This window comes from Apium graveolens, chromosome 9, assembly GCF_009905375.1.
Source record: "Apium graveolens cultivar Ventura chromosome 9, ASM990537v1, whole genome shotgun sequence".
Lineage (NCBI taxonomy): Eukaryota > Viridiplantae > Streptophyta > Magnoliopsida > Apiales > Apiaceae > Apium > Apium graveolens.
In genome coordinates, this window is record NC_133655.1 from 155,773,205 (window position 1) to 155,845,293 (window position 72,089).

General features: G+C 36.2%; 1 protein-coding gene and 3 non-coding genes across 4 annotated transcripts; 1 reads left to right on the plus strand and 3 right to left on the minus strand.

Moving 5' to 3' along the window:
- Positions 1–16,579: 16,579 nt before the first annotated feature.
- LOC141685680 (uncharacterized) lies at positions 16,580–16,951 on the minus strand. The gene has a single exon (XM_074490769.1). The coding sequence runs from the start codon at positions 16,949–16,951 to the stop codon at positions 16,580–16,582; it is 372 nt and encodes a 123-aa protein (XP_074346870.1).
- A 4,384-nt stretch (positions 16,952–21,335) lies between these two features.
- Positions 21,336–21,442, plus strand: LOC141688487 (small nucleolar RNA R71). The gene has a single exon (XR_012561928.1). It is a non-coding gene; the product is annotated as a small nucleolar RNA R71 (small nucleolar RNA).
- Positions 21,443–31,129: 9,687 nt separating this feature from the next.
- Positions 31,130–31,236, minus strand: LOC141688286 (small nucleolar RNA R71). The gene has a single exon (XR_012561739.1). It is a non-coding gene; the product is annotated as a small nucleolar RNA R71 (small nucleolar RNA).
- A 5,406-nt stretch (positions 31,237–36,642) lies between these two features.
- Positions 36,643–36,749, minus strand: LOC141688233 (small nucleolar RNA R71). The gene has a single exon (XR_012561690.1). It is a non-coding gene; the product is annotated as a small nucleolar RNA R71 (small nucleolar RNA).
- Between the last annotated feature and the right edge of the window lie 35,340 nt (positions 36,750–72,089).

Here is a 72,089-nt window from a genome sequence, read left to right on the forward strand (position 1 = left end):
TGTTATATGTTAGTTCATTCTTGCAGGAAGTCTATGTTAGTTTACTGGGTGCTCATTTAGTTAAATGTAAAATTAATTTTTTTAAAAGACCGCTCCAATAAATTTGATCTACTAATAGTTAGGCTCTTCATAATTTATATGGGTAGCACTCCATGAAGTACGCTCTTATATAGAGTCGAGAACCATTATTTAAAAAATATAAAATATATATTTTATTTTATTTTTCATCATATATAGTTATATATTTTAATTATCAAGTTAAAAATCGAAGTTAAATAATTTTTATTATTTAAAAAATCATTGAAATTAATAAAAAAGTTTAAATTGGTTCTATAGTAGAATCACAGTATAATCACAGTTATTAAAAATTATTTATCAAATTTAAAATCAAGTAATTTTTATCAAATTTTAATTGTTAATTTTTTATTATATTCAAATATAATTATTATTCTAGATTAGTATCGAATTTTATATTTTTTGAAATAAAATTTTACAATTTGTTATGAAATTTTATAATAAAATCAATGATTCTCCACGATTCTCCATATAAGATGGTTTTACATGGAGTAAAGGCCTATATAGGTATACATTAAAATGCCATGTGTTACATTTTCTTTCAAATTTTTATTATAGGTTGATTTTTTATTATTATTACTTTTATCTTTACAATCATTTTCCTCTTGACACTATAGTATTTTTTGATAAATATGTCAGTGTAATATGTTTAAAAAAAACAATACTAAAAGTGTTATATGTAAGGTTATAAAGAAATTGTTTTCCAATAATTAACACTCGTGTTCTCATTAACGGGTATGACCCGAAATCCTATCAATTTTGCTCTGCACATTTACAACTGAATTATACCAAATTCTCGCGTTTTGACACATATTTTAAAATGTTTAAAAATATATTTATAAGAATCTTTTTTTTTTAATTTTTTTTTGCTATACTTGCAACACCGACGGGATCATAATATATAAGTAAATATAATCAAATTGTGTAGTGCATAATAATGTAAAATCATCACTATGAAATAAACAATAATACCATAAAATATATTTTTCACCAATTTAGAATTTGATCCAAATAATTAAAAAATATTGATATTTTATTTTTGACAATTCAAAACAATTTAGTATTCTTTAAAGTCTTAGTTTTATAAAAATTAATTTTAATATAAATAAAATAAAATTGTTAATAAAGTGAAATATGGATGAACATCTCACAAAATTGTGTATATTTAAAAATAATATGTATTTAACGCATGATATGTTTATTTTTCATCTCCTAGGTCCTTAATGAAGGTTAAATTTTTACACATTAGGGTAGTCGGAGTTTTTGATGCTACTAAAGGCATATAAGTAGTTTGAAATAAATAGGGAGTGTTATTATTTAACTAGCATAAAAGTAGTTTGAAATAATTAGGGAGTGTTTGGTTCAGCGAAAGGTATGTATATGAAACGATTTAAACACTTTTTTTTTTGAAAAATGAAAATAATTCAATAATGAAAAGTCATACGGCATCTACACATATGATCGAAATTGAACAAACACATAATTATATCGCTGTTGAATCCTTCCTTCTTGGATAAGCAACCAAGCAATTTTTTGAAGTGATATCTACATGATGTAATCCTCCAATTATTTTTTTGAGTAATCGACCATCACCATAAAAACCTTTATCACCGAATCAACACCATGAAAATTCCGCAGATATGTGATCTCGGGCATGATGAACTGCAAATAAATCAAATAAAACCAAACCCTCACAAAGAGAGACAAACAAAACCCAAATAAATTGAAAAATTATTGAAGATTAAAAAGAGATGAACTGAGAGATGAATTAACAATAATAAAAAGAAGAAGAGATCGGGGCTTTCCACCGGTGAAAGCCGATGGAAGCCCCTCAGAGATGATAGGTCTGATAGGGAGGCTGCTTTAAGGTTGAGATAATTTTAGGGTTTCACGTTTTTTTTATTATTGTTGGCGATGTTCAATGACTTAAACATTTGATCAGAGAATTTTGAATTTTGATATCCATAAGTCCATAACTCATAAATATTAAGAATAAGTTTTGATACATTGGGACAGGTGGGTATCATTTGTGAGTACAAATAATATAGTTAAATTTTATTTTCTTTATTTATTTTTTCATTGTGTACCTTCAAAAAATATAAAAATTTAATTTCTTATACTCATTAATTTAATCATAAATTTATTCCCAATTTTATTATTGTTGTTATTATTATTATTGTTGTTGTTGTTGTTGTTGTTTACTCATTTGATTATTATTTCTTTATTAGTTAATGAAAACGAAATTATAAAAGATAATCATATTTATAAAAATGTTAAAACTATCAAAAATAAAAATTTTATGCATACATTATTCTTAATATCATTATTAACTTAACAAATTAATTCCAAAAGTATGTTAAATTAAATATTAAAAAAATTATTCATTTCAACATTGAACTAAACACATGTTATCAGGATCATTTCTTAACTCGATATCTTCCCGACCCGATTTCTCATTCAAAATCGATACCATTTTATGAATCAAACGACTCTAAGAGGATTAAAGGACATTTTAATCTAAAAAATACATGATAAAGGCTATAGTTAACCATAACATTAATTTCTCAAAATATTTCCACTTATTATATATACATTTTCTACGAAACAACAAACAATTATTTAAAATTTTATATCTACCTAAATAGGCTCCGTTTGGGAGTGCTGTTGAAAACTGTTGTACTGTGAGAAAAAGTGCTGGTGGAAAAAGTGTTGTCAGAAAAATTAGATGACTGTTTGATATTTTTTTTAATTTATGCATATTTTGAGATATAATATATTAAAATAATATTTTTGAGAAGGTTTGACTTCCTGTAAAAACTGAAAATAACTTTTTTCAAAAGCATGAGGGACATGTTTTTGGTAACAACAGCTTTTAGACCAAAAGTATTTTTCCAAACAGTCATTTTTAGAATTTACCAAACACCTGCTGTAGCTGTCTAAAATAATACCAAAAAATGGCTTATATTGATTTATGCTACCATATTATGTCATATTACATAGAGTTATTAACCAAAAAATCAAACAAACTTTTCATTTATTTACCAAAAAACCTTTGAACTTATATTTTTACTAATAACCCAAACAAACTTTATTGAATTAATAAAAAAATTAACTAGAGTTACTAAATGGTGATATGGATTAACCATAACCAACACATATCTTACATGTCAAAATAATTAAAGTTAAATAACTATTAACAAACATAAAACAAGCAATTTTTTTGTTCGTAAGATCCTGTGTAAGTACAAAAATAAAAAATAGTACCTCCAACAATTTAATCTTTGAAAGGTACATACACGTACCATACACATTTCAAATAAAAATTGACAAACACTTTATAATCCCAATCCATTATTCATATTCTTAATTAGAGTACATACACGTACCTTTAGTATGGATTAGAGTTACAAAACCATCAAAATAAATTAAACTCAAATGAATTATAAATAATGCCAAAATTAATAATTCTCAAAGAATACGTGATATCAGAGTTTATTATCTTTCTACTAATATAATACACAACCCTTATTTTTTGATTCTATAACATCTTGAAAATGTTTGAAATTGTAAAAGTTTGATTTTTGAACTCTTTTCCGACATGAAAATCCTCTGAAATCATATGAAAACTTCTTTACTACCTCATGGAGCTGCAAAAACACTGAAAACAATAAAGAAAATAATAATATAAAAGCATATTATAACAAACCACTCAATCCACTTACTTTTTTCCATCAGTTTGGAATTTATATCCACCCTTCCGATTGTCTTTGGAGTGTCAACGGTTATATACAAGTCCCCGGGCTATTATATGTAAGAAATTACAAAAAAATTAGTATTAAAGCCCTGAAGCATTAACGAGCAATATATTTAGCTGTTTGAGCATTAACGATAACAATGTAGTCATGTGAAAATGATGATAAAATATCAATATATATACCTAAAAAATCAGGATTTTATAATACAAGATACCTGAGATATAAAACATTTATCAGGTGAGGTTGAAACTAATTCCAAAGGATCAGTTGTTTGGATTGATATATGAACATTTTCATTTCTCGATGCATTGGACCTGCCTTTGTTGTCCTTGAACTTGCTTCAGCTCCGACTCCACTAGGTATCAAATAACTATAGTAAATTTAAAATTTAATTAGTTTACATGTACCTTACCTACAATTGATAGTGAAATAAAACTAAGTTCCATACATTTTAATACATCTTCCCTGTTCTTGGATCGATAAACAATCCAGCTCCAACATTTTCATTTTTTTTGCTTTTGAATCGAACTTCTGCTTTTTGAACCTTTGGTCTTCCGCCTTTGATTTTTGGTTTCTCAATCTCTGAAGTCTTTTTTTTGGTGGATTCTTGCAAGTTTTTTTTATTATGTCATGTTTCTCCATAATTACTACATGTCATTTGCACTCCCTTCTTACTAACTAACATTGCTCCATTAGCTTTTAAAGAAGTTCATTTAACTTTATCTTCGTGCATTTACTTATTCTTGCTTTCTTGGGTCTTCCAGGCATTCTCCTTTGCACTGGTGAAAGTACATGCACTAGTTTGCTCTCGGGCCACATATTACTACCTTCTAGTGGTTGCATATAGTTTTTGTATATTTTTCTATAAGTCTCTTTCTTGTATGAAACATCAACATAACCATCAGGATTCTCATTGTTATAGTAAATGGCACTGATCGCATGTACACAGAGAATGCCACTTAATTGCCACATATTACAAGTGCATGTTTCATCTCTCATATTCACGACATATCCATATGTAAAAATTTCAAATTTACCTTCATAATTATGCCTTAGAGTCCAAAATCTATACTGAGCCTCAACTCCTCTAGTTTCTTTCTTATATTAGGACATAAGGGATCTAATTCATTTTTTAAAATCTTCGGAAAATCCTTCACCACCCTATCCAAAATAGTTCTTCTAATGTCCTCTAACATAAAGATAATGAGTTTGTCTCTAGCACTTAATATGCTTCCCTTATTTTGAAGTTTTTTATGGGTCACACATATTATTTTCTATGTTTACTAATCTATAAGCCATGCATAAGCTTGTTGTTAATGTTTTCTAATCTTATTTAATATCTTACCAAACTCTTCTTTCGTGGTGCTCTTTGCTGCTTCCTAGAATAAATTTTGATAATGACCTCCATCCCACCATTTCTAAAGTTCGCATATACATGTCTAGCATAATTCATGTGCTCCCAATCTGAGAGAAGCTCGGCCACAGATCTGAGTAACCCATGAACACAAGTTGGAAATCTAGTAAATAATTTATATTAGATATATAAGATGTATAAATTGAATTAAATAATGCATAAATAAACCTTCTGCTGATCTAAAATTCTAGTCAATCGATGTCCAGTGATCATTATTCCCTCAGCCCCCAAATCCGTCAATAAGTGACGAATAAACCAATTCTAGCTGGCATATGATTTCCCCCGATAACTTCCCAACATATAGGATACATTTGATCATTAGTCTCTTCCAATTGCTGACAACAATTCACCTTTGCACTTACCTTTAAGCCAACATTCATCTAGACCTATAATTTTTCTATAACACTCTTTCCACCCACGTTTGATACCAACAAAACATATATAAATTCTCTTAAAAAATCTGTCCCCGTCTTCATTTGATACATCAACCACAACTGTACTCCAAGAATTAGTCTTTTCGATTTCCTCTGCATAGTTAAACAACATCGCATAGTGTTTTTCCAAGTCGATCTAAATCTCTTACAGCCTTCTGTTTATCCTTCCAACATTGATATAAAGTCACTCTCTGTAGCACCCCAAAATCTGGGGTCAGGGATCTAGTAGGCCACGTCATTTTGAATCCTGTATAACACTCATCTCGTACAACAATATATAAATACTCGCATCTTTATGACCCACACTTACAGGTTATTATCTTGAAAATGAACAATTCATTACCAGAGCTTATCAAATCCGCAAGGTGATAATAATTACAGATAAAAAATAATTAATTTTTATCACGGGTGTAACCTTTATTTAAGGTTAGACCGGCGACCAAATATACGTTTCTTTATTATTACCTTACATAAGTCATACTTGTAAATAAGTCGGACTACAAACAACTGAAAACCAATCCAGCTTATACGGTCTACCTGGGATACTGTACCGCACATCCTACGGTACAACTGACCATTTCCTACCCGTTTCCTGGCGGTGAGTTTCATGATAGGCATCTTGATTTACTATTGTGTTGTGTCATTTAAGAAAATAAGTGTGAGCTATAATTCCCAGAATAATAAAGTACAGTATGAAAAGACTGTATAAGAAATTCATATCTGATTTCCGTATATGATATAAATGTTTTTTTAAAATATTTTTTCTCGGTGATGCACACCTCCTTTCAAAAAAATTCTTTTATTGACTTATTAGTCTGCAAATACCTAACTGGTAAACCCAACACCTAGGCTTGGGTTACGGTATTGCATCTCAATTCCAATTGGAAGAATTTATAGGACATTCACCGGAGCCCTCGAAATACGATGATCAGTCGTATAACGGTAATTAATTATTGTTCTCTACTACTAGAAGGACGACTCCCATACATCCAGTTGTCACCCTTGCCGCATTCAGCCATATTATGTCTGGCCCATACATCCAGGCTTTCCACATACTTCACATGTTTACATGGGGCACACCAGTAGTCGCTCCAGTACACAAAGTACTAAAGTCTACCCCTCCCTGTCCTTTTAAAGATTTTTATTATAAAACTGGAACTTGAATTATATCGAAGTTCCTCAAGCGTTCTTCTTGGTGATGGAAACAACTCATCTCATATATGTATATATGTACTTCCGAGAATTTTCGGAGGAAGTACTAAGATAATGTGAGTTGACTGTTGTTAATAGATAAATAATTAATGGGGAGTTTATTTTGACACTATATTCAAAATATTTAAAATATGTCGAGATAATATTTTTCGACGATCCGAAAGTATTATAATAATTTTCTAAAACTCAAAAAATATTTTAAAATAGAATTTATAATTTTTAAATCATATTACATCATTTAATAAATATTTAATAATAAAATAATAATTATTAAATAATTAAACCTCGAATAATTATATTTTAAAAGAATATTTGAAATAATATTCCTCAACTAATTTATGTTTTAAGAATTTAACTTGATTTATAAAATATGAAATAATTAAATTTTAAAATAAAATACTCATTGGAGAATACCTCTCTTATTTAAATGAATATCTGAAATTATGATATTTTTAAATCATTTTAATTAATATCGTGGTATTTTAATATTTCACAAGGGGACATCGAGTCCTTTGGAATAAGTACGGACCTTTGATCTTCAAAAAATATTACCAGGATGATTCCCGAGTTTTTACTTTGTAAACTCTAACCAACTCTCAGTCTCATGATATATGCATCACGCTTTATTGTAGCGTTAAAATATTCTACGATATACTCATCATAAATTCAATCGTTATTGATACGCAAAACTCATATTTTACTATCATGGCAAACATGACATTGTACGAAAGACAGTAAAACAATTTTCACAACACAACAGTATATGGAGTCGGGTTTGTAAACTTTCCTGGGTGTCTCGAGGTGGAAGGTGCTCTAGGGACCGTCCGGAAATCTATAATTATGAACAGTTATCGTTCCGTTAGATTCCATTCATATTTATCATTACTTGTACATACAAGATACTTACTATTCATTTACGCGACTCACTTTACTCTAATTATTCTAATAAGTACAATTACTTGTCATATTCGCTTTCTTTTCATAATCCTTTATTTCCATTAATGTCTTTTACATTTCATCCCTCGGCTCCGCTCGCGATTCTTAAGGATTTCTATCCGCGCAGTCTCGGCTCCGACATTTTTATTAAAATGGAAAATCCATATTTTTACTTAATATTTTTATGGAAGTTAATAAACTATATTTATTACTCTTTGTAAAAATTTCATGATTTCCGAATATTGTTAAGTCGATCATTTCCATTTCCAAAGTTCGTAATTTGTATAAGTTTTTATCACGTAAATCGAAAGCGGTCTTAACTTTTGAACCATAAATCAAAATCAAGAGATTCAAGCGCCTAATGTTCGCACTAAAATACACGGGAAAATACACGCAAGCATACGTGATCACAAGTAGTATAAGATATAAGTCAAGTTCGTTCCCATAGGGACTAGTTTAGGTTAAGTTCAGATTATGCACCTATGCAACAATGTATGGTTATCGTTCAATGCTAAGACGAACAACAATTTGAGTTATGATTTAACTAAGAAATTATACTAAATAGCATTAACCAAGAGAATTAAGATTGAATTACTTATGTGAGAATAAACATGGGATTCTAACTTCATTAGATACTTCATTCATAGTTATGTTCTTTAACCCTAGCATGTGATGGTGATGACAACTAATCAGATAACACGAAATTAGTATACGCTAACTTTCGTTATACATATACCCTACTATCAAACATCCACAATTAAGATAAAAGTTGAATAAACACCAATTATGCTTAGTCTCTATATGTCTATAAAGATTAAAAATATAGTGGTTCAAGAATAGGTTATCTATCGTGATTACATAGGGTGAATAAGATGGTTAAAATTACCCACAAATTTTTCATGTCAATTAATACATAAACCTATGCTAGCATGGAAAGTTCTAAACCTCTATATTCATTGTCGCTTCAATAGAGATTAACAAACAATCTTAGATGTTAGCTACGCATCAAAGACGAATAAGCACAACCAAACTAGGAAATCATAAATCACCACACACAAAGGATTATAAAAAAATTAACTATTGAAATCCATAGATAAATCCGTTAGAACCCCATAACAATGATTAGTTCATAATCGAACTCATCGTCACCATGGGTACCAATGAAAACATGATAATAAATAATATAAGAGTACTAGGGTTCAAAGATAAATCGAAAACAAGCATCCGAAGTATCAACTATATCAAAGAATACAAAAGTCTTCTTCTCCGAGCCGTCTTGTGCTCTCTAGGTCTTCATATTGCTCTCCTTTTGCTCCTTCTTATTAAAAATGAATTATTATGGGTTTATATAGGCTGTTGGTCGACCTGGGATTTCGAACTCTCAAAATTGTACTCAAACCAGGATTCTGGCCCAGGCAACCCGCGCGGCCGCCCCGCATCTCCGCGCGGGCGCGCGTAACTTCTACCCACCTGGTGCGGCCACCCAGCTTCCCGCGCGGGCGCGTCGTGCCTCTGTACTTTGATTGCATTTTCTTGTTTTCGATGTAACTTGAGTTCCGCTCATCAGAATTTGATGATTCAACAGTCCACGCCAAGCTATCGAGATGCTCATCAACATGAACATGGCCTAGGCTTCCAATTATGATCTCTTTTCAGCATATTTCTTTGAAAAGCTCATTTATTCATCCAACTAATTCCTGCAATGCAATAACACAAAAAGACATAAAAAATACCAATAACTTGAGTCCAAAACACTAACTTAAGCCTATAATGAAGCATTCCAAGTAGATATAAAATCCACTTATCACACCCCCAAACTTGAATCGATGTTTGTCCTCAAGCATAAACAGACTTAAAACTACAAAACAACCTAATGCATAAATGCAACTACATGAATGCAACTAAATGATAATGCAATCGATCCCCTCAGAATAACCATAACCAAATGAATAATCCAATGCCTCTAAGAATGTAACGACTTTTAACAGAGTTTGAATAAACCCCACAAACCAACTCACAAACCAGAAACGTGCGTGTGTGGGATGCTCAACAGATATACTTTCGAAACTAGATCAATAATCATAACTTATCTATCATCGAAACAATCACAGGTTTATAAACAGAATAGACGTTAAACGCATAATGACTCACAACACCTCCTTTCTACTAGAGTTATACAAGGATTCATGCTATTATTGAACACATAACAAAGATGCTTATTTGACCGTGTAATGAGTGAGGTCCCAAAAGACTTATACAATAATACCCATGTAGCGAGCGTTAGCTTAGCGGATCCCAGACTATCAAAACCATAGGTCACTAGGCACAAAGTCCCCTAGAACTTAATAACTCGAGTATTAAAGAGCTCACTCTTGATCAATTATGCATAAACACATACTTTTTTTCTTTTTTTTTCAACAATTTCTGAATGAGTGTGTTTCGCTCCATATCATTCAACCCTAGACTACTCATAAAAATATGAGCCGGCTACTAGCCATTTGACGCCTAGCCTTATTCACAACTTGCAATGAAATCCAAGTTTTTCTCCAGTTTAAAATTCAGCGCTCCTACATCATTACAGAATACCAAAAATTCTAGATATAAACAAGTGATTAAATCTTAACAAATAAACAAATTTGATCATGATCTAGCTCAAAAGCAATCCTATAAGACTTGTGAAAAAAATTTATGACATGCAAATTAATTTATTAAGACTTAAACAACCCTCTATTCGTCATCACCATACTCCAATTAACATCAACTTATCAGATAGAAATAGCTCAACCTAAGGGATCATGTTATATGCATGCAAATGCAACTATATGAACTTACATAAAAACACAAATAAAATTGTCCTATATGAACAATCATGCAAAAATATGAATGAAATACACTAAACATGCAATATGAATCTATATGAATCTATATGGACATACACAAACTAATCCTTACATTATCACCCCTAAACTTAAAACTTTCAATGTCCTCACTGAAGGTAATAATAAGGATTTTAGGCATACCTAGTCGTCCGAAAAATCACCCTCCTCGGGTGGAGTATGAGGTGGCGGATACACAGAATCAACACCAAACACCGGCCAATTAACCTCAACACCAGTGGCTCGGAAAGTAGTGCCCAAAGCTTATGTCAAGTCGGCCGCAAAACAACTGTGCATGTCATGCATCGCATCCATGCGTCTGGCCAATATCCTGAACTGCGCATCGCCCAGCCCATAACCATCTCTGCCTCTTGCTGAACACATGAAGAACTAGCCTCTCCACGAGCAGCTCTCCAAGCTGCACGCTTAGTCGGAGAAGAACCACCAGCATAAGTCTGATCAGCTGGCTGGCCACCGGAAAAATGATCATAAGTGTAACCCAGACCCTTCTCATCAGATTTTCCTCCATACTGCTCCTGCATAACTGAGATCATGGAACTATCAATAGGAGCGCTCGGCATCTGCAACTGCTCCAACTCGGGCCAACGAACACCAACCGACACACAAAGTTTCGTCACAATAGAGGCATGAGGAATCGGCCCCGATGTCCTGCTTTGCAGAAACTGCAGTATATTCTGATATATCACCTGGCCGAGATCCACATACTTCTCATTCAAGATCCCCCAAAGTAGAATAGCACGATCAACAGTAACATCATGCTAATGCGAAGAAGGCATAATATTGGCACACACAAAAGTATTCCAAGCCCGAGCATAACTGTTCATGCATGCAGCCGAAAAAGTGAGCGGCTCATTCATGCCCTTCTTGCACTTCCACTGTGTTCCCGGAATACACAACTCAACAACAATATAATCAAGATCAAAATCCTCCCTCGACTTGTTCACCTAGTCCTCTTACGCTAGCTTTCTCACGGGTTGATTAATAACCATACGAATAGCCGCGGGATGATCATCCACCATCAACCCACGAACTGTAACACCACCAAATCCGGGGTCGGGGATTCGGGTTGTCACGAGTTCCATTTTCCTTATCAATACTTAATCTTAACAGTCAACCAGCTACTGCGTACTGTGACCCCACAATATACACACACACACCACAAGTTATAGTCTCAGAGATGAATACCAAAAATAACACAAGTCATTCTATTCCACAATTATAAACCATTACACCTTAAAAAGGGTTTCTGAATAATTTACATATTCTTTGCCATTATTACAATTCATAAATATACATAAGTCTGGTATATCAAAAGTTGAAAGCCTAGCCTATTGGTAGATCATACCTCAGCTACAACGGCATCAACGCCTACAGGAAACTGGGGAACGTTTCCTATCCGCTCACGAATTGAAAGCTTATTCTGTTCATCTTGTCTATCTGTTGTTGTGTGATGAAAGAAGAAAGCAAGGGTGAGCAACAAGCCCACCAAAATAATATGTATAATAATTAACAATATATGAGCATTCTCATAGTACTAATGAAAGTCTTCGTCAAGAAGAAATGAACCAAACTGATATTCTTACGCGACCAAGTCGCAAAATATTCAGTATATATATACACATATACTTTTCACAATCTTTGAAATCCTCTGACATGTATAATATACACAGAGTTCCATTTTATAACTGTATAAAAATATCGTTGCAAGGTGATCTCATATATCTAACCTTGTCTCAACGTTTTTCTGAAAATCTTTGACATGCACAAGATAATCATTTACTAGATATAAGTTTAAAAGATGAAGTTACAAGATACTCCAATATACTTATATCTTTTCCGAATACTACTTGAACTACCACCGTTCAAGGTATAATCCGTTTCAAAAGTTCATCACATAGATGAGACTACAAGATAAGATTTGAATAGATTCAATCCTTGAAATATCATTATAAATAATGAAGTTACGAGATACTTCATTAAGTCCCGATATATATATACACCTATATATATATTTCATACATTCCTTGAAAACCTCTGTTATGAAAATTATAAACAGAGTTGTAATATCCAATGAATTTGGAAAGGAAAAAACCTTGGCATAAACCTGATATCTTGCTGATCGGGCAAAGATACCAATAAGTAACCTTTTCTACAAGTAGATGGAAGAATTCCCCACTGGTCATCACCCTGGCCGCAATAGGACCTTATGCTGGACTGCCACTAAGCCACTTACGCATTTGATGGACTCCCACTGAGCCACTTACACTTTCATGGACGCCCACTGAGCCCATGTTGCTTATGCCGACTCAATAGATGGACTTACTTCCCGAACGTTGGGTAAGTAATCAATTCATTTATCAAAACAGCAACCCCGTTGCGAATATAAAATACACCACAGAGCCGGATCCCTCAGGTTTTGAGGGAGTATTTAAATCCCCTTTAAAAGGAAGATCTTAAATATAAAAATGAGTTTTGGGATCCGCTCTAACTTTTAAAATCATTTTGAAGACTCGAAAACATTTTTAAGAATGTTTGGAGTAATGCTGATTTAATGAAATAAATCAGTCCCAATATATTAGAAAATATCCGAATATTATTATTTAAATAATATTCCCATTAGGATAATCTCTATAAAAATAATTTGAAGTAGAAGTTTTAAAACTCGTACTTGAAATAAATATTAAATAACCAAAGATATACTTATACGAAAGTACTATCTTCACCTGAATAATCGAAAATACGTTTGATTATCGAAACATTATTCTTTAATAAAATAAAGAATATTATTTAGTAAATAATCGGAGTCATAAGTCCTCGAATGAATATTCAAAATAATACTCATTACATAGAATAAATAGAGTCATAAGTCCTCGAATGAATATTTAAAGTAATATTCATTAAATAAAATAAACCGAGTCATATGTCCTCGAATGAATATTCCAAATAATATTCATTAAATAAAATAAAGTTATCGAATAAACCTTATTCGATTAATAGTTTTGAAAACTATATCTATATATATATAAATATATATATATATATATATATATATATATATATTATACTCGGGAACATCGACTCCCGGTTTAGAAAATATTCACCTTTGGGTCCCCTATACTAAGGGTATACGCAACTACTGCTTATTTCTAGCATAGGTATTATGCAACTTATAAGCAATTGAATCAACAATTAGATATCAAGATTATGAAATAGACATGCATATATACCATATCAGCATGCTCCAATATATCACAAAATTTACTAATAACAATCATGCACTTATCACAAGATAATGCATATACATATATTTATATCACAACAACGGTATAACGGGTAGAAAACTTGCCTGAGCGACTGGGGGTGGTAAAATTCCTGGGATGAGTCCGGTAATCTATAAATCACATATAAGTTGGAATTAAACCAAAGTCGCTTATGAATCTATACTTTAACCAATTAAACCCTAACGTTCGCTTTTGCGCTTCACGATTCACTTAGGTCGCTCGAGTACCCTCGGCTCCACCATTTTTAATAATTTAACCATTAAGAGTTTTAAGGCGATTCTTTCGCGAGTACCCTACCAACTGCCTAATCCACTTTACATAATTGTTTCATAATCCAATTAGTCATTTAAGGGCCTTAACCAAGGTTTCAAAGTAAGGCGAGGGGTAAGGGTTCGGTCGCGAAACGCCGTTACTTAAAACAGTCGTTTCTCCTAAACCGTACATCGGATTTAAGCGAACCATATATCAAAACGAAGCTCGTAACATGAAATATCTAATCATGGCAATGGTCCAAACCTAACAGTGAGTTCACGGGTCCTGATGTTAAGAACAAAAGCAGTCTAAGGTAAATCGGGCATTACGACGGCTATGTTTACGCGATTACCAAATTTGTACAACTCCAAATCAATCCACAATCAATCCCACAATCATTATTACAACCAAATTCCATCCATACTATACTAAAACAGCCCCAAAATCTCAAGATTTCCAATTTATACTACTCTCAATCATGAACTAAAAGCTTATACTTAAGTTTCATTAACTATAAACAAGATTCAATCATCCAAATTGCTACAAACCCAACCAAACTTTAAACACACAAGCATCATGCTTCTCATGAACTATATTAATCAAAACCACTCCTAAATATTCAAAGTAAAACTAGGGTTTGAAGTTTTATACCTTCCTTGAAGCTTTTAATCCATGAAAGATCCTTGGAATGCCCATGGAAGCCTTTATCTATGCTTAAGCTACCTTGACCTTACAAATAAAATCAAAAATCAAAAATTTGTTCTTGAAAGTTACTATTCACCCTAAACTAAGATGATTTGTTTGAGATAGAAAACCTTTGATTCAAGCACTCAAACTACTTGCTCTTCTTAGTTATGAAATATAGGATCCAAAGAAACAAACCTCTTGAATTATGATTGAGTGGAGCTTGGTTTGGAAATTTTTCTTTTTTTTTTCTTCAAAAAACCGTGAGCAAGGAGATGGGGGGAAGAGAAATGAATGTGTTTGCTTGGTTGCTTTGTTTTTGTTGTTAATTAACCTTTTACCATGGTAAAATTTGTGTGGCTTATAATCAACCAACAATTCCTTCCCATTGTGTCATGCTTATGTCATCCTCTTATATCATCTTGCCACACTTGTCTTCTTCTTGTTGGTGTGATGACATCATCATCACTAACCTCTTTGATTAACTCCTAATTACTTGGCTAATGATCGCTGATCTATTATACGGTTCGCTTAAATTTCATTTTCGTTTATCGTTTGAGGGATCATACCCGGGATCTTATTACTTGGGTTCCCTTAACCTTTCTCAATACATTATATTCCTTTTATGATCCTCTCTTATAATCCTTGAATTTAAATCATTTTTATCCTGTTACCTTATACTCAATTCTTTCGGTATATGGTGGATTTTCGGGAAAAATCAAAGTGTTCGAATTTGGATTCTGACGATCTTTACATACACTTATATACCATATAGAGTACTAATAAGATCTCAGAATAACAATAAAAGAACCCCTACAAAGTGTGGTATGAAAAGTTTTCTTATTCAGTATAATCAGCAAAATCACTATTCATAAGGGTTACAAAAAGTCCAAAATTTTGGGGTTATTACACGAACCACAGAAAATCCATTCCTGTCCCCCCTTGCATTCGCATAAAGCTCCCTAATAATGCTTATTAGGACAATAACAGGAACCTCGCAGAAATTTTGCCAACCCAACTCCGGAACCATCTCCAAAAGCTTTCCATCTCTCGCAGTGGGTAAGAAACCCCTCTCCTTCGCAATTGATTTGGACATCAATCTCGTAAACTCAGCTTATGCCTCCGGAGAAGAAAATCTAGCCACCACACCACTCATGCTAGAATCCTCGGTAGCCGAGGGATGAGTGCTACTACTCCCAGCGGTTCTTGCTCTTTTGGGTGCCATTAGAACAATAGAGAGAGATGTTGTGTGTAAGTAGTGTATAGGAAAAGCTAGGGTTTTGAAATTGGAATAGATGTGTGCGAGATTTTTATGTAGGATGTATATATATAGGGTAGATATGGGTTTGGGTTAGGAGTGTTTAGGAATAAGAATTAGGGTAGGATTAGGGTAAAATTCGGCTGGGTTTTGTTTTTGTTTTAATTTTTCTGTTTTTTCTTTTTTTTTCTTCCAGACCTTCCGCGCGGCCACCCCGCTCTCCCGCGCGGGCGCGCCGTGTTTCTGCCATTTCCGCGCGGGCGCGCCGTGTTCCTAGAAAAAATTATATGTTTTTCCTTATCGAACATACTATACAACAAACATGGGTTGCCTCCCACGAAGCGCTTGGTTTACGTCACTAGCTTGACGTGAATCTTCGAATCAAGTTGTTGAAAGAACGACGCTCACCACCTCGCGGTTCACCATATCTCCATAATAATGCTTAAATCTCTGCCCATTCACCTTGAACGCTTGATCCGGATGCATGTCAAAAATATCCACAGCTCCATGCGGAAACATAGTTTTGACCGTGAATGGCCCTGACCACCTGGTCTTAAGTTTTCCCGGAAAAAGTCGGAGATGAGAGTTGTACAATAGATACTTCTGATCGGGCACAAAAGACTTGCGCACTAATCTCCTATCATGCCATCTCTTGACTTTCTCCTTGTACACCTTGTTAATCTCATAAGCCTGTAGTCGAAACTCCTCGAGTTCAATAAGTTGAATCATTCTTTTCTCTCCAACAACTTCCATGTCAAGATTTAGCTTCTTTAAAACCCAATATGCTTTATGCTCTAACTCCGCAGGCAAATGACACGCCTTCCCATACACCAACTAGAAAGGAGACATACTAATAGGAGTCTTGAATGTTGTTCAATATGCCCAAACAGCTTTATCTAGCTTCAAAGACCAATCTTTTCATGATGGACTCACCACCTTTTCCAAGATACGTTTAATCTCCCGATTAGACACTTCAGCTTGCCCATTAGTTTGAGGATGGTAAGCTGTGGCAACACGATGATTCACGTGATACTTTTCCATCAATGCAGTGAACTTGCAATTGCAGAAATGCAATCCCTCGTCACTGATTATAACTCTTGGAGTGCCGAAACGCGTGAATATCTTCTTATGAAGGAAGTTAATCACCACCTTAGCATCATTGGTTGGTAACGCTTTAACCTCGACCCATTTGGACACATAATCAACCGCCAACAGAATATACTGATTGTTGCATGACGAGACAAATGGCCCCATGAAGTCGATTCCCCAAATATCGAAAATCTCAACTTCGAGCATCACATTAAGAGGCATCTCGTGTCTCTTGGATATATTACCAACTTGTTGGCTGCGATCCCATCTCAAAACGAACTGATGAGCATCCTTAAATAAAGTAGGCCAGAAAATCCTGCTTGAAGGATAAGGGCAGCTATCTTCTCTCCACCATAATGTCCACCATACACAGTAGAATGACAGTCTCGTAAGATTCCCTCCGTCTCACTATATAGAATACATCGCCAGATAATCTGGTCAGCTCTCTGTCTAAACAAGAACGGCTCATCCCATCGATACCACTTCACCTCATGTAGAAACTTCTTCCTTTGAGCATAAGAGAGTTATGGGGGAGTGACATTACTCACCAGATAGTTCACAATATCTGCAAACCATGGTTCTTCTTCTTCCACCCCAAAAAGTTGCTCATCAGGGAAAGATTCATTGATCAACATCTTATCCTTTGAAGCTTTACCTTGATCTTCCAAGCATGATAGATGATCTGTTACCTGATTCTCTGTACCTTTCCGATCCTTGATTTCTAGCTCGAATTCTTGAAGTAAGAGAATCCATCAAATCAACTGAGGTTTTGAATCTTTCTTCGAGACCAGATATCGAATAGCCGCATGATCAGTGTAAACTGTCACCTTTGTCCCAAGCAAATAAGATCGAAATTTCTCAAAACCATAGACAATTGCCAGCAACTCCTTCTATGTAGTAGTGTAATTCAGCTGAGCACCATCAAGGGTTTTACTAGAATAGTAAACCACATGAAAAATGTTCTGCTTTCTCTGGCCAATAACTGCTCCAACTGCATAGTCACTAGCATCACACATCATCTTGAAGGGCTCATTCCAATCAGGTGCAGTAATCACAGGTGCTGTAGTCAAACTCTTCTTCAAGCTCTCAAAAGCAGCTATACATTCTTCATTGAATTTAAAGGGAACATCCTTCTCTAACGGATTGCATAAAGGCTTAGAGATTTTGGAGAAATCTTTGATGAATCACCGATAAAAACCCGCATGACCAAGAAAACTGCGGACTCCTTTAACTGAGATTGGAGGAGGAAGATTTTCAATGACCCCCACCTTGGCTTTATCCACTTCAAGACCCTTGCTAGATACCTTGTGCGCAAGAATGATACCCTGTTGCACCATGAAGTGATATTTTTCCCAATTGAGCACCAGATTGGTCTCAACACATCTTTTCAGTACCAACCCAAGATTGTGCAAGAATTCGTCATAAGAAGTTCCGAACATGGAAAAGTCATCCATGAACACCTCCACATTAGTGCCAATCATATATGAGAAAATGGCCATCATGCATCTCTAAAAAAGTAGCAGGCGCACCACAAAGACCGAAAGAGACTCGAATATTCTGGAGCAATGCAAATCTGATTATATCCCGAATATTCATCCAGAAGACAATAGTACTGGTGACCAGCCAACCTGTCAAGCATATGATCAATGAATGGAAGCGGGAAATGATCTTTCCTTGTGGCTTTATTTAGCTTTCGATAATCCATGCATACTCTACATCCTGTAACTGTCTGAGTAGGGATGAGCTCATTCTTCTCATTAGTTACAACGGTAATGCCTCCTTTCTTAGGCATACACTGCACCGGGCTCACCCACGAACTATCAAATATAGGATAAATGATTCCTACATCTAGCCATTTAAGAATTTCTTTCTTCACAACCTCCTTCATTATTGGATTTAGACTCCTTTGTTGCTCAACAGTTGGCTTGCTTCCTTCCTCAAGCAGAATTTTATGCATGCAATAAGAAGGGTTGATTCCCTTGATATCTGCTATAGTCCATCCAATTGCTGATTTAAACTCTCTCAGAATTCTCAAGAGCTTGTCTTCATCACTTTCTAAAAGGTTAGATGCAATAATAACAGGAAAGGTAGATGCATCACCTAAAAATGCATACCTCAAATGATCAGGCAGTGGTTTGAGCTCAAGTGTAAGATCTTCTTCAATAGATGGCTTAAGACGCTTTGGAGAATTTTTCAGCTCTTCCAATCCAAGAGACTCGAATGGCAAGTCCAACTTCCTCTTCCATGGGAATGCATTCAAATACTACATATGCTCTTCCCCTTCTTCATCTTCACTATCAAAATCCCTCATTAAGGCTCTTTTTAAGGCGTCTGTCCTTAGCAAGTGATCAAGCTCCGAAGTCACTACGGAGTCGACTAACTCCACTTTAAAGCACTTCTCTTCATTAGTAGGGAATTTTATTGTATTGAATACATTGAACGTGACATCCTGACCTTGAAATCTCATGGTAAGTTCACCTTTTCGCACATCGATAAGAGTTCGGCCCGGAGCTAAGAATGGTCTTCCCAAGATAATGGGAATCTTCTTATCTTCCTCAAAGTCTAGAATGACAAAATCAACAGGGAAGATGAGTTTATCCACCTTAACCAATATATCCTCCATTACTCCTCGCGAATAAGTGATGGAATGATCAGCCAACTGCAAAGACATGTTCACAGGTTTTGGATCAGGTAGACCAAGTTTCTTGAAAACGGATAAGGGCATCAGATTGATGCTAGCTCCCAAGTCACACAAAAACTTGTCGAATGACAGATTTCCAATGGTGCAAGGTATCTTGAAGCTTCCTGGATCCTTAAGCTTAGGAGGTAGTTTTTGTTGCAGCACAACACTGCACTCTTCCGTTAGAGCAACGGTTTCCAACTCTTCAAGTTTTAGCTTCTGAGATAGAATACCCTTCATGAACTTTACATAGCTTGGCATCTGTTCTAGAGCTTCGGCGCAAGGTATGTTAATGTGCAACTTCTTGAAAACCTCCAGAAACTTAGAAAATTACTTATCGAACTTCTGCTTCTAAAGCCTTTTAGGATATGGTGGAGGTGGGTAGACCTATTTATCCCCTGTAGTACCCTCAGGAGGATTGCTTGCAACAGCTTTCTTCTTCGGTTTTACCTCGGCATCCTTCTGCACAACTTTTTCAACTACAATCTCATTTTTTGGAATTGGCAAAGGTGCAGATGCACCTGCATTCTGAACAGAATCTCTAGAATCTTCATTTTGCTGAATGTGGGGGCTCGTGACCTTTCCAGATATCAATGTGATTTCCTTCAACTGCTCCTTGACTTCCCTCTTTCCTGGATTAGCTTCGGTATCACTAGGAAGAGTTCCTAGTTGACGGTTCAACAAAGCATTGGCAATTGCCCTATTTGATTCTCCAGAGTCTTGGGAGAAACTGATTGGCTCTTGCACATCATCCTCAACTTTTCCAATTCAGATTTTTCATTAGTAGATTAACCGACATTTCCATGCGGTTGTTGTTGAAGTTGGAGTTGTTGTCTTGGTGCATACTATTGTTGAAAACCAGGAGGGTTGAATTGCTTTGCTCCAAACTGCTGATAAGGTTGTTTTACCGCATTCTGATTATTGCTCCAGGTGAAGTTAGGATGATTGCGGTTATTAGGATGATAAATGGCAGGAACTGGTTGCTACGACCTCTATAAGTTGCTCACAAAATGAGCTGATTCACTAGATATAGCACACCGCGCTGTCTCATTCGCACCTGCACACAACTCACAAACACTTGTGATCTGATTAACTCCATAGTTAGCAAAATAATCCACTTTTATCGTTAACGCCTTTAGCTGAGCAGCTATAGCCGTAGTTGTATCCACCTCCAGAATTCCTGCTACCTTGCCTTGAGGCAGTCTCTGAGTTGGATTCTGATATTCACTAGCAGCCATCAATTCAATTAGCTCATAAACTTCATTATAGCTCCTAGACCATAAGGCTCCACCTGATGCTGCATCGAGCATGGGTCTGGACTGCGCTCCCAACCCATTATAAAAGCAATTGATGATCATCCAATCAGGATTTCCATGATGAGGACACTTCATAAGCATCTCCTTGTATCGCTCCCAAGCTTCACATAAAGATTCTCCCGATTGCTGCACAAATTGAGTAAGAGCATTCCTGATTGCAGTTGTTTTTGCCATAGGGAAGTATTTAGTAAGAAACTTTTGAGAAAGATCCTCCTAAGTAGTGATAGAACCTGCTGGTAGAGAATGCAACCATCACTTAGCTTTATCCCTCAAAGAGAATAGGAAAAGCCTCATTCACAACATCTTCAGAAACACTGTTGAACTTGAAAGAGTCGCAGATCTCGATTAAATCTCTAATTTGCATGTTGGGATCTTCTGTTGGAGAACCCCCAAACTAGACTAAATTGTGCACCATTTGAATCATGCTAGACTTGATATCAAAAGTATTAGCCGCAATGGCTGGTCTGACAATGCTAGACTGAATGTCATTGATCTTCTGCTGAGAATAATCCATCAAAGCTTTCAGATTCGCTGCTGGTTCTCCCATTGTAATAAAAACTTCTTCTTCAACTTTTTCCTCTTCTTCAAAAACTTCTTCTACTTCGTCCAGTGTTTCCTTACGAGATTGAGAACGCATTCGCATACACGCTATCTAGAGTACCTGAAACATAAACAAAGTAAACAAGTGAGTAAAATATCTGAGTCACTGAACTTTAACGACCACTGATGTCAAAGACATAAACTAAATTTAACACTGGTCTTCCCGGCAGTGACGCTAAAAACTTGTTCACACTAAAACACAAGCGAAAATACACGCAATCGCATGTGATCACAAGTATGTAAAATATAAGTCAAGTTCGTTCCCATAGGGACTGGTTTAGGTTAAGTTCAGAGTATGCACCTATGCAATAATGTATGATTATCGTTCAATGCTAAGAAAAATAACAATTTAAGTTTTGATTTAACTAAGAGATTATACTAAATAGCATTAACCAAGAGAATTAAGATTGAATTACTTATGTGAGAATAAACATGGGATTCTAACTTCATTAAATACTTCATTCAAAGTTATGTTCTTTAACCCTAACATGTGATGGTGATGACAACTAATCAGATAACACGAAATTAGTATACGCTAACTTTCATTATACATATACCCTACTATCAAACATCCACAATTAAGATAGAAGTTGAATAGACACCAATTATGCTTAGTCCCTATATTTCTATATAGATTGAAAATATAATGGTTTAAGAACAGGTTATCTATCGTGATTACATAGGGTGAATAAGATGGTTAAAATTACCCATGAATTATGCATGTCAATTCATCATAAACCTATGCTAGCATGGAAAGTTCTAAACCTCTATATTCACTGTCGCTTCAATAGAGATTAACAAACAATCTTAGATGTCAGCTACGCATCAAAGACGAATAAGCACAACCAAACTAGGAAATCATAAACCACCACACACAAAGGATTATAAAATAATTAACTATTGAAATCCATAGATAAATCCATTAGAACCCCGTGACAATGATTAGTTAATAATCGAACTCATCATCACCATGGGTTCCAATGAAAACATGATAATAAACAATATAAGAGTATTAGGGTACAAAGACAAATCGAAAACAAGCATCCGAAATATCAACTATATCGAAGAATACAAAAGTCTTCTTCACCGTAGCCATCTTGTGCTCTCTAGGTCTTCGTATTGCTCTCCCTTGGCTCCTTATTAAAAATGAATTATTATGGGTTTATATAGGCTTTTGGTCGACCTGGGATTTCGAACTCTCAAAATCGTACTCAAAACAAGATTCTGGCCCAGGTAACTCGCTCGGCCGCCCCGCATCTCCGCACGGGCGCGCACAACTTTTTCCCACCTGGCGCGACCGCCCCGCTTCCCGTGCGGGCGCGCCGTCCCTCTATACTTTGATTGCATTTTCTTGTTTTGGCTGTAACTTGTGTTCCGCTCGTCTGAATTTGAAGATTCAACAGTCCACGCGAAGCTATCGAGATTATCTTCAACATGACATGGCCTAGGCTTTCAATTCTGATCTCTTTTCAGCATATTTCTTTGAAAATCTCATTTATTCATCCAACTAATGCCTGCAATGCAATAATACAAAAACACATCAAAAATACCAATAACTTGAGTCCAAAATAACAACTTAAGCCTGTAATGAAGCGTTACATGTAGATATAAAATCCACTTATCACCTAAACAATACTTACAACAATCTATATAATTTTAAAGTCTTACTTTTCAAGAAATTACAGTTTATACATTCTGTACTTCTTCAGAAAACTTATGGTTATGTTTCACTCATTTTATCGATGTTACGCGCGCGACTCGGGTTTTGTTTTTGCTCTAAATCATTAAACAACAATAAAAAATCACCGTACCATCATCTTAACACTTACTCCTCTCAAGAACATCATGTTCTTCAGGCCACAATAACAACCTTAGTAACTAACTAACTATTATCAAAAAATAACAAATCAACCATCAAAACTAGGTTTACAACTAAGATCCATAATCTTCTTGAAACTTAAACCTTAAAAAAAGTTCGGGTAAGGATTTATACCTTTCTTGAAAGCTTGGAATGTGTTATTCTTGATGGATGAATCTTTGGGAGGCTTGGGTGTGCTTAAGGATCCTAAATCATGCCATGAAAATCAAGAAATCAAGAAGTGTTATTATTTGGCACTATTCATCATCACTTTCATGGAATTATTTACCTATACAAACCTTAATGAAATGCTATCAAAAATTTATCTTACCTTAGTTTAATATGTAGGAATCTTAGGAATTAATTGGAGAATTTTTCCATGGCTTGAAGATGAGTTTTGAATTTTGATTTCTGCCCTATTCTTGAAATGGCCGAATGGTGCTTGCAAGAGAGAGAAGAGAGAAAATTTTCATGCTTGACTTGGTTGCTTCTTGAAATTGTGATGTAATCTTTAGTAAATATTCCTATGATTTGTAATTCTATCAATATCTTCCTAGCTTGCTAATTTTCAAAGCTATGTTACTAGCTTAGGTACTTCAATTACTTTTCATTCTACTATTTGCTAGCTAGGTTATTTTGCTCTCTAGTTTGGTTACTATTTGGTTGCTAATCTTTGGCTACTACCTTACTAGTTAGTTTGCATGGTTTTGCATGGCTTGATACATTTTATTTATTCGCTTACATATTCGCTTGGTCTCTTATTAGTTTTAGTAATAAATCTTTGTAAGCAGTTCGCGGGGTAAATCATTTCTTATACGTCCTTTACGCTTTGAAGCATTGTACTTGGGTTTTAATTTGTAGGATTTTAGATTCGTAATTATATTGTGATTCTCGTATTCCTCGATGGTTCGTAGATATGGTCGTTTTATAAAGTTCATTTTCTTCGAAAACTAATGTCATTTACATACACTCATCTGGTATGTATAATCACGTTATCGACCTGGAAACTAAATTTCCCATGTATAACATAGCGTGGGCTAATATGTTTTCCCCGATTTTTAGGGTTACTATTCATCAAACGTTTTACAAAGTCTCAAATATTCGAGTTATTACTGTCTTCCCCTCTAAAAAGGATTCCGTCCTGGAATCAAATAAAAAACTGGTGGGGATATATTTCCTTCATCGCGTCCTCTAGTTCCCAAGTTGAATCTTCAACATTTTGGTTTCTCCACAAGATTCTGACCAGCTTGAAAGACTTGTTCCTCAGCACTTGTTCCTTCTGGTCCATTACTCTCATTGGTTGCTCAACGTAAGTCAGGTCTGGTTGTAAGTCTATCTGTTCATACTCTATCACATGTCGCGCATCGACATGGTACTTCCTTAGCATTGAAACATGGAACACATTGTGCACTTGTTGCAGATTAGGAGGCAAGGTGAGCTCGTAAGCTAGAGGTCCTATCCTCCTCAAGATCTCAAAAGTATTTATGAATCTGGGGCTCAGTTTCCCTTTCTTCTCAAATCTCATCACTCCTTTCCACGAAGATATCTTCAACAACACCGAATATCCCACTTCATACTCTTTATCTTTCCTGGTATAGTTAGCGTACTTCTTCTTTCTGTCTTGAGCCGTTACCATCCTCTTTTTGATGAGTGCCACTGTCTTTCGGGTCTGCTTGAACAACTCGGGTCCTAGAATCTTATGTTCTCCAACTTCATCCCAACATAAGGGAGAGCGGAATTTTCTTCCATAAAGAGCTTCATATAGGGGCATTCCTATGCTAGCTTGATAGCTATTGTTATAGGAAAACTCGATCAGGGGTAAGTAGTCATTCCAATTTCCTTTAAAGTCAATGGCACATACCCTCGACATATCTTCTAGGGTCTGGATAGTCCTTTCGCTTTGCCTATCTATTTGCGGGTGGTAAGAGGTACTCATATTCAGTCTGTTGCCTACACATTCTTGGAAACTTCTCTAAAATTGGGAGTTAAACTATGGGTCCCTATCTGACACTATGGCAAGGAGAACCCCGTGCCTCACTACGATCTCTCTCTGGTAAATATCCACTAGCTTGTCTACGGTGTACCTTTCGTTAATTGGAAGGAAGTGCGTGGAATTGGTCAATCTATTTATGATAACCCATATGGCATCGTGATTGGTTTTAGTCCTTGGTAGGCCTGTCACAAAATCTATGGCTATATGCTCCCATTTCCATTCCGGAATTTCCAGGGGCCGTAATAGTCCACTTGTCGCTGATGTTCATCCTTTACTCTCTGACACGTCAATCATTTATTGACCTACTCTACTACAACTCTCTTTATTTCAGGCCACCAATAATATTCCTTTAGGTCATGGTATATTTTTATACTTCCTGGGTGGATTGAATATCTGGAGCTGTTCCCTTCGTGCAACAGCTCGTCCTTTAGTTCTTGCACATTTGGAACCCGAATCCGGGATGCATATCTCATGATCCCTCTCTCATCTTTCTCGCATCTGACCTCCTCACCGATCAATGTTTCTCTTTCTTCATTCATTTTTTTCCTGACACACTCGAATTTTCTCAGCTAGTTCCGGTACTAACCTGATTTCAAATAGTCCTTCTGATCCTTTACCGGTTATTTTCATGTCGATCTCCATCCTCTCAAATTCCTTAACTAACACCTCAGATGTCATTATCATCTTGAGTCTCTCTTTCCTACTGAGGGCATCATCCACTACATTGGCTTTACCCGGGTGATACGGGATTTCATAATCATAGTCCTTAATTAGCTCTAGTCATCTCCTATTTCTCATGTTTAATTCTTTCTGAGTAAAAATATACTTGAGGCTCTTATGGTATGTGTAAATCTCGCATTTTCCCCGTACATGTAGTGTCTCCAGATTTTCATGGCAAACTCTATGGCTGCTAATTCTAGGTCGTGGGTAGGGTACCTTATCTCATATTCCTTCAAATGCCGAGAGGCATATGCAATAACCTTTCCGTGTTGCATGAGCACATATCCTAGCCCCTTGTGTGAGGCATCACAATATATCACAAACTCTCCCTTTCCATCGGGGAGAGCGAGTACTGGTGTTGACACCAGTCTCTTTTTCAGCTCTTAAAATCTTTCCTCACATTTCTCTGTCCATATAAACTTCTCCGTTTTCTGGGTTAGTCTAGTAAATGGGTCGGCTATCTTGGCAAAGTCTTGCACGAATCTCCTGTAATATCCTGCTAAGCCCATAAAACTCCTAACCTCGGTTGGGGTACTCACTCTTTGCCAATTGGATACCGCCCCTCTATCTTGGTGAGGTCGACTAAAACTCCTTTGCTACTCACCACATTCCCTAAGAACTGAACTTCCTTTAACCAAAACTCACATTTTGAGAACTTGGCATACAAATTCTCATTCCTCAAGATTTCTAAGACTATCCTCAAATATTTTGCGTGTTCTTGCTCCGCCTTTGAGTAGATTAGAATGTCATCTATGAAGACTATGACGCATATGTCCAGGTACTTCTTGAACACTCTGTTCATCAAATACATAAAGGTTGTGGGTGCATTGGTTAATCCGAATGAGATGACTAAGAATTCATAATGTCCATACCTAGTACGAAAAGCAGTCTTTGGTATATCTTCGGATTTGATTTTCAACTGGTGATATCCTGTCCTCAAGTTATTTTGGAAAAATGGACAACACCCTTGAGCTAGTCGAATAGGTCGGCAATCCTAGGGAGAAGGTATCTATTCTTTATGGTTAGCTTGTTCAACTCTCGGTAATCTATGCATAATCTCATACTACCATCCTTCTTCTTTACAAAAAGCATCGATGCACCCCATGGTGACACACTGTGTCTTATCATCCCGTTGTCCTACAACTCCTGTAGTTGAGAAGCTAGTTCCTTTATATTAACTGGGGCTAGTTTATATGGGGCCTTAGATACCGGTATCGTTCCTGATGCTAATTCTATAGCGAATTTTATTTCTCTGTCGGGTGGCAACCCTGGTAAGTTCTCCGGAAACATATCCTCGAATTCGTTTACTACGGGTATATCCTGCATATTGGGAACTTCCTTCTTAGTATCCATCACATAAGCCAAGTAGGCCTCATTACCTTTCTTTAACAATCTCTTAGCCTGAATCATAGTTAGAAATTTCTGGGTCTGTCATTGACCTTTAAACACTATCTCATTGTCATCTTGCACTCTTATTCTTACTTTTTTTTTCTCATAATCTATCTGCACTCCGTTACTGGATAACCAGTCCATTACTAGGATCACATCAAATTTTCCTAACATAAATATGATTAAGTCAACCTCAAAGACTTTCCATTCTAGTTTCAATTTGCACCTAGGGTGTATTTGATTAACATGAATAATTTCTCGATTTGCTATTTTTACTTGTAATACCTCATGTAAAGGTACTGCATTAAGATTCAACTTCTTAGAAAATTTTTGAGATATAAATGACTTGGTCACTCCGGAATCAAATAAGACATTTGCACGTTCGGAATTTAATAAAAGGGTACTTTCTATCACATCAGTGTTCCGTACAGCATCCTGAACGGTTATGTTGAAATTCCTAGCAGTTGGGGGTCGGTTGGAAGCGCCTCTGGTCATACCTGAAACCAGTGGCCTGTTGGTAGGGTAATCCTTCCTTACGTGCCCTATCTTTCCACACTGCAAACATGTCATTCCTGGCTATGTGCAACTTGGGGAAAGGTGTCCTGGTTGGTTGCACTTGAAGCACTTCAGAGGGGCTCTCTCCTGGACACACACTCTGAGGTATGTCTTTCTACAGGTTCGACACTCTGGCATAAGGGCGCGGGGTTGACTGTGAAATGTCACCCTATATTGTCCGCCACCCTGGCCAACCCTCTCACTAGGGGCCTTCCTAAATCCGGGGCCCCTCGCAGGTTGTGACATCACTCCCCTGACGAACCTGCTCGGAAGGCTTCTATTTTCGGTTCCTCCTCCTTGACTTCCTATCTTCCTTTTCCTACTTTCCTTCTCTTTCAAACTCTGCTCACTACCTACTTCAATAATCGAGGCCTTCTGCACTAAGGTGGTATAATCCGTCAACTCTGACATTGCTACTCGGTTCAGGATCCACTGTTTCAGACCAAGCTGAAACCTTCGTGCCTTCTTCTCTTCGGTATTCATGAACTCTGGTACAAATCGTGACAGCTCAGTAAACTTGGCCTCGTACTCCACCACCGTCATTATATCCTGTTTCAGCTCTAGAAACTTGATCTCTATCCAAGTCTCCATAAACCTAGGGAAATACTTGTCTAAGAACAACCGTGTAAATCTATCCCAAGGGATCACAGCGTCAGTCTCGAGGTTACGCTTGGACTCCCACCAGTAGTTAGCTTCCCCCTTCAGCATGTAAGAGGTGAAGATGGTCTTGTGTTATTCTTCAACACCTAGTATCTTGAAAGACTTCTCTATCTCCTTGAGCCAGGCCCGTGATGATTGGATTTTATATCTGCTTGAAATGCTTCATTACAGGCTTAAGTTGGTGTTTTGAACTCAATTTATTGGTATTTTTTATGTGTTTTTGTGTTATTGCATTTCAGGCATCAGTTAAAGGAAGAAAGAAGCTTTTCAAAGAATTATGCTGAAAACAGATCATAATTAGAAGCCTAGGACATTCTCAAGTTGTAGATAATCTCGTTAGCTTCGCGTGGGCAGTTGAATCGCCTAATTCTGACGAGCAGAACTCAAGATACGGCCAAAAGTAGAAATGTCAGAAATTTTCCAGAAGACCAGCGCGGCTGCGCCGCTGAAATTACTATTCCAGCACGGACACGGCCGAAAATAGCGCGCCCGCGCCCTGTTTCTGCACTAGAATCCTGATTTTAGTCGAAATTGAAGATTTTGAGAGTCCTGGTCATCCGGGAGCCTATATATCAATAAAAAGACGTTTTAAACAACAAGGAGACCGGGAAGAGCAATAAGAAGATCTAAAGCACGAGAAGGCTATGGAGAAGAAGACTTTTGTTTTCTTTAATATAGTTGATACTTGGATGCTTATTTTTGATTTTTCTTTGAACCCTAGTACTCTTATATTGTTTATTACCATGTTTTCATTGGAACCCATGGTGACAATGAGTTCGATTATGAACTAATTGTTATCGTGGGGTTGTAACGGATTTACTTATGGATTTTTATAGTTAATTATTTCAATATCTTGGTGTGTGGTGATTGATTGATATCCTAGTATTGGCTGTGCTTATTCATCTTATGTGCGTAGCTAACATATAAGATAGCGTCTTAATCTCTATTGAAGCAAAAGTGAATATAAAGATTTAGAACTTGTCATGCTAGCTTGGTTCATGTATTTGTTACGCATAATTCATATGTTATTTTAACCATTTTACTTTCCCTATGTAATCACAATAGATAACTTGCGCATTAAACCTTTATGTTGTCAAATTCTATAGACATATAGGGTCTCAACATAATTGGTATCTATTAAACTTCTATCTCTTTTTTAGATGTTTGGTAGTAGGGTATTCGTGCAATGAAAGTTGGTGTTTACTAGTTTTGTGTTATCTGATTAGTTGTCATCACCATTGCATGCTAAGGTTAAGAACAATGACTTTGAATGAAGTAGTAATAAAGTTGTAATCCCATGTTTATCTCATATAGTTAATCCAATCACTTTTAATCTTAGTTATTTGCATATTAGTTTAATCTTAGTTATAAACAACCCAACTTGTTATTGTCTTAGCATTGAACGATAACCATACATTGTTGCATAGGTGCATAATCTATAATTAACCAAAACCAGTCTCTGTGGGAATGAATCTGATTTATATCTTATACTACTTGCGAACGCGTATACTTGTGTGTAATTTTAGCGTATGTTTTCTTTTTAACAAGTTTTTGGCACCGCTGCCGGGGACTCGGTGTTAATTTAGTTTATGTGGTTGTCATCAGTGGTCATTAAAGTTCACTGACTCGGATTTTTTTCTCTTTCACGGTTTATTTGTTTATGTTTCAGGTACTCATTAAAATGGGAGATCCAGCAGCAACAACGAAAGCATTGATGGATTATTCTCAACCAAAGATCAATGACATTTAATCTAGCATTGTCAGGACAGCTATCGCAGATCATACCTTTGAGATCAAGCTTGGCATAATTCAGATGGTACATAATTCAATTCAGTTTGGGGGTGCTCCAATAGAAGATCCTAACATGCACATCAGGGATTTCATAGAGATCTATGATACCTTCAGGTTTAATAGTGTGTCTGAGGATGCGGTGAAACTAAGACTGTTCCCATTCTCTCTGAGGGGCAAGGCTAAAAGTTGGTTACACTCTCTACCACCTGGTTTTATCACTACTTGGGAGGATTTTGCTCAGAAGTTTCTTACTAAATTCTTCCCTATGGCGAAGACAGCTGCACTCAGGAATGCTCTCACTCAATTTGTGCAGCAATCGGGAGAGTCTTTATGTGAAGCTTGGGAGCACTACAAGGAGATGCGTAGGAAGTGTCCTCATCATGGCATGCCTGATTGAATGATCATCAATTGTTTTTATAATGGTTTGGGAGCACAATCTAGACTCATGCTTGATGCAGCATCAGGTGGAGCATTATGGGCAAAGAGCTATGGGGAAGCTTATGAGCTAATTGAACTGATGGCTGCTAATGAATATCAGTATCCAACCCAGAGATTGCCACATGGCAAGGTAGCAGGAGTTCTTGAAGTGGATATAGCTACGACTATCACTGCTCAACTAAAGGCGTTGTCTATGATGATCGATTGTCTGGCTAACTATGATGTAATCAGATGGTCAGTATTTATGAGTTGTGTGCAGGTGCACATGCGATGGAGCATTGCGTTATATCTAGTGAATCAGCTCAATTTATGAGCAACTTTAAGCGATTGTAGCAACCAGTTCTAGACACTTATCATCCTGACAACTGGAATCATTATAACTTCAGCTGGAGCAACAATCAGAATGTGATGTAACAGTCGTTCCAGCATTTGGAAACAAGCAATTCAATCCTCCTGGTTTTCAGCAACAATTTGCACCAAGACAACAACTTCAACTTCAACAACAAACTCATGGAGGTGCAGGTCTATCTTCGAATAAATAATATGAATTGGAGGAGTTGCGGCTTATGTGCAAAAATTAGGCTCTTATATGCCAAAGCCAAGCTGTTTCTATCAAGGCTCTGGAGAACTAAATAGGGCAAATTTCTAACGCCTTATTGAATCGACTACCAGGAACACTTTCTAGTGATACAGAAGCCAATCTAGGAAAGAGGGAAGTTAAAGAACAGGTGAACGCCATCACCTTGAGGTCTGGAAAGGTCGCAAGCCCCCAAATTCAGCAAGATGAAGAGTCTGAGAATTCTTTCCAGAATGCAGGTGCGTCTACACCTTTGCCAATTCCAGAAAATGAGATTGTAGCTGAAAAAGTGGTGCAGAAGGATGCCGAGGTGGAATCAAGGAAGAAAACTGTGGAATACACTCCTCCTGAGGGTAATACAAGGGAGAAACAAGTCTATCCTCCACCTCCTTTTCCTAAGAGGCTGCAGAAGCAGAAGTTGGACAAGCAATTTGCTAAGTTTCTGAAGGTTTCAAGAAACTTCACATCAACATACCTTTCGCTGAAGCTCTTGAACAGATACCTAGCTATGCGAGGTTTATGAAAGGTATTCTCTCTCGGAAAGTGAAGCTCGATGACTTAGAAACCATTGCTCTAACGGAAGAGTGTAAAGCTGTGCTGCAACAGAAAATGCCTCCTAAGCTTAAAGATTCTGGAAGCTTCACTATTCCTTGTACCATCGAAAACTTGTCGTTCGACAAGTGTTTGTGTGATTTAGGAGCTAACATCAATCTGATGCCCTTATCTATCTTCAAGAAGCTTGGTTTGCCTGATCCAAAACCAACATACATGTCATTACAACTAGCTGATCATTCCATCGCTTATCCACGAGGTATAGTGGAGGATATCTTGGTTAAGGTGGATAAGCTCATTTTCCCTGCTGATTTTGTGGATTTCGAGGAAGATAAGAAGATTCCCATCATCTTGGGAAGACCATTCTTGGCTACAGGCCAAACTATGATCGATGTACAAAAAGGAGAGCTTACGATGAAGGTTCAAGATCAGAAGGTCACTTTTAATGTATTCAAGGCAATAAAGTTACCCACAACTAAAGAGGAATGCTTTAAAGTAGAGCAGGTCGACTCTGTCGTGAATTCGGAGCTTGAGCAACTGTCAAAGTCAGATACCTTAGAGAGAGCCTTAATAGGGGAATCAATTATTGAAGATGAAGGAGGATCAGAGTATCTGTAAGTTTTGAATGCACCTCCGTGGAAGAGGAAGTTAGATATTCCACTCGATTTTCTTGGATTAGCAGAGCTAAAAATTTCTCAAGAGCATCTCGAGCCTTCTATTGAAGAAGCTCCCACACTTGAGCTCAACCCACTGCCAGATCACTTGAGTTATGCATTCTTAGGTGCACCCCTTGACAAAGGGTTAGAATATATCTATGAAAATCTCAAGGGTGACCGGCCGGTTCCTCCCATAATTACAGATGGTCCCTCTCGTGCACCACAGACATTTGATAGGTTTGGTCTTGGTGATGCACAGTATAGAAGATTGACTAGGCGTATTGAGGCCATGCATGACATCCATCGACATTTTGCTGAAGATTTGACACAAGCTTTCGGTACTGTTGTCTGAGACACTGGTGGCGAGATTTATTGGCCACCTGATCCTTCACCCGAAGAGGGTGATTCTCCCGCTAACTAGGTATGCCTGAAATCCTTATTATTACCTTCAATGAGGACATTGAAAATTTTAAGTTTTGGAGTGATAATGTAAGGATTAGTGTGTGTGTCCATATAGATTCATATAGATTCATGTTGCATGTTTACTTTATTTCATTCATATTTTTGCATGATTGTTCAGATAGGACATATTTGTTTGTGTTTTTATGTGAGTTCATATAGTTGTATGTGCATGCCATATAACATGTTCCCTTAGGTTGAGCTATTTCTGATTGATAAGTTGGTGTTAATTGGAGTGTAGTGATGATGAATAGAGGGATGTTTAAGTCCTAATAAATTGATTTGCATGCCCAGGAAAAAAAATTCACAAGTCTTATAGGTTGCTTTTGATCTAGATCATGATCATACTTATTTATTAGTTGAGATTTAATCACTTGGTTATATTTAGAATTTTTGCTATTCTTGTAATGACGTAAAAACACTAATTTTTAAACTGGAGAAAAACTTGGATTTTGATGCTTGTTGTGGCTAGGAGTCAAATGGCTAGTAGCTGACTCATATTTTAAAGAGTAGCTTAGGGTTGAATGAGATGGAGTGAAACACACTCATTCAGAAATTGTAGAAAAAAAAGGAAAAAAAAAGAAAAAAAAGAAAAAAGAAAAAAATATGTGTTTTTGCATAATTGATCAAGAGTGAGCTCTTTAATACTCGAGTTTTTAAGTTCTAGGGGACTTTGTGCCTAGTGACATAAGGCTTTGATAGTCTGGGATCCGCTAAGCTATTGCTCGCTACATGGGTATTATTGTATAAGTCTTTTGGGACCTCACTCATTGCACGCTCAAATAAGCATCTTTGTTATGTGTTCAATAATAGCATGAATCCTTGTATAACTCTAGTAGAAAGGAGGTGTTATGAGTCATTATGCGTTTAACGTCTATTTTGTTTATAAACCTGTGATTATTTCGATGATAGATAAGTTATGGTTATTGATCTAGTTTCGAAAGTATATCTGTTAAGCATTGCACACATATATTGAGTGGCATTTATGTCACTTTATAATGCTCCGTAAAGCTTTGAATTGATGATTTGTATTAAAGTTGTTAGAGTTTTTAACGTGTTTTTGTAGTGTTTTGCATTTCAGGCATTTATCACGAATCCAAGTGATTTGGCATTGTGTTGATGCTAATTTGATGTTAGGATGGTGTCTAGAATAAAAGCTTGTGAAAAGACCAGCTCAAAACAACAAGAAAAGAAGATGGGAGAAAATTCTTCAGAGAGTCAGTGCGCCCTCGCTGTGATAGCGCGCGGCCGTGCTCAAAGAGCAGAAACTCAGCGCGCCCACGCTGGTCAAGCACGTGGCCGCAGCGCGGGGCCGCGCCATATCAAGATAAAGGAATCCCGATTCTCTTGTGATTCTAATTGATGGACTTCCACTCTACAAGGGCTGCTGTATATACATAACTTAAGGTCATTTTTTTAAGAAGAGATGTACCAGAGCTTAAGGAGAAGGCGTAAGAAGACCGTAGAGCATAATTCAACCAATGAGAAGAGGATCTACTTTATTCTTATGATTCTTTATTTTAATTTGTAACTTTGGATGCTAGTTTTCTTGCTCGTGAACCTATACTCTTGTTTAATATTTGTTTTATTATTTATTCAGTATAAAGATTACATTTATTATACTATGCTTTCATCAAAACCCACGTTGATGATGAGTCTGATTATGGGCTAATCGTTATCATGGGGTTCTAGCGGATTTATTTATGGATTTCTTTAGTTAATTTGTTTCGATGCCTTAGTGTGTGGTGAATGTATGATATCCTAGTATTGGTCGTGCTTATTCATCTTATGAACATCGTGAACTTATAAGATAGCGTTTTAATCTTTAATGAAGTGAAAGTGAATTTAGGGGTTTAGAACTTGCCATGCTAGAATAGGTTCATGTATTGATTTTACATGATTCGTAGCTAATTTTAACCATCTTACTTTCCATTTGTAATCACGATAGATAACTTGTGCATTAAACCGTTATGTTGTCAAATTCTATAGACATATAGGGTCTCAATATAATTGGTGTTTATTCAGCTTCTATATATTTTGTGAATGTCTGGTAGTAGGGTATTCGTACAACGAAAGTTGGTTTTTACTAGTTTCATGTTATCTGATTAGTGTCATCACCATTACATGCTAAGGTTAAGAATAAAGAAGCTATTGAATGAAGTTAGAATCCCATGTTTATGTCATATAGTCTTCATCTCTCTTTAATTCTCTTAGTTCATATTCTCTAGTATGATCTCTTAGTTAATTGTAGTTAACAACCTCAATTTGTTATTCGTCTTAGCATTGAATAATAACCATTACATTGTTGCATAAGTACATTGATTAACATTAACTTAAACCAGTCCCCGTGGGAACGAACTAGAATTAATTCTATATTATTTGCGATCGCGTATACTTGCGTGATGATTAGTGCGTGTTCTAGCCCTAACAAGTTTTTGGCGCCGCTGCCGGGGACTCATGGTTAATTTTTAGTTTATGTGTTTGTCATCAGTGTTCATTAAAGTTCAGTGACTCGGATATTGTTACTTACTTATTTTCCTTGTCTAATTTCAGGTACTCTAGCGAGCGTGTATGCATACGCGTTCCCGGTCTCGTAAGAGAACACTGGATAAAGCTGAGGAAGAAGTTGTAGTAACCAAGGAAGTTTTCGAAGAAGTTCTTACAAAGGAGAAAGTTAAAGAAGAAAACTTAGTTGAGAAAGAAGATAAAGCTCTTGTTGCAATGGGGGAACCAGAAGCGAATCCAAAGGCTTTGATGGATTATTCTCAACCAAAGATCAATGATATTCAGTTTAACATTGTTAGATCGGCCATTGCGGCTAACACTTTTGAAATCAAGGCTAGCACGATTCAGATGATACAAAATTCAGTTCAGTTTGGGGGTTCTCCTATAGAAGATCCCAATATGCACATCAGAGATTTCATCAAGATCTGCGACACCTTCAAGTTTAATGGAGTGTCTGAAGATGTTATAAAGCTAAGGCTCTTCCCATTCTCGCTGAGGGATAAAGCTAAGAGCTGGTTACATTCTCTACCACCAGGCTCTATCACTAAATGGGAAGATTTGGCTCAGAAGTTCCGTACTAAGTTCTTTCCTATGGCGAAGATGGCTGCCATCAGGAATGCTCTTACTCAAGTTCTGCAGTAGTCTGGAGAGTCTTTGCGTGAGGCTTGGGAGTGATATAGGGAGATGCTAAGGAAGTGTCCTCATAATGAGATGCCTGACTGGATGATGATTAACTGCTTCTATAATGGATTGGGTGCTACTTCTAGACCCATGCTTGATGCAGCATCACGATGATCCTTGTGGGCTAAAAGCTACGATGAAGCTTACGAATTGATTGAACTGATGGCTGCCAATGAATTCCAGAATCCTTCTTAGAGACTACCTCATGGCAAGGTAGAAGGAATTCTGGAGGTGGATGCAGCTACTGCTATAGCTGCACAACTTAAAGCTTTGACGATGAAAGTGGATTCTTTGGCTAATTATAGGGTTAATCAGATCACTGGTGTCTGTGAGTTTTATGCTGGTGCGCATGAGATGGAGCAGTGTGCTATTTCTAGCAAATCAGCTCAGTTCGTGAGCAACTTTCAGAGGTCGCAGCAGCCTGTGCCAGCCACCTATCATCCTAACAACCGCAACCATCCTAACTTCAGTTGGAGCAATTCTCAGAATGCGGTTCAACAGCCTTATCAGCAGTATCCAGTGAAGCAGTACAACCCTCCTGGTTTTCAGCAACCACAATATGCACCAAGACAACAACTCCAGCTGCAGCAGTCTAATGAAAAATCTGAATTGGAGGAGTTGAAGCTCATGTGCAAGAGCCAAGCAGTGTCTATTAAGACCTTGGAGAATCAAATTGGGCAGATTGCCAATGCCTTGCTGAATTGTCAACCTGGGACACTTCCTAGTGATACTGAAGTCCCAGGAAAGAAAGAAACTAAAGAGCAGGTTAATGCAATCACTTTGAGGTCTGGGAAGGTTGTAAATACCGAAAAATCTCAAGTTTCGGAAGATGAAGTTGTGGCTGAGGAAGAAGTGCAGAAGGAAGCAGAAGTGGAACCAAGGAAGACTACTGTGGAACACACTCCTCCTGAGGATAATACAGGGGAGAAACATATCTATCCTCCACCTCCTTTTCCTAAGAGGCTACAGAAGAAAAAGCTGGATAAGCATTTTGAGAAGTTTCTAGAGGTGTTCAAGAAACTTCATATCAATATACCTTTCGCTGAAGCTCTTGAATATATGCCTAATTATGCAAAGTTTATGAAAGGTATTCTCTCTCGAAAAGTGAAGCTTAATGACTTAGGGACCGTTGCTCTCACGGAGGAGTGTAGTGCTGTGCTGCAATATCTTACTTGCCATATGTAATCACGATAGATAACTTGTTCATTAAACTGTTATGTTGTCAAATTCTATAGACATATAGGGTGTCAATATAATTGGTGTGTATTCAACTTTTATCTCTTTTGTGGATGTCTGGTAGTAGGGTATTCGTACAACGAAACTTGGCGTTTACTAGTTTCATGTTATCTGATTAGTGTCATCACCATTATATGCTAAGGTTAAGAACAAAGAAGCTATTAAATAAAGTATTTAATGAAGTTAGAATCCCATGTTTGTGTCATATAGTCTTCAGCTCTCTTTAATTCTCTTAAGTAATATTCTCTAGTATAATCTCTTAGTTAATTGTAGTTAACAACCTCAATTTGTTATTCATCTTAGCATTGAATAATAACCATAACATTGTTTCATAAGTATATTGATTACAATTAACTTAAACCAGTCCCCATGGGAATGAACTAGAATTAATTTTATATTACTTGTGATCGTGTATACTTGCGCCTCAACGGGGTCGAAAGATCCTAGAAACTCTGGTGGTTTGAGAGACTTGAATGACCTGAAGGCGGTAGCAGCAGTTTGCTGGATAACATGTGGCGGTGGTGGAAGGGGCTGTTGGTTCAGATTGTCCTTAAAAGATCCATAAATTCTTTCATGGGGATTCCCCCTGATGGGTATCCTCATATTCTTCCTTTATATATCCTTCTTCATCAAATTCATTAAATTTTAGGTCCTCTTCACTTTCCTCATTCACTATATGGTCAGGTCCATTCTGCTGTTGATTAACGGATTCTGCGGGCTGAGCCCTGGTTCCTCTTCTACGGGGTGGCATCATTCTGATAATAAAATGGTGTTAATACAATTGCATATTTTTATACCTGGCTTAATTCATTTATATGTAAGCATGTATTTAAATATTTATCATGCTTCTATCAAAGTGGAATAATAAGGTAAGATGATTTCTTAATAACAGCAGATAATATGTAATAGGGTCTCCCAGACTATGTCTTGGGGACAATAACAACCATCCAAATCCATAAGTATTTCTGAATACAATACATCAACTACATAATCCTGAATACTGAATACAAATACATTCACCGGGTACCTTAAAGGGCTAGGAATGCTATCTACTACTAGCTATCCTAACAAAATTGGTGACAAGTCACCCAGCCCTTTAAAAGGTCCATATGTGGTCACTGGTCTCTCAATCTGAGTCATAGCGCGTGAGGTCCCAAACCTTCTTTATCGATCCTGCTAGCATCAGCTCAGGATCAACTATTGGAATGTATCCTCTCATCACAGTCATCCTCATATGCACTCGAGTACGAAGCTCAATCCCATCAATCTCCCGGTGAGCTATAGTCGGGGAAGTAGCCCTGAAGTCCCCGGGGTAGCCTAGCCTGATAGCTCTCTCGGCCGTCAGTGCATGTCGTAGCTGCACAATGCGGTCAGATGCCGCGATGATCTCAGTATTCAGCTGAGCCACTATCCAGTCATGCACGGCTATATGTATGGTCGCAGGGGGTGGTAGGGGTGAGTCCGGGTCACTAGAGGATATGTCATGAAACTTATAAGTCTATGCCTCCATCTCGTCATCCTCGTCCTCATTAGTGGAGGGAAAGGGGCTCAGTATCCTTGGGTGAGGTGTGGGAGGGTGAGCGGTCGGGAAAGGGTACATCTCTATGTCTGTCCAGTCTATGCCATCACCATGGGGCACCTCAACATCATCTGCTATAGGGGTAGGGAAGTAAGTCTCCTCCTCTGGGGGATCTTCGGTAGGGTCATCATCTGAGTCATTAAGAGGTGGATCCTCCGGCTCGGGAGTAGGGTCACGCTCAGGGGCCAAAACATCCTCAACAGGGTAAACCTCCCCCATAGGCTCCACTGGTACCTGACACAATAGGTAAGGTGTTCCTAACTTAGAGTCAAAATTCCCTTGAGGGTAAAACTGTCAAGACTACCCATGCAGTCTGACGACGAACTCGACTTGAGTTCTAATTGATTATTATTCTTCTTACGTCTACGTATTTTATTTCCTATCATTTTCAAGATTTGATAACCTAAGGGTCTGATACCACTTCTCTGGCGACCCAAAATTCGGGGTCGGGAATCTAGGAGGCCACACCATCTTGAATCCTGTATAATACTGATCTCGTACAATAATTTATAAATACTCACACCTTTATTACCTCATCCACACAGACACTTACAGGTTATTGTCTTGAAAAAGAACAATTCACAACTAGAGTTTATCAAATCCGCAAGGTGATAATTATTACAGATCAAAAGTAATTATGTCTTACCACGGGTGTAACCTTTATTTAAGGTTAGACCAGCGGTCAAATATATGTTTCTTCATTATTACCTTACATAAGTCATACTTGTAAATAAGTCGGACTATAAACAATTGAAAATTAATCCAGTTTATAAGGTCTACATGGGGTACTGCAACGAACATCCTACGGAAGAGCTGGTCTTTTCTTACCCTTTCATGGCTGTGATTTTCATGATAGGCATATTGATTCACTATTGTGTTGTGTTATTTTAAGAAAACAAGTGTAAGCTATAATGCCCAGCATAATAAAGTACAGTATGAAAAGACTGTATAAGAAATTCATATCTGATTTCTGTATATGATATATATGTTTGTTTAAAATAGTTTATCACGATGATACACACCTCGTTTCAAAACAATTCTTTCATTGACTTATTAGTCTGCGAATACCTTAATGATAAACCCATCACCTAGGCTTGGGTTACGATATTGCATCTCAATTCCAATTGGAAGAATTTATAGGACATTCACCGGAGCCCCCGAAATACGATGATCAGTCGTATAGCGATAATTAATTGTTGTTCTCTACTAGTAGAAGGACGACTCCCATACATCCAGTTGTCACCCTTGCCACATTTAGGCATATTATGTGTGGCCCATACATCCAAGCTTTTCACATACTTCACATGTTTACATGTGGCACACCAGTAGTCGCTGCAATACATAAAGTACTAAAGTCTACCTCTCCTTGTCCTTTTAAAGAATCTTATTATAAAAATGGAACTTGAATTATGTTGAAGTTCCTCAACTATTCTGCTTGTTGATAGAAACAACTCATCTCATATATGTATATATGTACTTCCGAGAATTTTCGGAGGAAGTACTAAGATAATGTGAGTTGATCGTTGTCAACAAATAAATAATTAAGGGGGATTATCTTTTGACACTACATTTAAAATATTTAAAATATGTCGAGATAATATTTTTCGATGATCCGAAAGTATTAGAATAATTTTCTGAAACTTAGAAAATATTTTAAATTAGATTTTATGATTTTTAAATCATATTACATCATTTAATAAATTTTTAATAATTAAATAATAATTATTAAATAATTAAACCTCAAATAATTATTAAATAATTAAACCTCAAATAATTATATTTTAAAAGAATATTTGAAATAATATTCCTCAACTAATTTAAGTTTTAAGAATTTAACTTGATTTATAAAATAGGAAATAATTAAATTTTAAAATAAAATACTCATTGGAGAATACCTCTCCTATTTAAATGAATATCTGAAATAATATTCATTGTTCGAGTAATTAAATAAAGTTGAGGTAATACAATATTTGGAAATCATTTTAATTAAATTCGAGGTATTTTAATATTTAGTAGGGGGCATTGAGTCCCTTGGAATAAGTACGGGCTTTTGATCATCCAAAACATCACCGGGATGATTTCCGGGTTTTTACTTTGTAAACTCTAACCGACTCTCGGTCTCATGATATATGCATCACGCTTTATTGTAGCGTTAAAATATTCTACTCGTAAATTAAATTGTTATTGATACGCAAAACTCGTATTTTACTATCATGGTAAACATGATATTTGTACGAACGACGGTAAAATAATTTTCACAACAGAACAGTATATGGAGTCGGTTCGTAAAATTTCCCGGGTGTCTCAAGGTGGAAGGTACTCTAGGGTCCGTCCGGAAATCTATAATCATGAACAATTATCGTTCCGTTAGATTACGTTCGTATTTATCATTACTTGTACATACACGATACTTACTAGTCATTTACGCGACTCACTTTACTCTCATTATTCCAATAAGTATAAGTACTTCTCATATTCGCTTTATTTTCATAATCCTTTATGTCTGTTAATGTCTTTTACATTTCATCCCTCGGCTCTGCTCGCGATTCTTAAGGATTTCTATTCGCGCGGTCTCGGCTCCGTCATTTTTATAAAATTGGAAAACCCACATTTTCACTTGATATTTTTATGGAAGTTAATAAACTCAAGCAATAAAATAATTATCAACAATTTGAAAAAGAAGTTATCATTACACAAAGGAAGATGGGCAGAGGAGTTGCCATGTGTATTGTGGACAGACAGGACCACGCCAAAGACGGCAACGGGGCATACACCATATAGCATTGTCTATGGTACATAAGCTATCTTGACTACTGAAGTAATCATGCTTGCCATTAGATATGGTTTGTCGACGTATGACATGAATGAAAACGAATTGGCTCTTGATATTGACACGGTGGATGAATTGAGGGAGATGGCAAAAATGTGTATGCTGATGTACCAAAAAAACGTGGCAAGGAGTTACAATAAATATGTTCATGTATGAACATTCCAAGTAGGTGATATGGTTTTAAGGAAAATATTTCAAAATATACTAGAAGTGACTGCTGGAAAGTTCGCGAACACTTGGGAAGGACCTTATCTTATAGACGCTATTGTTGGACGAGGGGCTTACCAATTATCTACCCTAGATGGCAATCAAGTCCCAAGAAGCTAGAACGCATTGCACTTGAAGCTTTATCACATGTAATTCTGCTTAATCAATGTAGTTGCTTTTATTTCGAAATAAATTGAAAATAAGTCACTCGGAAATAGTTCAAGTAGTAGTATGCCATGAGACCTCCTCAATGTCTTGGATGTAATTTGGCCGTTTGTTTAATTTTTTGATTAATGAATACATGTGACATTTGTTTTTGATATCTTAGAGTATATGAAATTACAAGTATTATTGCTTACATTTACAATGTACCCTCAAATATATGATGATTACTTGTCATTTTATACTTCATGATACGTTGCGTGTTAAAATCATATGATTTTTAGAGTGATGTTATTACACAATGTGACATTAAGAGTGTCGAAAAGGATGATAATCTGATTTATAATATATAAAATCACAAAAAATGATGACTCTAACAATAACTATCACAATAACTTATGACAACATAATATATGTGAGTTTCAAGAGGGAAATACCTCTTAACCACACGAGTGCATGCACCGACGGAAAAATACACCAAAGAAAATAAAGGTTGACGAAATTCACAAATGCGTCGATTGAAGTAGTTAAACATACATGACGACATCGTCGAATAGCCAATTTATGGCAAACATAAGATTGACCAAAAGATTCATGCAAGAAATTTTGTGCCTGAAACACATATGAATACAAGATTACAACAAAGTCATGGAAAAAATGACTACGAGAATGAAAATATTACAACATAAAGGCTAGATAAATATGTGTAAAAACTACAAGAAAATCAAGTGCCAAACAACAATAACATAATGAAATTCAAGAAAACATTTCCATAAAGGAAAGTAACATAAAGTTCACGTCCCCCATTTGAAAGTGAAATAAGGACTAACAATTAACAGAAGCCAAAATGACTTAATTTAAAAACAAACATGAGAGTAATGGAAATGTCTTGAAAATAAATTATAATTTCATGAAATAGAGCAACATTAGCCAGAAAATCAGTTTTCAGTGGGGCTGCCATCATCTTGGGACTTCGGCTCGGCATCATTGCCGCCAGGGATAAAGAGTGGGGAAGCATATTTTGGATATGCTTCGTTATAAATACGCACGGTCTCGTTCATATCCCAAGATGACCATTCACCGCGTTGATACTCCAACATCATTTCAACCTTGGCTCGCATAACATGCTGAGTTATGTCCTTTAGAGCTTCCTCATGCATCTTCATCTCTAGGGATTGCACCTTTGAAGAAAATCATCAAACTCCTGCTGTACATCAATACTTGCCTTCAAATTCACAGTAGCTAGATCTTGGGCAGTTCTTAGTTTCTGAGCACAACCACTATGAGCAGATCTAATGCTTTAAGCTTTTTGGATTCATTTTCAACAATTTCACGAGCCATCAGACTTGCTTGAAGTTCCTGCCAATAGTGAAAGAACAACATGTTACAATTCTAAATTAAAGTTAGATGACTGATATACAAAAAGAAAATATAAGATATGAGCAATAAGGAAACATCATACATGCAAGGTATGTTCACTTGCTTCATCTAAAATCACATCAAGACCCTTGGTGGAGTGGGCTTCAAAAGTTTGGGGAAATAAAAAGTCTCCCATCAAGAAAGAAAATCTGCAGTTTTGGAACGAGTATTATAGCCATGAGTCACAAAGGGTGTTAAGGTGCCAGGTTTGTTGGATGAGGCAAGAATGATGGTCTTCATTCATTTGGCTTCAGGGCTAAAGTTTGGATTGTTAGGTCACACAACACTGTAGAAGGGGGTTGAATACAGTGTAGAATACAATCAAATCGATTTAAAGCACAAGTAATAGAAAACTTATGTATTCGATATAACAAACTTTGTTACAATGGAACTGTTCTCTCTCAGTGATGAACAGATATCATGAGAGCTGCTAGGTTACAATATATGATCTTCTCGATAATCGTAACTCTTATAGAGTAAACCTATGTCTGTGTTTATATACACACACAGTTATAAGATAACTTCTAGTTGATATGGAATATAATTCCGTCTCCTAAAATATATCAACCATATATCTTATATAATTCTTCTAGTCCTTGAACTCTTTCCATGCATATCTTATTCCGTATTAGTTTTGATCTTCTTTCATGTAAATCAGCTTCCTTCCTTAATTGTTAGTCCTCTAGTACTTAAGTTCTGATATCCATCTTCTGATATTATCTTCTGATAATCCAAGTCCTGATATCCTTAAGTCCTGACTTCCAGTAAGTCCTGATTTCAATAAGAACTGATATTTCCAGTTAGTTAAGATCTGAAAACTAAACATGAAACATATTAGACATGACATCTCAAATATATTCAACAATCTCCCCCTACTTGTAAATTATGCAAGAATATACAAGTTAATAGATTTGATGATGTCAAAAACATTTAAGTTCAAATGCAATAAGAGTTTAATAAGACTATTAATTACAACTTACAAAACATCCAGCTTTTCCAACATCACTGAATCAACCAGAATCCATAATGATTCTTAACAAAATCAATTATCAGATTATCTTCAACTTTCTTCAGAACTTCAGCTAACTGTGCTTTAACCTGTATCAGTTCTTCTTCATTACTATCACCAATTTGATAAATGGTTGTTCAGAGAGCTTGAATGTAAGTTCTTTCAAGTCCATCACCAAGTCTGATAACCTTAGGATGTGAAGAGTTTTCATTATAACATAAGCATCTTCCTTTCAAAATAACTTCCACCTTAGCATAATTCTTCAGCATCGAATTTCTCTTCCATCACCTTCAGTAATCATTGGACTATAATGAGAAGTCTTTGTACCAGAGATTCTGAATAGATCTCTTATAGCCTTCAAAGTATATTCTGACCATCTTCTTGTAACATCATATTTTACTTCCAGAAAATAATGAATATGTTGAAGTTCTCTGATAGACTTCTTTAATACATCAGTATCAGCTAATCTATAAGTCCTTCCATCATTGAGAAATAAGATTAATTTCTCTTTTAGATTATCCTTATTATGAGCATCTATCACAACTTGAGCAGACAACACCTTGTCAAGGTGCCTTTGTTTGATTTGTTCATATGGTTTGTCTGTCAATATGAAAGGATCTCTTAGAGTAACGTCTACTCCTGTTTGAATCTTCTATTCGTCAGAACCTAATCCAGCTCTATCTCTAGGTTGCTTGGCTTTCAACCCAAATGTAGCAAGTTGATTAATCATGAGATTGGATTTTGGTTCAACTGGAGTAGCTTTCTTCCATAACAGCTTCTTCTTATCAGCAATTGTCATTTTACCCAAATCAACTTGAGCATTGTCAGTAGTTGATGTCTTGATAGCTTGATCAGAATTTGCTGTTTCTTCTATACCTTCCTGTCTTTTATTCTGAACAACAACTTGAGCAGTGTCAGAGGTTGTTTTAGAATCTTCACTTATCTTTCTTCTTTTCAGAATTTGAACAGTTTCATCTTCAACAAGATTATCATCAGATACTTGAACCATTTTACATACTGGTTTCATCAGATCTTGAGAAGTTTTCAAGTCCAGTGACTTGGTTGGTTCATCAATTTTTCCTTTCCCTTTGTCTTTGGGATTACTCTCAGTCTGTGATCTAGTTCTGAACTTTGAAGTTTCAGAATTTGACTTTTCCTTGATCACAATGCCCTTTTCCTTTGGCCTTGGAGGTTTCTTTGCATCAGAAGCTTTAGAGTTAGGATTTATCTTCTCAGCAGCAAATCTAGCTTCTTCCTCCTTGAGAGTTTCTAAATCCATTCCTGGATTATGTTTCAGAAATAATCTTCTTGCTATCTCCTCATCAAGTGTCTGGATTTTAGGATCTTTGTAATAAACAGTAGTCTGCTTCCCCTTTAACTTCAGATTTTGCAAGAACTTCTGAGAGTCTTCAGATCCTGACTGAATCAGAATATCAGAACTTGACATCAGACTTTGCTTATAACCACTTGACTTCAGTCTTTGAGCATTCACAACATCAGAACTTGACTTGTTCTGAATAGAAGATTTTCCTTGAACTTTTCTTTGACCTCTGCTCTTTTCAGAGTTTCCCTGGTCATCACCTTTATCATCCTTTTTCTTCAGTTCTTGAGTTGGTGAGCATTTGGACTTGTTAGGTCACACAACACTGTAGAAGGGGGTTGAATACAGTGTAGAATACAATCAAATCGATTTAAAGCACAAGTAACAGAAAATAGATGTATTCGATATAACAAACTCTGCTACAATGGAACTGTTCTCTCTCAGTGATGAACAAATATCACGAGAGCTGCTAGGTTACAATATATGATCATCTCGATGATCGTAACTCTTATAGAGTAAACCTATGTCTGTGTTTATATAGACACACAGTTACAAGATAAATTCTAGTTGATATGAAATATAATTCTGTCACCTAAAATATATCAACCAGATATCTTATATAATTCTTCTAGTCCTTGAACTCTTTCCATGCATATCGTATTCCGTATTAGTTTCGATCTTCTTTCATGTAAATCAGCTTCCTTCCTTAACTGTTAGTCCTCCAGTACTTAAGTTCTGATATCCATCTTCTGATATTATCTTCTGATAATCTAAGTCCTGATATCCTTAAGTCTTGACTTCGAGTAAGTCCTGATTTCAGTAAGAACTGATATTTCCTGTTAGTTAAGATCTGAAAACTAAACATGAAACATATTAGACATGACATCTCAAATATATTCAACAATCTCCCCCAACTTGTAAATTATGCAAGAATATACAAGTTAATAGATTTGATGATGTCAAAAACATTTAAGTTCAAATACAATAAGAGTTTAATAAGACTATTAATTACAACTTACAAAACATCCAGCTTTACCAACATCACTGAATCAACCTGAATCCATAATAATTCTTAACAAAATCATTTATCAGATTATCTTCAGCTTTCTTCAGAACTTCAGCTAATTGTGCTTTAACCTGTATCAGTTCTTCTTCATTACTATCACCAATTTGATAAATGGTTGTTCTGAGAGCTTTAATGGATGTTCTTTCAAGTCCATCACCAAGTCTGATAACCTTAAGATGTGAAGAGTTTTCATTATAACATAAGCATCTTCCTTTCAAAATAACTTCCACCTTAGCAGAATTCTTCAGCATCAGAATTTCTCTTCCATCACCTTCAGTAATCATTGGACTATAATGAGAAGTCTTTGTACCTGAGATTCTGAATAGATCTCTTATAGCCTTTAAAATATATTCTGACCATCTTCTTGTAACATCATATTTTACTTCCAGAAGATAATAAATATGTTGAAGTTCTCTGATAGACTTCTTTAATACATCAGTATTAGCTAATCTATAAGTCCTTCCATCATTGAGAAATAAGATTAATTTCTCTTTTAGATTATCCTTATTATGAGCATCTATCACAACTTGAGCAGACAACACCTTGTCAAGGTGCCTTTGTTTGATTTGTTCATATGGTTTATCTGTCAATATGAAAGGATCTCTTAGAGTAACCTCTACTCCTGTTTGAATCTTCTCTTCATCAGAACCTAATCCAGCTCTATCTCTAGGTTGCTTGGCTTTCAACCCAAATGTAGCAAGTTGATTAATCATGAGATTGGATTTTGGTTCAACTGGAGTAGCTTTCTTCCATAACAGCTTCTTCTTATCAGCAATTGTCATTTTACCCAAATCAACTTGAGCATTGTCAGTAGTTGATGTCTTGATAGCTTGATCAGAATTTGCTGTTTCTTCTGTACCTTCCTGTCTTTTATTCTGAACAACAACTTGAGCAGTGTCAGAGGTTGTTTTAGAATCTTTACTTATCTTTCTTCTTTTCAGAATTTGAACAGTTTCATCTTCAACAAGATTATCATCAGATACTTGAACCATTTTAGATACTGGTTTCATCAGATCTTGAGAAGTTTTCAAGTCCAGTGACTTGGTTGGTTCATCAATTTTTCCTTTCCCTTTATCTTTGGGATTACTCTCAGTCTGTGATCTAGTTCTGAACTTTGAAGTTTCAGAATTTGACTTTTCCTTGATCACAATGCCCTTTTCCTTTGGCCTTGGAGGTTTCTTTGCATCAGAAGCTTTAGACTTAGGATTTGTCTTCTCAGCAGCAAATCTAGCTTCTTCCTCCTTGAGAGTTTCTAAATCCATTCCTGGATTGTGTTTCAGAAATAATCTTCTTGCTATCTCCTCATCAAGTGTCTGGATTTTAGGATCTTTGTAATAAACAGTAGTCTGCTTCCCCTTTAACTTCAGAGTTTGCAAGAACTTCTGAGAGTCTTCAGATCCTGACTGAATCAGAATATCAGAACTTGACATCAGACTTTGCTTATAACCACTTGACTTCAGTCTTTGAGCATTCACAACATCAGAACTTGACTTGTTCTGAATAGAAGATTTTCCTTGAACTTTTCTTTGACCTCTGCTCTTTTCAGAGTTTCCCTGGTCATCACCTTTATCATCCTTTTTCTTCAGTTCTTGAGTTGGTGAGCATTTGGACTTGTTAGGTCACACAACACTGTAGAAGGGGGTTGAATACAGTATAGAATACAATCAAATCGATTTAAAGCACAAGTAACAGAAAACAGATGTATTCGATATAACAAACTCTGCTACAATGGAACTGTTCTCTCTCAGTGATGAACAAATATCACGAGAGCTGCTAGGTTACAATATATGATCATCTCGATGATCGTAACTCTTATAGAGTAAACCTATGTCTGTGTTTATATAGACACACAGTTACAAGATAACTTCTAGTTGATATGAAATATAATTCTGTCACCTAAAATATATCAACCAGATATCTTATATAATTCTTCTAGTCCTTGAACTCTTTCCATGCATATCATATTCCGTATTAGTTTCGATCTTCTTTCATGTAAATCAGCTTCCTTCCTTAACTGTTAGTCCTCCAGTACTTAAGTTCTGATATCCATCTTCTGATATTATCTTCTGATAATCTAAGTCCTGATATCCTTAAGTCCTGACTTCCAGTAAGTCCTGATTTCAGTAAGAACTGATATTTCCTGTTAGTTAAGATCTGAAAACTAAACATGAAACATATTAGACATGACATCTCAAATATATTCAACAATCTCCCCCAACTTGTAAATTATGCAAGAATATACAAGTTAATAGATTTGATGATGTCAAAAACATTTAAGTTCAAATGCAATAAGAGTTTAATAAGACTATTAATTACAACTTACAAAACATCCAGCTTTACCAACATCACTGAATCAACCTGAATCCATAATGATTCTTAACAAAATCATTTATCAGATTATCTTCAGCTTTCTTCAGAACTTCAGCTAATTATGCTTTAACCTGTATCAGTTCTTCTTCATTACTATCACCAATTTGATAAATGGTTGTTCTGAGAGCTTTAATGGATGTTCTTTCAAGTCCATCACCAAGTCTGATAACCTTAAGATGTGAAGAGTTTTCATTATAACATAAGCATCTTCCTTTCAAAATAACTTCCACCTTAGCAGAATTCTTCAGCATCAGAATTTCTCTTCCATCATCTTCAGTAATCATTGGACTATAATGAGAAGTCTTTGTACCAGAGATTCTGAATAGATCTCTTATAGCCTTTAAAATATATTCTGACCATCTTCTTGTAACATCATATTTTACTTCCAGAAGATAATGAATATGTTGAAGTTCTCTGATAGACTTCTTTAATACATCCGTATTAGCTAATCTATAAGTCCTTCCATCATTGAGAAATAAGATTAATTTCTCTTTTAGATTATCCTTATTATGAGCATCTATCACAACTTGAGCAGACAACACCTTGTCAAGGTGCCTTTGTTTGATTTGTTCATATGGTTTGTCTGTCAATATGAAAGGATCTCTTAGAGTAACCTCTACTCCTGTTTGAATCTTCTCTTCGTCAGAACCTAATCCAGCTCTATCTCTAGGTTGCTTGGCTTTCAACCCAAATGTAGCAAGTTGATTAATCATGAGATTGGATTTTGGTTCAACTGGAGTAGCTTTCTTCCATAACAGCTTCTTCTTATCAGCAATTGTCATTTTACCCAAATCAACTTGAGCATTGTCAGTAGTTGATGTCTTGATAGCTTGATCAGAATTTGCTGTTTCTTCTGTACCTTCCTGTCTTTTATTCTGAACAACAACTTGAGCAGTGTCAGAGGTTGTTTTAGAATCTTCACTTATCTTTCTTCTTTTCAGAATTTGAACAGTTTCATCTTCAACAAGATTATCATCAGATACTTGAACCATTTTAGATACTGGTTTCATCAGATCTTGAGAAGTTTTCAAGTCTAGTGACTTGGTTGGTTCATCAATTTTTCCTTTCCCTTTATCTTTGGGATTACTCTCAGTCTGTGATCTAGTTCTGAACTTTGAAGTTTCAGAATTTGACTTTTCCTTGATCACAATGCCCTTTTCCTTTGGCCTTGGAGGTTTCTTTGCATCAGAAGCTTTAGACTTAGGATTTGTCTTCTCAGCAGCAAATCTAGCTTCTTCCTCCTTGAGAGTTTCTAAATCCATTCCTGGATTGTGTTTCAGAAATAATCTTCTTGCTATCTCCTCATCAAGTGTCTGGATTTTAGGATCTTTGTAATAAATAGTAGTCTGCTTCCCCTTTAACTTCAGAGTTTGCAAGAACTTCTGAGAGTCTTCAGATCCTGACTGAATCAGAATATCAGAACTTGACATCAGACTTTGCTTATAACCACTTGACTTCAGTCTTTGAGCATTCACAACATCAGAACTTGACTTATTCTGAATAGAAGATTTTCCTTGAACTTTTCTTTGACCTCTGCTCTTTTCAGAGTTTCACTGGTCATCACCTTTATCATCCTTTTTCTTCAGTTCTTGAGTTGGTGAGCATTTGGACTTGTTAGGTCACACAACACTGTAGAAGGGGGTTGAATACAGTGTAGAATACAATCAAATCGATTTAAAGCACAAGTAACAGAAAACAGATGTATTCGATATAACAAACTCTGCTACAATAGAACTGTTCTCTCTCAGTGATGAACAAATATCACGAGAGCTGCTAGGTTACAATATATGATCATCTCGATGATCGTAACTCTTATAGAGTAAACCTATGTCTGTGTTTATATAGACACACAGTTACAAGATAACTTCTAGTTGATATGAAATATAATTCTGTCACCTAAAATATATCAACCAGATATCTTATATAATTCTTCTAGTCCTTGAACTCTTTCCATGCATATCATATTCCGTATTAGTTTCGATCTTCTTTCATGTAAATCAGCTTCCTTCCTTACCTGTTAGTCCTCCAGTACTTAAGTTCTGATATCCATCTTCTGATATTATCTTCTGATAATCTAAGTCCTGATATCCTTAAGTCCTGACTTCCAGTAAGTCCTGATTTCAGTAAGAACTGATATTTCCTGTTAGTTAAGATCTGAAAACTAAACATGAAACATATTAGACATGACATCTCAAATATATTCAACAATCTCCCCCAACTTGTAAATTATGCAAGAATATACAAGTTAATAGATTTGATGATGTCAAAAACATTTAAGTTCAAATGCAATAAGAGTTTAATAAGACTATTAATTACAACTTACAAAACATCCAGCTTTACCAACATCACTGAATCAACCTGAATCCATAATGATTCTTAACAAAATCATTTATCAGATTATCTTCAGCTTTCTTCAGAACTTCAGCTAATTATGCTTTAACCTGTATCAGTTCTTCTTCATTACTATCACCAATTTGATAAATGGTTGTTCTGAGAGCTTTAATGGATGTTCTTTCAAGTCCATCACCAAGTCTGATAACCTTAAGATGTGAAGAGTTTTCATTATAACATAAGCATCTTCCTTTCAAAATAACTTCCACCTTAGCAGAATTCTTCAGCATCAGAATTTCTCTTCCATCATCTTCAGTAATCATTGGACTATAATGAGAAGTCTTTGTACCAGAGATTCTGAATAGATCTCTTATAGCCTTTAAAATATATTCTGACCATCTTCTTGTAACATCATATTTTACTTCCAGAAGATAATGAATATGTTGAAGTTCTCTGATAGACTTCTTTAATACATCAGTATCAGCTAATCTATAAGTCCTTCCATCATTGAGAAATAAGATTAATTTCTCTTTTAGATTCTCTTTATTATGAGCATCTATCACAACTTTAGTAGACAACACCTTGTCAAGGTGCCTTTGTTTGATTTGTTTATATGGTTTGTGTGTCAATATGAAAGGATCTCTTAGAGTAACCTCTACTCCTGTTTGAATCTTCTCTTCGTCAGAAGCTAATCTAGCTCTATCTCTAGGTTGCTTGGCTTTCAACCCAAATGTAGCAAGTTGATTAATCATGAGATTGGATTTTGGTTCAACTGGAGTAGCTTTCTTCCATAACAGCTTCTTCTTATCATCAATTGTCATTTTACCCAAATCAACTTGAGCATTGTCAGTAGTTGATGTCTTGATAGCTTGATCAGAATTTGCTGTTTCTTCTGTACCTTCCTGTCCTTTATTCTGAACAACAACTTGAGCAGTGTCAGAGGTTGTTTTAGAATCTTCACTTATCTTTCTTCTTTTCAGAATTTGAACAGTTTCATCTTTAACAAGATTATCATCAGATACTTGAACCATTTTACATACTGGTTTCATCAGATCTTGAGAAGTTTTCAAGTCCAGTGACTTGGTTGGTTCATCAATTTTTCCTTTCCCTTTGTCTTTGGGATTACTCTCAGTCTGTGATCTAGTTCTAAACTTTGAAGTTTCAGAATTTAACTTTTCCTTGATCACAATGCCCTTTTCCTTTGGCCTTGGAGGTTTCTTTGCATCAGAAGCTTTAGACTTAGGATTTGTCTTCTCAGGAGCAAATCTAGCTTCTTCCTCCTTGAGAGTTTCTAAATCCATTCCTGGATTGTGTTTCAGAAATAATCTTCTTGCTATCTCCTCATCAAGTGTCTGGATTTTAGGATCTTTGTAATAAACAGTAGTTTGCTTCCCCTTTAACTTCAGAGTTTGCAAGAACTTCTGAGAGTCTTCAGATCCTGACTGAATCAGAATATCAGAACTTGATATCAGACTTTGCTTATCACCATTTGACTTCAGTCTTTGAGCATTCACAGCATCAGAACTTGACTTGTTTTGAATAGAAGATTTTTCTTGAACTTTTCTTGGACCTCTTCTCTTTTCAGAGTTTCCCTGGTCATCACCTTTATCATCCTTTTTCTTCAGTACGTGAGTAGGTGATCATTTGGACTTAACTACCTTCTCCCCCTTTTTGACATCATCAGGAAGTAAGAGAGAAAGAAGAAGTTCAACTGAAGATTGGATTGCAGTAATGTTGAACCCAAAGTTCTTCTTGAAGGATGAATAAACTTTAATCAGCACAGCTTGGCTTTCTTGAGGGATCCTGTGAAGAGGCCACTGAATCTCCTTTCCTCCTTTGTACTTGAACACTAACCTTTCAGATAGGTTTCTGTATGTATCAATTCCTCTCACTTCATCCAGCTCATCCAGATAGAGGTTCAGCTCAGAAAATTCTTTGATGTCACACAAGTACAGATAGTCTCCCTTACTGACTTTAGATTGAGCTTTGACTTGAGACTTGGATTTGAGAGGTGACAGCTTCACTTTCTTGACTGCTATTGACTTTGTTCTTTTTGGCTTGCTAAGGATTGGTAGATTGAAGTCAGGAATTGGTATGTTCTCCCATTCTATTGGATCATCCTTGGGCACAATAGGTTCACCATGAATATTCCTGTAGGGATCCACCACCCTGATATCTTCAAATACCACAGAGGGCCTTGATGCTTGAGTTGTAGATGGTGTGGATTCCTTAGGAAATTGATCTTCCAATTCCTTGTCAACAATATCCTGTTTCCTTTTAGTTCTTTTAGTCAATTCCTTCTTTCTTGGAGAATTCTTCTATTGTTAAACTTGCTTCTTTGATTCAATAACTTCAGATGGGTGAGAAGGAATTTGGTGTGATGAATTTACAGCATGTAGTTTGGCCAAGATAGCAATCTGCTCTTTCTTTTGTTTAGTCTTTTTAGCATCCAGAGCAGCTTGCTTCTTTTCCTGCTTCAATCTAGCCTTTTCTTCTCTCTTTGCTTGAGCAAATTGAGGATGTCCAGCCACCACACAAATTTCTTTCCCATTTTTGAAAATCTTGGCAATTCTCCTTTTGGAAGCTGAATCAGCTGGATCTTTGTATAAAGCAATTGATCTTGACAGAAGCTTCTTCTCATCAGGCTTAGGTGTCTCATACACAGTGTCCAAGGGATTTTTCATTGATGATTTTGAGTAGTTTACCCTTGGTTTCAGAATTGTTTCAGCCTTTGGAGATTTGATGCAGGAAGATTGTCCTCTTTCCAGATAGTTCATGCTCATCTCACTCATACTAATTTGCTTAACTTGAGAGTGATGGATGGCTAACTTAACTGGCTCCTTGACAAGTTCAAACTTTTTCTGTATTTCCTCATCAATCTTCTCCCAATTGACTAAACTCAACTTTTCCTTATCAGCTGCTCTTAAGTTGGCTGCTGCTGTATTGATCAGATCTATACTATCTGTAACTGATGGCTTTGAGATAGTAATTGAAGGTACAATTACTTTACCGATTTGAATTTGAAGCTCCCCCTCACTTGATCCTTTCTCCCCCTTTTTGTTATCATCAATTTGAGTAGAGGAGGGGGTTTGAGCAGCCACTAGTTTTTGAAGTAGATCAGTCTGTTGGGCTTGATGGAGATGAATGGCAGTTAGAGATGCTTCCATGGCTGACATTCTTGTGTCCAAGGCATTTATCTTGGTTGACAGATCAGAATTTTTCCTTAATTGCCTCTTGATGTCAAACATTGTAGCTTCTGGAAGTTTAGAATCTATCCTGTCTAAGATAGCCTTTTTCATTTCCTCAATATCACCCTTCATGGTATTCACATCCCTAGCATGCTGGAAGCCTTGGATTTGCTGAAGTTGCAGGGAGGCTAGATGTGCCTGAAGGAGCTTCTTGGTGCTGGCATTAGTAGTGGTTTGAAGAGCAGTATTGGTCTGATTGATTAATTGGATCAGGGTTATCTTGAAGTAATGATCAACACAGTGCTTTTTGAATGCCCATGATGGCATACCTGACCTTGAACTTGAGTCTACTTCTCCCCCTATGTCCATTGCTTCATCTTCACTGTCCCCACTCCCATCTCCAAAGAAATCAGCTGAACCACCAGTCTCATAGTCCACATCACCAGCTGTAGAAGGCAAAGCTGTGATGGCATCCTTAGCTCTCATTATAGACTGTGTGGTATGCACCAAATTCAGCATCCTTTCTGCATTGCCATTGCCCTGTTCAGCTAGAAGTTGATAAGCTGGAACAGAGTGAGTAAATGCCTCAGCATCAAGGGAAGTGGAATCTATAACAGCTTTAGGTTGCTGAGATAGTCCTTCCCTATTTGCATCCTGGATATTTATTGACTCACTAGCAATGACATCCATCCTTATTGCTCCAGTACCTGTATTTCTCTCATTTTCTCTCTTTTATTCCATCAGGGTCTCACCCTGGCTCCCCACCCTCACACCCTCACCTTCACTTACTAAGGTGGGACTCTTCTCACTCTCTTTTGCCAATCCTGAAGAAATGGATTGTAGATTTTCACTCATTTCCTCTCCTTTTTCCTGGGAGGAACCCAGACTCTCACTCAAAACACTCTTCTCTCTCAATCCTAAGAGTGACTGTATAACCACTAAATCTTCTGCACTTGAAATAATTGAAGTTTGAAATTGTGCAGAGATACTCGACGGATGAGTGATATCCATCGAGTGAGTGGTTTTGCTATCCGACGGATAATTGCTGTTAGGCTTATCCATCGGGATACAATCACTACTCGATGGATGAGCAATATCCGTCGAGAGAGTAGAAATGAATGAGCTGGGAATAGAAACTATTGTTGACTCTGTGCTGATTGAAGATATTTTAGGCACAGATGACACAACAGTTCCTGAAAGAATTGGCAAGTGAGCCAACAAATTATCTAAAAGATGATGCTCACTTGCACTAGATTTTGGCTTCCCCAAGAGAGTTAAAGAAGGAGAATCAGGAATTGATGTGTTTATCATATCCACATCCAGAGAATTTATTGGTGAGTTTGGTGTTTGAGGTGCTTCTATAACTAGAGATTTTGGCTGTGACTCCACATTTATTGGAGCCACATCAAACTGAATTTGTGAAGGTGCAGTGACTGCGTCTGTAGCACCAGTTTGCACAGTGTGTGTACCCTGTGCATCCCCAAAGGTTTTAGACTTCTTCTTTTTGGCATAAGTTTGAGGTGAGCTTGTGTCCCTAACCCTCTTGGCCTGTGCTCTTGGTTGAGAGCTTTGTTCAATAGCTACATCCTTTTGGGAGGATGTAGCTAGAAATGAGCTTTTGTCCTTTTTAAGCACTGCAGTTTGTTGGAAAACTGCAGTGTGGCTAGGCTGGGATTCACTCAACTCTCCAACCTTATTCTTGGAGTTTCTTTTATGTTCACCCCTTCCCTCACCTAACTTACCCTCCTTCACACTCCCCACTTTGGCTTTAGTGGATTTTTCAACTGGCATCTTTTGGGAGATACCAGAGGGGGCTTTTTTTGATTTGGATTTTAAAATAATTGAAGGTTTGGCAGCTTTGGTAGGCAACTGTTTGGTCATTGACACGGTTGCCATAGCCACACTTGAACTCAAAGAAATTGTGGAGGTTGGAATAGTTGTAGGGATAGATGAACTTACCTCACTTACCTGAGGTGCTTGCATTACAGGAAAATAGAACATTGGCACATCCTTTTAATGATTGGCCCTGTTCAAATATGCAATAAGCCTTCTCTCTTGAACCCAACAATCTAGTTTATTGTTAGGGTTCTCAAGCACAATCTCTTCACAGAGGTGGTTAGATAATAACATAAGAAATCTAGCATAATACACATTCTTACCTCTTTTATTTAACTCTCCTAGTTTAAAAAATAATTCAAACAAGACAAGGTCACTGAAATTGTAGAATTTATCCGTAACTAGCATGTAGAGCATGTTAAGCATGGAAATATTCACTGAATCAAAATTACTGACCTTTCCTGAAAGGCATATGTCATAGCCTATTTGTTTATTCGAGGATTTAACTCAAGTCAAATAAGGATGTAACAAGTAAATAGTAGTTCTATCGTCAGAGAGATCTCTCAAAGTAACATATGTCAAAGGATTAAGTAACATTGTTGATCTACAAACTTGAGGACTTAATTCACTGGAAGAAGCTCAAGAAATTGATCAAGCCTCAGTGATATAAATCAAGATTGTGGATTTAATCAAGTGACAGAGATCTCGTCAGGGTATCAATTAATAACAGGGATTTAATCTGAAGAAAATCAAGACATGAAGAAACATCACAGAAGTTAGTCATTCATGAACCAGACAGTACATCGAGTGTCAACATTGAAGTGGTGAAATGGATTCATGATTTTCAGAAGATTGTCAAAAGAGTGGTTGCTGTTCAAGAATAGTATTAATTATCTATTAATTAATTAAGTCGTATAATTTAATTAAGAAAATAAATTATATCTGCAAAGATTAATTTATTGATTAATTGGATTAATTGATTAATTAATTCTGAATTAATATTATGCATTTTTAGAAATTCAAAATTAATTCAGCAAGACAATCTTTTGTATTAGTATGACAATCGGTATGACAATCAATAGTCATACCGAAAGTCATGCCAGTTCATTTAAATTGTCTTACTGGAAGTCTTACCAGCTGTGGTGATTGTCTTGCTAGTACAATCAATAGTCCTATCGAAAGTTCTACTAGCTGTTGGGATTGTGTTGCTGAGCTCAACTGATTGTCTTTCCAGTTAAATCAAGTGGGTTGTTTTAATATAAAACAACAGAAGCTGATTGTTAACAGAAGCATTGAATATCAAACCAACTGAAGAACACAGAACAAAAGCAGAGAACTTATTGCAATTTCTCAGGACATTAATTTCTAGTATTTATTGTTAAATCTAAACCACTAGAAATCCTTCTTTTGTTCTTGTATAACTATCTAGCGGATCAAAATCCCTAGAACTTAATCTCAAATTGCTTTTAGCATTTGATCCTTTTTATTTCAAAAATAGAAAAAGTTCATGTCGAATTTATTCTAGATTTGGAATAATTTATTTGAGATTAATCCCTTGTAAACGATACCGTTGTTGTAACACCTTTCAAGTTTAATAATAATTTTATTTAACTTGAATTTTGTTTCACTTTTTTTTTCCGTATTTTATTCGATTAAACGGTATAGTTTGTATTCAACCCCCCCCCCTTCTACAAACATATTGGAACCTAACAATTGGTATCAGAGCCTTCTGATTAACGAACAAATCAAGATCCTAGACTTTTATAATTCTTCCACTCCTTGAATTTTTATTTACTCAAAAATTCATAATGACTACACAAAAAGTTGGAACCATTAAAATTCCACTGTTCGATAAAGAAAATTATATTATGTGGAAGAAGAAGATGCTCTTGTTTTTACAAGTTGCAAATCCCAAATATCTGGGCGTGTTAAAGAAGGGTACAAAAATTCCAATCGTTATTGAACCAGAGGTTATAGAAGATGATGTTGTAATTACCAAAGCTAGAACCTATGTAAAAGACCCTGAGGATTTTTCTCCTGCTAAAAAAGAAGAAGCCTCCTTGGATGCCAGCCTTCAATTAATTTTAGTTGATTCCCTTGATCCCTTGATGAACAGACATGTGATGAACTGTAAAAATTCCAAACACATCTGAGAAACTATTGAGGTGATTAATGAAGGCACAGAGGAAGTTCGGGAGAACAAGTTAGAGATCCTAACCTCGGAGTATGAACATTTTAAATCCAATCCAGGAGAAGGAATTACTGAAGTGTTTGAGAGGTACAATGCATTGATCAACAACCTGAACATAAATGGAAAATATTATTCAATCAGGGAGGTCAACAAAAATTTCCTTTTAACACTGCCAACTCATCTTAAACATAGAATCACTGCCATAAGAGAAGCGAGAGATCTGAATGAGATTTCATTGGAAAGGCTCTATGGTGTGCTAAAAACCTATGAGTTGGAGCAGATTCAGCAGAAGGAAGTCTACAGGAAAGGAAGAGTGGTCAGCACGTCTACTGCTCTAGTAGCTGAAGAACAACAACAACAACCACAACAACAACAACAACAATCTCAACAGTCAGAGAGAATGGTACAATCTTCCAAGGCTGAAGAAAATGTGATAGTAGCAGAATTTGATCCTCCTACTACAAATCAATCAGGAGATGATTTTTACTCCTTGGAAGAACTGGAGCAATTGGAAGATGAGTCAATGGCTCTGATTGTCAAGAGATTCTCTAATGTCAGATTCAAGAGGAATCCCAAGTTCAAGTACAAGTCTAACTACAACAGATTCCAGAAATGTGGATCTTCATCCTCTAACACCAGCAGTGGTGGATACAAAACAGGGATGGTTGATCGAAGCACCATTCGATGCTTTAACTGTAATGAGTTGGGACACTTTGCCACAGAATGCAGGAAGCCAAAATAAGTTAGGAAGAACTCTTATGATTCTAATTAGAAGGGTAAATCTGAAAGGGCTTACCTGGAAAAGGGAAGAAGCTGGGATGATACTGACAGTGAAGATGAAGAAGTTGGGAATCTTGCTCTTATGGCTAGTGATGCAAACACCTCATCGTCAAGAAAAGAGGTAAAATTTACTGATGCTGAATTAGTCTATCATCTAGGAGGCTCCTTAGATTGTGCTCGTCGTGATAATGAAATGTTAACTCGACAAATCAAAGACCTTGAGAAAGAGGTCAATGAATTAAGACTTGTGCACATTAATCAAGATTAATTAAAAGAACAAGTATCTTTTCTAGAGAATAGAGTTGACTGTTATAGACAACTCGAAACTATTCTCAAAGACAAGATCACCGGTCTTGAGACTAAGGTCAAAGCTTACTTTAATTCTTGCTCTAAGGCTAAAGAGTTCTACAATAAGCAAGCTATTAATCAAACATCTGGAATAGGTTATGATTATAATGTTGCTATTGGAGAATTAGGCATAAACTCCCCTCCTCATGTTTGTGCTAAAGGTAGGGAAGTACCACATGTGCTTAAGCGTGTTGATAAACCCCTCTATAAAAAATCAATTGCTGAACCATTTGATGAGACCTATTTTATTATTCAAGAAGAAATACGTGCTGAAGATCTTGCTAATGAGAAGGTTGTTTCCAAGTCAAGTGTGTCAAAAGTTCTAGTCAAAGTTGTGAAAACAACTAAGACTAACTCAGACACACCTGAGTTGGATAACAAAAATGCCATGCCTACCATGCATAATTTGCCTGTTGCTAATTCCTCTCATAAAGTATGTGGTGTTACTAATTGCATGTCTTGTGCTTTTAATTTGATGGTTGCTTTTTTAATGATAAGCACGTTTCTAGTGATAAGACTACTCCTCGTCAGCATATGAATAATAAGAAGCATAATAGGTCTAAGATTGCTAGTCCTCCTAAAGCTAGAAAGGAGACATTTGTGCCTAAGCCTAAACAGAAATTTGTCAAGGCTGTTTACAAGGTCAAATGTCCAGTCGTTGAGAAAGTTGAGAACATAAAAGTTAAGAATGTTGTTTTTCCTGATAAAGGCCAATTCTACAAGTATGCCAGACCCAACCAAGTTTGGGTTCCGAAGGTCTAATCCATTTGTATTGCAGGGCATTAAATAGAAAGAACCGGTAGTGTGGATTCTTGACAGCGGACCGTCGAGACATATGACCGGAGATAGAGCCCTGCTATCAAATGTGGTTGAGAAAACTGGCCCAGTGGTTACCTTTGGAGATAACAACAAAGGTATAACTGAGGGATATGGCTGTTTGCAAGCTGGTAATGTTATCATTGAAAATATGTATGTTGTGCAAGGACTTGAACACAATCTGCTTAGTATTAGTCAGTTCTGTGACAACGGCTATAATGTTTTATTCGACAAGCTGAAGTGTCAGATTCTGCACAAGAAAAGTGAAAAACCCTCCTTGATGGGAATCCGGAAAGGAAATCTGTTCGTAGCTGACATGAACTCTGGAAGCAATCCTGAAATCAATTATTTCTATGCAAAGGCATCTTCAGATGAGAGTTGGCTATGGCACAAGAGACATTCCCATCTCAATTTCAAATTAATGAATTCTCTTGTCAAGAGAGAACTGGTCAGAGGTTTGCCTCAGCTGGAATTCTCCCCAGAAGTACTGTGTGAAGCTTGTCAGAAAGGAAAGTCAAAGAAAGCAAGTCACAAAGGCATTGACACATTCTCCATAACTGGTGTTCTGCAATTATTGCACATGGATTTATTTGGACCAGTTAATGTTCTTTCGATGTCAAAGAAGTGTTACTGTCTTGTGATAGTTGATGACTATTCCAAGTATACTTGGGTTTTATTCCTTCACTCTAAGGATGAAACATCACAAGTTGTGATTGATCTATCAAGTTGATCGAGTTAGATTCTAATGTCCCTGTTAGAGCAATAAGGTCAGATAATGGAACAGAATTCAAGAATTCACTTCTCAATGGATTCTGTACAGACAAAGGGATTACCAGACAATTTTCAGCTCCTCGAACCCCTCAGCAAAATGGAGTGGTAGAAAGGAAGAATCGTACATTGATTGAAGCTGCAAGAACTATGTTAAGTGAATCAAGTCTTCCAATGTACTTTTGGGCTGAAGCTGTCAATACTGCATGTTATACTCAGAATCGAACTCTAATCAACAAAGACTTCATGAAGACTCTTTATGAGATTATGAATGTATTTGGTGCCAGATGCTTCGTGCTCAAGGATGGAGATGATCATCGTGGTAAATTTGAGGCAAAGGCATATGAGGGTATTTTTGTTGGATATGGAAGAAGATCATACAGGGTGTATATCATTGATCAACACAAAGTAACTGAAAGTGTCAATGTTACATTTGATTACACTAAACTCCCTAGTATCCAAACTGAAGATCCTTCTGAGAAACTGAAATTTGATGATATGTCAGATTCAGAATCAGAACATGATCAAGAACCTGAGGTTGTTGCTGGTGAAGAACCTGTTAATCATGATGATACTGAAGGTAATGGTGATAGAAACATTGGCAACAATGGAGATACCACTGCTACTGACGAAGGATCATCAAGTCAACCTGACAACAACTCAGGGGGAGATGCTGAAGGATCAACTAGTAGGACACAACATCCCAATGTGTTTCAAGGCGAATCATCAAGATCAAATCTTCCAAGACAGACTGTCTGGAATAAAGCTCATCCTTTTGAGTTGATTATTGGTGATCCAGATGTTGGAGTCAGAACTAGACGTGCTACTCAAAATGAATGTCTGTTCTCAAGATTTCTTTCTGAGATGAAACCTAAGAAGATTGAAGAAGCACTGACTGATCCAGATTGGGTGATTGCTATGCAAGATGAACTCAATCAGTTTGAACATCAACAAGTCTGGAAACTGGTACCTAGACCTACACACAAGAAAGCTGTTGGTACTCGGTGGGTATTCAGGAATAAACTAGATGAAGATGGTGTGGTTACAAGAAATAAAGCAAGACTGGTAGCTAAAGGGTATTCTCAAGCTGAAGGCATTGATTATGATGAAACCTATGCTCCAGTAGCTAGACTAGAGGCCATCAAGATATTTCTGGCATTCGCAGCATTCTCGAACTTTAAAGTTTATCAAATGAATGTCAAGAGTGCCTTTATGAATGGAAAGCTGGATGAAGAGGTGTATGTAGAGCAACCTCCTGGTTTTGAAGATCCAGATCATTTGGATTTTGTCTACTTTCTTTTCAAGGCTATCTATGGTCTCAAACAGTCTCCTAGAAAATGGTATGACACTCTCTCTGAATTTCTTATTGAAAATAGCTTTATAAGAGGTGTCATAGACAAAACTCTTTTTTCTAAAAAGCATAAGAATGATACTATATTAGTCCAAGTCTATGTGGATGATATAATATTTGGGTCTACTAATGATAATATCTGTAAGAGATTTGCTAAGTTAATGCACAACAAATTTGAAATGAGCATGATGGGAAAGCTGAAGTTCTTTCTTGGATTACAAGTAAATCAAAGGTTAGATGGAACTTTTATTTGTCAATCCAAGTATCTCAAGGAACTCCTCAAAAAGTACAATCTAGAGGATTCTGCATCAGCAAGGACTCCGTCAACTACAGCTGTCAAGCTTGGACCATGTGAAAACTCTATTAAGGTAGATGTCACAAGCTACAGAGGTATGATAGGCTCGTTACTCTATCTTACTGTAAGTAGACCAGATATTATGTATGCTACATGCTTATGTGCAAGGTTCCAAGCGGATCCTAGAGATATTCATCTCATTGTTGTTAAACGAATCTTGAGATATCTTAAGGGAACACCAAATCTAGGTATTTGGTACCCTAAAGAATCTGGTTTTAACCTTGTTGGATATACAGATTCAGATTACGCAGGAAGTGTTGTTGATAGGAAAAGCACCTCAGGGAGTTGTCAATTCCTAGGTAGCAGACTAGTCTCATGGTACAGCAAGAAACAGTAAACAGTTTCCAATTCAACGGCCGAGGCTGAATATATTATTCCTGGAAGCTGCTGCGCTCAGATCTTATGGATTAGGAATCAGCTACGGGACTATGGCTCTGTATTGAACAAAATCCCTATTCTATGTGACAATACAAGTGCAATAGCCATCACCAACAACCCTGTGCAGCACACAAGGACCAAGCACATTGACATCATGTATCATTTTATTAGAGAGCACGTCATGAATGGTACTGTTGAACTACTTTTTGTTCCGACAGAAGAACAAATATCAGATATTTTCATTAAACCACTTGATGAATCCACATTTACCAGATTAGTTGGTAAATTGGGTATGTTGAATAGCTTTAGTGATTAAACTAGTTAATATCTGAGATCTGTTCTTGAATGAATTTACAAATGAATTTTTCATGAATGAAAAATTCATTTGCAAATTTATTTTATCATATTTATCATTTTTCTTGCTTATTTCTATGTAAGTTTTATTATCTTATCTTCTTTATTTATTCTACTTGTTAATTTTAATATCTCAGAATAATTTATTTTCTCTAAAAATATTTTTCTATGAATTTTGTTTGCTAAAATTCAACAGAAATCTGTTTTTAGAATAAAATATAATTATTTCTAAGTATTTTAATTTTGTAAATATTTTGTGTAAGTGTAAATTTTTTTTATATTTGGTTTATTACTGCAATGACAATCGGCAAGATAATTGAAATTGTCTTGCAGAAAGTCATTCCAGTGTATATGTGTATATGTGTTTAATTTTATTTTCAGTTTAATTTTATACTGGCAAGACAATCGGTATGACTATCAATAGTCTTGCCAGTTATAAAACTTATATTATATATATATATATTTATTTATTTTTGTACTAGAATGACAATCGGTATGACTATCGATTGTCTTTCTAGTATATTCTGTTTAACTTCATATTATTTTATACTGGTATGACAATCGGTATGACTATCAGATTGTCATACCAGTTATCTTTTTCCTTTTTAAATTCCAACCGGTTGCCTAGTATGATAATCGGGAAGACAATCGGTATGACTATCCTCGATTGTCATACCAGTTGTTCTACTTAATAATTTTTGTGATTGTATTTTGTTTTAAATCATTTTCAACAGTCGTGTCTTCTCTCTCTCTCTCTTCGATCAAATCAGTCACCATTGTTATCTTCTTGCTCGAGTTTTTACTCAGCACACTTAACTGTGATATATACATATACGTGTGTATACATACAGTGAGGAAGTGTTGCCCATTTTTTCTATTTTCACTTCATTTTTTTTTCTCTTCAAAATCAGTTTTTTTATTTCTTTATTTCAATTTGGTTTTGTGTCTTGTAAGTTTGCAAATCTGATTTTGTGAGTTAAGAACATTAACGAGATACATTTCTTTCTAAGTTTTTCGGATATAATTGATTTAATTCAAATTATTAATTTTTTTTTAATTCGAATTTTCTTAATTTAATTCTTAAAATTCTGAAAGTGTGTGTTTTATTATATTTTTAATGGCTCTCAATTTCCAAATTGTTTCGCATAATCATGTTGGTTATTTTAATCCAGAAAAGTGTGATGTGGAAAAATTTAAGCCGTGGATTAGATTTTTAAATGACCATTCGATTGTTAGCTCTGCTATTAAATCAAATGTGCTATTAAATGTCGATCTGCTTAGACTGATTTGCACAACCTCTACTATGGCCGATGATTCAAAATATTTTTCATTCACCGTGGAAAACACACAGTATGTAGTTGATGAAACAGTCATCAATCGAGAGTTAAATTTTCCAATGGACAATTTCTGTAATTTACCCTTTGAAAATGAGATTTCAAACTTTTTTCATGCCATTCACTATCGGGGGTGATTAATTTAACCAAACTTTCTAAATCTAATTTGGTTTCTGAATGGGACATTTTTTTTATACTCTTTCCAAAGTGTTTGCCAACTGTACTAAATCAAATTTTCACAACATCACTTCCACTCTGCAGTATATTGGTTTTGCGGTTGTTTTCAATCAAAGGATCAATGTTGGCAAATTACTTTTACCCATTCTTCTGAGACGTCTCATTTCAGCTAAGCATGATCATTCCACAAATCGTAAGGTTTCTTTCTTTTACGCTCGCTTTCTCATGCTTATAGCAGAACATCTTCTCACACCTGAGCATAAGGCTCTTTTTGCTAACTCATCAGTAGCTGAACCCCCTCCCGTAAGCAAAAAGATCTACACACTCCAATCCACTTCCTTCAAATTCATGCAAGTTCTAGTACTTGTATCTGCTTTCATGGCCACCTTCATTCCTTTACCAATTTTCAATCTTCCCGGTCATGAACAACAACCTCAACCTCCAGTGGTTCAAGCCACCCAGACTCAAACATCAGATGCTCTTCCACTGCTGGTAATAATTCCTCACTCTCACACCATTCCTACTTCTGTTGAAAGACCCCCAGTGGTTAATAGGGCTGCATGAAGTTGTAGAACCGCAACTTCAATCCCAGGTCATAGAGCCAAACACAGAGTCTCAACCTGTCTCAACCTCTCCCCCACTGTCTAAAATATTACCGAGAAAGTTAGTGGGAAGTAGTATGTTATTGGATGTGAATGAACCCTCAGCTCTGCCTCCTCCCAAGAAAAGAAAAACACTTACTGAGGCATCTCAAAACCCATCCGTGTCCTTCCAACAGGACATGGACTTTGATATGGCCAATAAACAGTTACTAGAGACATTCTCTCAACAGGATGAATCTATTGAAATTCGCCATAGGGCCATGGCATCTTGTACTGAGTCAAGCACACTTCCATTACTTACAATGGAAGCATACAGACCAATAGATGATACTCAGGACACACATAGAGGAGTGCACATTGAGTCGGTTACATTGTCTGCCATAGTTACGGCAGAAGAGCAGTCACATGCTTCTGAGGGAAAATCTGACTCTCAGCCACCTCTAATAGAGTCATTTTCTCCCCTCCCAAATCTAACATTCTGGCTCCCTCATGGGATTCTCCACTCACAGATTTATCTGGAAAAAGTGGAGGGCAACTCGGTCAATCTATCCCTGAAGCAATTCAGACATCTATTTCACATGATAAGATAGATTTGACTGAGGATCGGGACTCGCGAATTCCCATTGCACCACCACTGACCTCTCTTGAAGAGGCTAGGGTGATTTCAATTGCAGGTATAAAAGATCAGCAACAGGATGGCTCCTCACGAGCACTTATATTGAGAGAAAGACAAGCACGTGAGTTGAGTGAACCAAACACGAGAGATATTCAGGTGAGCGCACACACAGACACAAACACTGAAAATCTGTTAGCTCAAATTGCTGCTCTGAAAGAACAACTTACAAAAAGTCAGGCTGAGGCTCAAACATTCAAAGCACAAGTGGTTGAACGGTCTTCTTCTTCCACCTCTGTCAACAATCAGTTGGCATTCATTAAGAATGATATCTCAGATTTCAAGACCTCTGTGATACCAAAGCTTAATTCCATTCAGGAATCTCCAAATTTATCAGCAGACTATATTGCAAACTTCTGCTCTCTTCATACTAGAATGAATTCTCTTGAAGACCTGGTTGAAATGAACCATTCACTCCTCCAGATTCCTAAAGATAGAGACGGGCATGGAACATCTAAATGAAGGGATGAAGCACTTGTATTTTATGATTAAAAATTCTCACTGCCCTAATGAAGAGCAAAGAACCTTCTTTGAAGGGCCGTCTGGTGGAGGCTCATGCTCTGGAGGTAATGGAGGTCATGGAGGGTCTAGAGGAAAATCTGTAGAGGATTCCTCAACTAAGGGGGAGAAACAAGGGAGAAGTGAAAAGGGTAAAGAAAAAGATTATTCTGCTGGAGACACAAGGAAGGCTGATGTTGTCTACTATAGTGGAGAACAGGATGACTTTGATATTTTTAACATTCCCACTGAACCAGTCTTGGAAGATAAAGATGGTTTCTTTGAAGCTGAGGAGGAAGGTGATTTTGAAGAATGGGAGGAGAAAGCTCAAGTGGATCCTGTTTTTGAGAAAGAGTTTCAGCAGCAGCAGTCAGAGTTGAAGAGAAAAGAAGCTGAACTTAAAAAGATATCCCAGATCATTGACATGAGGAAAGACATTCAACGAATAGAAACTCTTGAAAAGCAACGTCTTCATGACATTAAAGCTAAAGAAAGGAGAAGAGATGTCAAACTGAAGATTGGTGAAAAATGGGATGAAGCTAGGAGAGTACTTGATATGCCTCACCTGAGCACAAACAATGATAGGCAGTTTCTACACCTTCTTGACAAGCTGGAAATCTCTAATCCAAACAATGACGTGTACATGAATGCTATCAAGACTGAAGTCTCAAGGATCACAGCTGCCTTTGACAGATCTTTATTTGAAATGAGCATCTTTGTATATTGTCATAATGAAGGATCTTTCAAAGTATCACTTCACTTGTTTGAGAATCGTTTTTATATGAGATTTGGGTTCTACTCAACAAAGTAAAAAGAAGCTCAGAATTGAATGAAGTTCTTCGAGAAAGGCTCAAAGAGTTTGCCAGCAGGGCTAGTCCTCAAGTGGTCAACAATCCTCATCAGGTAAGATTCTTTAAGTCTGACTGTCTTCAAATCTGCCATCTCGATGCACAATCTCTTAAAGACTACTCTGCTAAGCATCTTGTCTGGATGGAACATCACTTAAGAACTGCCGGATACTCATCCATGTTGAAAACTCAAGTTGCTGATCCGATTCAAGCTTATTGTGAAAAGAATATTAAAAGGTACAATCAGTTCAAGAATAAGCTAAAGTCAGTTGGAGTTCAACCAGTCAGACCAGCCAGCTTCACTTCAGAAAAGGATTGTGTCTTTGACAAGGAGTTGCTTCAAGATTTGGAAGAAGGTGAATTCGGAAGGGAAGACAACTGAATTCAATTAGCTCAAAACTTAATGTAATATGCTTAGAGCTTTATGAATCAAGATAGACAAATGTAGTCATATGTTCAGTCTAGAGGAACATCTATCTTGTATTCACTTGTAAATTTCTTTTGGAATCTGGAAAATGTTAAATATAATCCAGAACTTTTCTGCTATTTACTTTGCATTACTGTTTATATCTTTTTCTTATTTGTTAGTTGAGTTATCCTCTAAGTATTTTTTGTTATTGTCTAACAAACAAATAGGGGGAGATTGAAAGGCATATATCATAGCCTATTTGTTTATCCGAGGATTTAACTCAACTCAAATAAGGATGTAACAAGTAAATAGTGGTTCTATAGTCAGAGAGATCTCTCAAAGTAACATATGTCAAAGGATTAAGTAACATTGTTCATCTACAGACTTGAGGACTTAATTCACTGGAAGAAGCTCAAGAAATTGATCAAGCCTCAGTGGTATAAATCAAGATTGTGGATTTAATCAAGTGACAGAAGTCAGGGTATCAATTAATTACAGGGATTTAATCTGAAGAAAATCAAGACATGAAGAAACATCACAGAAGTTAGTCATTCATGAACCAGACAGTACATCGAGTGTCAACATTGAAGTGGTGAAATGAATTCATGATTTTCAGAAGATTGTCAAAAGAGTGGTTGCTGTTCAAGAATAGTATTAATTCTCTATTGATTAATTAAGTCGTATAATTTAATTAAGAAAATAAATTATATCTGCAAAGATTAATTTATTGATTAATTGGATTAATTGATTAATTAATTCTGAATTAATATTATACATTTTCAGAAATTTAAAATTAATTCAGCAAGACAATCTTTTGTATTAGTATGACAATCGGTATGACAATCAATAGTCATACCGAAAGTCATGCCAGTTCATTTAAAATGTCTTACTGGAAGTCTTACCAGCTGTGGTGATTGTCTTGCTAGTACAATCAATAGTCCTACCAAAAGTTCTACCAGCTGTTGAGATTGTCTTGCTGAGCTCAACTGATTGTCTTTCCAGTTAAATCAAGTGGGTTGTTTTATTATAAAACAACAGAAGCTGATTGTTAACAGAAGCATTGAATATTAAACCAACTGAAGAACACAGAACAATAGCAGAGAACTTATTGCAATTTCTCAGGACATTAATTTCTAGTATTTATTGTAAAATCTAAACCACTAGAAATCCTTCTCTTGTTCTTGTGTAACTATCTAGCAGATCAAAATCCCTAGAACTTAATCTCAAATTGCTTTTAGCATTTGATCCTTTTTATTTCAAAAATAGAAAAAGTTCATGTCGAATTTATTCTAGATTTGGAATAATTTATTTGAGATTAATCCCTTGTAAACGATACCGTTGTTGTAACACCTTTCAAGTTTAATAATAGTTTTATTTAACTTGAATTTTGTTTCACCTTTTTATTCCGTATTTTATTCGATTAAACGGTATAGTTTGTATTCAACCCCCCCTTCTACAAACATATTGGGACCTAACATTTCCTGAGAAAACTTTTGTAACTACATCACACAAGAAACTCCACTCTTTTCTAAGACCCATTCTTCTAATATCACTCAGTTTAGAAGTAGGAAGTGCATAGTGCATGAAATTAAGCATATTGATTATATCAGTGTCAGTGTGTGGTAAAGTCACATTGTTATCAGGAATTTTGAAACATGCTTTTATCACATCACTATTGATACATAATTATTTACCTTTAATGGTTAGAGTGATGGTCTTGTCTGTAGAGTTGTAGGTAGTAGTGGTCTACATCTCTTCAACAACTTCACAAAAGATTGTGGGTGATTCCATCTTGGCATAATTGAGCTTGCAACTCTTCACAAAGTCCATCATCTTGTGATAGTCTCCATATTGCTGAATTCCCTTGTTCACTAGTGCGGTGAAATTGTTCTTCTGATAAATGAACCCAGTTTGAGACATAATCTTTACAACAGGTACCATTGTTAGAGAATAATAGCTTGAAGAGAAAGAGAGTAAGTGCTTTGAGAGAGAATGAAATACGAGCAGTTGAATTGAGAATGATAAAAGAAAAGTAATTGCAATGAAATAAGCTTTTATGCTATCTCAAAAATAACTGATAAAAATAATAAAGTAAAATAAAGTAACCAATAGAAATTGCCTAAAATTGCCGTTTAAAAATAAACTGTAAAAATTCCACCCATTATCCGTCGTGTAATGCTTACAAACTGTAAGTATACTCGATGGATAATGTACATGGAATTAACGGCTGAGATTAAGACAATTCGACGGATGAGGATAAACTGTTATCCATCAAGACATAAAATAATCCAGAAACATAATTGATTTTTGTTAGCAAATAGTATATCGACGGATGATCAAACTCGATGGATAAAGATCATCCGTCGAGATGTAAATTTTGACTTAGCCAAAATTTCATTCAAGACTGAAAAATCAATTAAGTTTCTGGCTGCATTTCAACTTGCAAATTAACTCAGATAGATTTAAAAGTAATTAAGCATACCTAACTCACTTACCAACCTTAAAAAGGTGGATTCATCCAGTGGCTTGGTAAAGATATCTGCAAGCTGCTTCTCACTTGGAACAAAATGAAGTTCCACAATACCATTCATTACATGTTCCCTTATGAAATGGTACTTGATTTCTATCTGCTTTGTCCTTGAATGTTGTACTAGATTTTCAGTGATGGCAATTGCACTTGTGTGAAAATAGGAATCCTTTCAACTTGCAAACCATAGTCTAGCAATTGATTTTTCATCCACAATATATGTGCACAGCAACTACCAGCAGCAATATATTCAGCTTCAGCTATAGAAGTATAAACTAAATTTTGCTTTTTACTGAATCAGGACATAAGCTTGTTTCCTAGAAATTGACAGGTTCCTGTTGTACTTTCTCTATCAATTCTACAACCTGCATAATCTGCATCTGAATAACTAGTTAGATCAAAACCAGAA

Coding starts and splice junctions, on each gene's coding strand:
- LOC141685680 (XM_074490769.1), bottom strand. CDS start 16,951: ATGGAAGTTGTTGGAGAGAAAAGAATGATTCAACTTATTGAACTCGAG.